General features: G+C 41.4%; 1 protein-coding gene across 5 annotated transcripts; it reads right to left on the bottom strand.

Annotated features, from left to right (window-relative positions):
* Positions 1-15,051: 15,051 nt before the first annotated feature.
* CUNH8orf89 (chromosome unknown C8orf89 homolog) lies at positions 15,052-69,153 on the bottom strand. 5 transcript variants are annotated; one of them, XM_027127911.1, is made up of 8 exons: positions 68,989-69,153; positions 67,282-67,435; positions 63,545-65,044; positions 63,256-63,422; positions 55,043-55,081; positions 53,081-53,268; positions 28,621-28,787; positions 15,052-17,000 (listed from the first exon to the last, which is right to left on the bottom strand). In XM_027127911.1, exons 1-3 carry the CDS (start codon positions 69,113-69,115, stop codon positions 64,900-64,902), a joined length of 426 nt encoding a protein of 141 aa, XP_026983712.1. In that variant the 5' UTR covers positions 69,116-69,153; the 3' UTR covers positions 15,052-17,000; positions 28,621-28,787; positions 53,081-53,268; positions 55,043-55,081; positions 63,256-63,422; positions 63,545-64,899. The 5 variants fall into 5 exon arrangements, with proteins under 5 accessions (XP_026983712.1, XP_026983714.1, XP_026983713.1 ...); XM_027127913.1 differs by having other exon boundaries at positions 15,052-16,996; XM_027127912.1 differs by lacking the exon at positions 15,052-17,000 and adding an exon at positions 19,478-20,210.
* Positions 69,154-72,089: the final 2,936 nt, after the last annotated feature.

The raw sequence follows: 72,089 nt of genomic DNA, 5'->3' as shown, positions 1-72,089 counted from the left end.
CAATAGAACCCATCTCCGAATACATGGGAGCGAGATATTCTCATTATTCTTTCTTTCCACCAACTAGAAGAAATTCCATAAATGAAAGAGTTTATGAGAACCAAATGCATATAACCAAACATCTCTCCTAAGGGCTCAGATCCAATGCCTACTTAAGGAAGAAAGTCTGACTCCTTCATAGGGAGTGCCCTTTACGCAAACCCCGGGGGGCTTTTCATATCTGAAATGGAGAGTTGATGATTCCAAGAGACCACTTATTGAGATTGTTGAAGTGATTTCATCAGTTTATGCCCTTTGTGGGTGGCTGGGAAGATTTTACAATCTGCAACCAATTCTTTCCAACCGCTGGAGAAGAGGAATATTCACTCATGGTTGTTTCTACTCAGGTCCTGAGGTCACAGCATGATTTTTTTCTTTTGTCCTTACAAGGAAATCTTGAAAACTTTCTTCAGACGGGGAACCAAAAATAGTGACAAGGAGGAAGGGTTGCCAAAGATGTGTCCTTTATCCCCCCCCCCTTTATTTCATTTATAGTAAAATGTTAATTCTATGAGAGTGGTTTTGCACGTCCCTCCCACTAGACACTGTTTATCTCGAGGGGTAATTCATGCCCCATTTACTCCATAGCTCTCAGGATCTCTTATGTTTAAACACCTACAGCAGCTACTATTCCTTTCTATTCATTTTTACTTACCAATAATTTTTCAGAACTTTACACTCAACCTCTTTCTGTCTCTGCCAAATTTCACCAGATTTCTATAATCTCTAAGAGAGGCAGCATTGGATAAATGCTAAATCAGATAAATGCTAAATGCAAATCAGAGCACCATGGGCTCTGGGGGCAGAACACGGGTTCAAGTTCTGGATCCACCACTGGCCTTGAACTTGGGAAAATCATCTGTCCTATTTCCTCACTTTTTTAAAATAAGATTTTGGAAAATGTATTTATTTTATTTATTATTATTTATTTTTGGCTCCATTGGGTCTTCGTCGCTGCGCTCGGGCTTTTTCTAGTTGTGGCGAGCGGGGGCTACTCTTTGTTGCGGTGTGAGGGCTTCTCATTGTGGTGGCTTCTCTTGTTGCAGAGTACCAGCCCTAGGCGCACAGGCTCAGTAGTTGTGGTACGCGGGCTCAGTAGTTGTGGCTCGCGGGCTCTAGGGTGCAGGCTCAGTAGTTGTGGCACACGGGTTCATTTGCTCTGCGGCATGTGAGATCTTCCTGGATCAGGACTTGAACCCTGGATTCAACGTGTCCCCTGCATTGGCAGGCAGATTCTTAACCACTGCACCACCAGGGAAGCTACTTATTTCCTCACTTAACAAATGTAGGTAACAATACAGATGGCTCCCCTTCCTTCCCCACAGAGCTATTGAGAAAGTCAAGTGAAATGATGTAGAAGCACTCAAAAGCTCTATTTTAAAATAAGTTACATTTATGCTTTATGCATTTTTGGGTCTGCACAGCCAATTGGGCACATAGCAAATGCCACCTGAAATTTAAAAATATTTGTTCTACTGCAATGTGAGTGCCTTGAGTTCAGACATATCATTGGTGCTTAATAAATGCTGATGGTTGATATCATGTTCATTTAGCAGTTTACAATTTCTTTTAGTAGACACGAATTGGGCATCTCCTGAATGCTTTGCACTCTATTGAGCACTAATGGGGAGAAAAGGTAAGACTCGGACTCAGCTGGCGGAACAGAAGTGCAAAAAAATCATAGTTATTCAAGATTACATATGCTAGTAAAGAGCTTAGAGAAAGCATTAGACTAGAGGCTACTGACTTATCCTGGGAAAGTTGAAGCCAACTTCACAGAAGAAGCAGTGCTTTCGAAAAAATGTGGGTGGGAGCCATTCACACACATTCCATCAGTGGCCCTTCACAAACTCTTGGGAAGTAAGCAGGGCAGTTACTATATCCCCACTTTACATGAAAAACTGGGAGCAGAACATGCCAGAGATTTGCCCAGGAGCTCCTGGCTATGGAGAGAAAAAAAGTGGGCACAGAACTGGCTCCTAATGCAGTCCTGTTTCTACCATGCCTCACGGTTTCCCTAAGTAATGTCCATGACCATGAGTTCAGCCCTGGAGGGGGTCAGGTGTTTCTTATTTTCTCAGTTAGAATGAGTCAAGCAACCCAATTCATTTAGTTTATTGCTTTTCCCCTTCCATTTTTCATAATTCTCTTATTTATGAGGCCAGAGTTCTAAGTGATTCCCCTTCCAGGAATCTTCCCTAAGGAAACAGTCGAGAGACAGACATAGATTTATGAACAAAAACTTTCCTTGCAGAGCTATTTATAATGACAGAAAATAGGAAACAACTGAAATTTCCAACAAAAAAAGACTAGTGGGCAGCCCCTAAACAGCTTTCCATATATTTTATAATGACATTTTTTAAAGTGCTTACAATTAATGCTGTTTTTAAAAAAAGAAGACAGGATGAAGACTCATGTTCCCAGTTTTGTTGGGTATACCTGCCAACACATGCACAGAAAAAAAGAGAGGGGCTCTCAGCAAGATGTTTACAGTGGCCATCTTGGAACTATTTGTATTTTCAATACAGTGTGCATTTTATCATAAAAAAATAAAAATTGTTTAATAAAATGCAAAATGCATCAAGAGGGCAATAAAACAGAGACCAGATTTCTGTATTATTCACGGTTCTCCAGAGAAATAGAAAAAATAGAATTATACATATACATTTATATACATATATATACATAGAGAGAGAGAGAGAGAGATTGATTTTAAGGAATTGGCTTATGTGATTGTGAAGGCTGGCGAGTCCAAAATTTGCAGGAAACCCAGGAAAGAGTTGACGCTACAGTTCAATCCAAGGCTATCTGCTGGCAGAATTCCATCTTAATCAGAGGTCAGTCTTTTTCTATTAAGGCCGTCAACTGATTGGATGAGGCCCACCCACATGATGGAGGGTAATCTGCTTTACTCAAAGTCTACTGGTCTAAATGTTAATTTCATCTAAAAAATACCTTCACAGAAATATCTACTGTAGAATAATATTTGACCAAATACCTGAACACTGTAGCCTAGCCAAGTTGACACATAAAAGTAACCATCACATTTCCCCAACCACTTAAGATTTCTCACCAGTTGACTCACCTGTGTGAAGACAGGCCTTGTCTCCTATCTTCCTGTTGTTTGGTACAGGTCTGGCTCATGGTTGAGCAGGTGTTGGGATTAGTGTGTGGGTGAGTGAGGGACTGATCTGTTAAGAAGTTAGCCAAGAATATTATAAAATTATCTGCTCAGAATATCCCAAATCTACAGTCAGGGTCGCTTAGACTGGGACCAGGCCAGCCATGCCAGAGGAAGCCACATCACACTCTAAGGGCAGGCTCCAGCCACCATAATGACCCCAAACTCTACTCTACCCTCGTTTGTAGACCTACAAAAAACTCGCCCTGAGCCCAGAGATTACTGAGGACATGCAGCCTCCCCAGTGGTGTTGTCCTGCCAAAAGCAATGGTCAGGTGGAGGCAAGTGTTCTTCAGGACCAGAGATGTGGACCCTCTGGGGGCTGCCTGAATACCGGGTCCCCCCTGGTTGGCCTCCATTGCCTCAGTCCAGGCAGTGAAGAGAAGCTCTTCATTGTGCGCTACAGCCGGACAGAGTTTCCTGCTGCCTCAGCCCCTGATGAGAGTATATAGCTTCTCCAGACACCAGAAAGTTCTCACCCATCTTTCAATATGGGCTTTGTCCCTTCAGGGCTTCTTGTTTTACTGATTAGGTCAACTCTTGTGTTGGGCTAGAATCTTCCCTGCAGCCATAGAGCCCCAGAGCTTCTGACCCTGTGTTGTTCCACCTCCATCTGGAGCCTCAGAAGGGCTGGACTCTGGGTGCCCAGTCAGTTCAGAACAACCTGGATTGGTAAAGACATTTCAATAGCTATAATTACCAGAGCACTAAGGCCAGGAAATTCAGGAGACTGATAAAGTTATTTGAAAGAAGAATCGAAGAGCAAGGTTGGTTTCCGTATACAATGGATGGGTAAAAATCTTCTATTTAATGAAGTGATCTTGTTCTAGTTGTACAAAAGGTATTTTTTTATTTTGAAAAATCTACTACAAGGAACAAGTTCTAAGATCTCACTTATTTCATAGGAAAATTCAGACATAAGAGTCCTTATTAATCAACTATACTTCAATAACATAAATTTTTTTAAAAAAGGAAGAGTCCTTATGGAGGGAAGGAGAATATACTTTCATTTAGCGATGGGGATAGAGGTTGTGGTTGGTAGACGTCTGACCATGTCAGTGCCCCAGTCAGTGGCACGTTTGAGGGGGGGGTGAGGGGAGCAGGCATCACCCCATGAAGGAAGGGACCTATTAGGTGGGCTGGTCCCTTTCTAAGCACAAAAGTGCTAGCATACAATCTGGATAGGAGGGTGTTAGCTCCGTGTACAGCAGGAGAGCATGCTTGGCGGGCAGGTATCCCAGAAAACCAACAGCTTGAAAAGTATGGGTCACAGCCGCTGTCTGATGTGATGACAGATGTGATAACACCTTGATGGGGAATTTATCTACAGCCAGGCACAGTTCCAAGTGCTTTGCATAGATAATCTCCTTTAATCCTCACAATGTCCCTATGCCGTAGCTACTAAAATTCCCCCACTTTATAACTAAGGAATCTGGAGCCTAGAGAGATGGCATGATTTGATTTGCCCAGAGGGCTCAACCAGTAACTGATGGAGCTGGGAGTTCTTCCAGCAGTGCGATCCCACAACCGTCACTCTTAGACTGTATGCTACACACACACACACACTCACGTACATACACATACACAGATTTCTTGGGATGCTAAAGTCAGATGCCTTTTCTTTTTCCCTCGTGCAGAAAGATGACATGCACACTATTCACTTTCCTCCTTTCCCAGTCCTAGCCTGAAGCAAGTTTCTGACCCCTACCCCTGTTCCACCTCACCCCAAAATTCCAGCTGCAAATCTAAGCAGCTGTGTTCAGGTCTTGAGCTTTCCTGCTTTACGTTTCCTGCTGTGAAAGCTCTGGGCTAGGAGGTCACCACGTACTAGGATGAATGGGCGCCCTAAGCCCGTTAGATGGCCGCCCTTGGACACGTGTTTCTCTGGTGCTGTTTAGGGGAGCAGTGTGGAGGAGAAGCAGGTGAGCCCCGGGCTCTGGAGACCTCAACTCTGCCTCCAAACAACCAACAAGGGTTCTTCTCTCTAAACTGAAGAAACTCGTCTCAGCCGTCTCTAAAACTCTAACAAAGGGTGCCTCGATGGTCTCTTTCCAGGTGTGTAAGACGGTCAGTCCTCCTTTTGTGGCCGCCAGGCTTCCCCAGGGAGCTTGATGGGGCTATCTTTGGGCAGGAATGAAACATAAAGAGGTTAATTTTGGGAAACTGGCCATCCACACACACAAGTATTCATGGTGTCCTTTGGGGCATAAAAAAGCAAGACCCAAACACTGACGGCGAATGCATCTTTGTCAAGTCCTGGAGGGGAGCTTTCTGATTTACAGGTTCAAGTTCATTCCTCAATCCAGAACAACTTGTTCCTCTTCCTCTCCTTTCTGGATATTTGTGGAGGCAAATTCTAGGATTACCTAGTCATTCAGTGAACATAAAAATGGTGTGAGACTAAATGACTAACCTTTTTAGATCAATAAGAGTTTCCTGAGACCTATTTTTGAGAAAGGTAAATACTTGCTGTTTATCCATTCTGTGCATTAGACAGCATTAGGAAAGCACTAAAGAACAAAAATGACTTCTGGGAGGCAGGCAGAGGCATTGAGTTGGAGCCAGGGGGCCGTGTATAGTTAGGGAAACCACCCCTCACAGAGCTAGAAGATAGCCAGTTTCAGTTTGATGCACCACCCTGGCCTTTGGGATTTGCTGAACCTTCCTTAGAACGGCAGGGTTAATGCTGTGATCTCATCCTCTTTCAGACTTTGCTGGGGCCAACCAAACCAAGAGAGAAAATAAGTATGGTTAGTGGCTTGGCAACCAATAAGGTGGGTGGGGGACTGATACTGTGTCATTCCTGACTAGCTGGTTTCTTGCATTTTGAAGCTCTCCTTCTCAAGCTAGGAACCCCCCAAAACTATACTTTCCAGCTTCACTCATACCTATAGTATAGACATGTAACCAGAGCCAGCTACGTAATTTGTGGGGTACAGTGAAAACGGAAAATGTGTGGTCCTTTATTAAAATGTAGGAGTGAAAGTTACAGTTAAAGGCACTAAAATAGAATTCATTTTTCTTTAAACATATTTTATTACTCATAAAATGTACTATGGGGTAATAGTGATACATTAATACCTACATAAATTTATAAATTGCAAAAAAAGTTGCGCCATAATTTTAAATAATATTCTAAGGAAGATACTTTATTAATGTAATATCTTGACTGATCTTAAGATTTTTCTAACTTGTTTTTCTAAAACTTCACTTATTACCTTCTCAGAATTTATGCTTTTAACAACATGATTTCAATCAATATAATCAAAATGAAGTCAGTTGCTCTTAGCAAATGTAAGATCACAAATAACTTTTCACAATTTGTAATTTTGAGAAGGACTTTTCTGACGCCACTGCTATTGGCGTTCTTAAGAGTATTTTGTAGTCTCCGACAACACTGGGATAAATTTTTGATAAATTATTTTGAAATACAAATTTTAGTACATCTAGAGTTGACGATTCTTGCAGAACGAATTTTCTAAAAAGATTTAACTCCTCACACAAATCAGTGTTGTGTAAGTCTGAAATTAATTTTAAATGTAAATTTATACAATGACATTTTGATGTTTCCTCTGACAATTCCTATAATTTGTTGAGGTCATACAGGAAATCGAAAGTGGTCCTATGATTTGTGCATAATTCAAAACACACCTGTTCATACATTCTGTCACGGTATCTTCAAATACAAAGAAAAATTAATCATAAAATTATCTTCCTTGTTAATAATTGGTTCATCCAAAGCTTCATATGAAAAGAATTTTCTTTTCCATCAAATATGGCAATCTTAAAAATTTTTAACTTTCCTCTCTAACCCGGTGGCAATTTGCTTCGCAATGTTGCAGCAGTTTTAAAAACCGGATTCTAAATTCTTGGAAGAATTCCAATTATTTCCTAATATGCTTTATTGCAATGTCTATGTGTACATAGCTTTTATTTTGAAAAAACTTAATAAGCACTAGCAGTTCCCATCCTGGCTCTCAGGCTGGAGAATCTAGATTCAATTCGATTCACTGTATAAATATTTGTATAGATGCTGCAAGAATGCACAGACGGCCTGGTTTCCCACCGTAATCCCTGCCCTATTCCATATGCAGCCCTCTCCTTCTCCCAGGGAGCGGCCACTGCCACCACAGCTGCTGCTTCTTTTACTGTCGCTGTTGCCATCACCACAACCAATCTGGGCCCAGGTCCCTGCCCGGCTCCCACCTGGGAATTTCACAGTACCCAGGACTGTCCCCAGGTGAGGCCACGGGCACTGGGCATCCAAGCCAATGCTCAGGGTACACACTTCCCTCATGCCTGAGCCCACGTGTGCATATGCTGCCACCCAGTGCGTCTCCTCTGCACTCGCACGTGCTCCATCGCCCCAGCAGGCTTCACATACAAAACTAAGTTCAAAGATAAGATTATTCAGAATTTCAAGACAGTAGCAGCAGCAGCAGACCATTAAACCAAGCATGGGCCGCTTCTGAGAGAGGAGCCCTGTGCACGAACTTGCCAAGGTCACGCACCACAGAGCCACCGTGCATGTAAACACGGTCCCAGGGATCTGACCCACCCCTGAGAGAGTTCGATTCAGGAGTGAGCTGAGCAGAGAAACAGGTGTGGCGGGGAGCCTTCTGCTTTGCCAACACAGTTGCCCATGGAAGCAGTATGTTTCTGGGGTAGACAGTATTTCCACACCACTGCAACTAGAATGGTAGGGTAGAGGTAGCAATGTCTCCATCAAGTCCATGAGGGAGCATGATTCTAGGAGGGACTCCTGGAAATGCACCCTGGAGCCCATTTCTCTAGATCCTCTGGGGTCCTATGGGCCATCTACTATCTCTTAATAAATCTCTTTCTGCTTAAACTAGGTTGAGAGAATTCTTGTTTACAACTAAGAACCCTGATATTCTGGTAAATGTTTTCTCCATTTTGCAAATGAAGAAACTAGGGTTCAGAGAGAATTTGTCTATGGCCCCTTGAAGTAGTGAATGGTACAGTAAGGATTCAGACCCAAAGCCTGGGATCTTAGCTACTGCACTGCATCAGTTCTTCTTCATACAACATCAGAGAACTCACGAAATCATCCTCTATACTGCACCATAACTTTGTACCGAATATTCGTTAATTTTTTCCTTGAATAACATCTTTTTTTTAAACATAAGTTTATTGATTTATTTTTGGCTGTGTTGGGTCTTCGTTGCTGCGTGCGGGATTTCTCTAGTTGCCGTGCGCGGGGCTACTCTTCGATGCGGTGCGCGGGCTTCTCATTGCAGTGGCTTCTCTTGTTGCGGAGCACGGGCTCTAGGTGCGCAGGCTTCAGTAGTTGTGGCACGTGGGCTCAGTAGTTGTGGCTTGTGGGCTCTAGAGCTCAGGCTCAGTAGCTGTGGAGCATGGGCTTAGTTGCTCTGTGGCATGTGGGAATCTTCCGGGGCCAGGGCTCAAACCCATCTCCCCTGCATTGACAGGCGGATTCTTAACCACTGTGCCACCAGGGAAGCCCCCTGAACGGCATCTTTTCCTTGGGGGAACTGCCTCTTCTGCCCTTGAAGGTACTGTCAATCACATGCCTTGACTCCTCCCTCAGTGAATGGGAGGTAGGTGATATAGCCTGGGCCAATCAGAATATCCCATCTTCCTAAACACAATAATGGGTCCAGTGGTGGACTTTTGACTCAAGCAAGGTCATTCAGAGTCCACTTTGGAGGATAATATGCAAATTAGTTGGGGTCATCTTTCTATCCGAATGGAGTAAGAAAGTAACAGAAAAAAGCAGAGCTGAAAGACACTCCTGATGATATCATTTGATCCCCTGGATCTAGCCATTCCTAAGGCTTAATAAGTGAGGTGATGGGGCTTCCCTGGTGGCGCAGTGGTTGCGAGTCCGCCTGCCGATGCACAGGACGCGGGTTCGTGCCCCGGTCCGGGAGGATCCCACGTGCCGCGGAGCAGCTGGGCCCGTGAGCCATGGCGGCTGAGCCTGCGCGTCCGGAGCCTGTGCTCCGCAACGGGAGAGGCCAAAACAGTGAAAGACCCGAGTAACGCAAAAAAAAAAAAAAAAAAAACCAACACGTGAGGTGATCAATTATTTTTACCTATGCTACTTTGAATTGGTTTTCTTGTCTCTAAACATTAGATACTTCGTACAGCAGAAGGGGCAGCAGGCTTGAATCATACTCTTGGCTACCACCTGCTGGCTGCTTCCATAAGTGCTTGCGAAGACTTACTCTGACCCGAAAAGCTCCTCACCAGGGGCCATTTCTCTCCCATTGTTTATTTTCCATTTCTGTTCACAGTGGAGGTCACATTGAGCAGAAATTACTGCTACAACCATCCACTGTACATATAATTCATGTATCCTTTCTTCTCTTTACCCTCTCTCCCCAGCCATGCCTGACTCTCAAATAAAAGGCATTACCAACCCTTGTCAGAGACAGAAAAAGGTATGAAGAACTTCTCTTTAGACTTTTGACTGTCTATTCAACCTCTGGTAGCGCCAGAAACAACATGAAATACTGCAGATGATGTGATTCATTATAGATCATGTGACTTGGTCAAAACCAGGGTCTGGCTTTCTTCAGAAATATAAACTAAAAGGTACTAAAAGGAACCACGGAATTGGTCTCCTTCAGTCTCAGTCAGTGTCAGCGTGTGTGGCTCTCACCGGGATACAAGAGACAGTTTCATAGGAACATGGACATGGAATTAAATAGCATGGAATCAGAATTATGCCCATCTTTCCCAAATCTAATAAGAGGAAGCATCAGACAACCAGGAATTAAGGGTCAGTCTATAAAGTAACTAACCTGCATTCTTCAAGAATGTCAGTGTCATGAAATGCAAAGAAAGGCTGAGGAATTGCTCCAGATTAAAGAAGAGTAAAGAGAAATGACCACTAAACACAATACGTGATCAGAACCGGTGCCTACACTGGGGAAAAAATGCTATAAATGTCATTACTGGGTCAATTGACAAAATCAAATTATAGCCTACAGTTTGATAGAAAAATTGCAGCCATGTTAAGTTTTCTGCATGTGATTATAACAGAGAATAGCCGCCTTCTTAGGAAATACCTACTGAAGTAGAAAGGGCATGGTTGATGCAACCAACTCAGTGGCTAAAAAAAAAAAAATGTTATAAGCATATATAGAGAGGGTAAATGTGGCCAATATTCAAAACTGGTAAATGTGGATAAAAGCTCTACTGGAGTTCTTTTGTACAATTCTTACACCTTTTTTTTTTTTATAAGTTTGAAATTATTTCCAAATAGAAAGTTTTCTTACAAAAGAGTTAGCCAGTCTTTCAATTTTCTTTCAACCCTCATGATTATGTCAAAGAGAAAGTATCAGTTTGGGATTAATATATCTTTAAGACTTTTCTAACACTTGCTAATCTCCCTTTTTAATAAAGAGAGCTCAGGCCTCTGGCTCAGTCTTTGGCAAGCAACAGTTACCAGCTAGAATTTAATACTTCAGTTTTGTTTTCATTGTATTTATTTTCTATTTGTGGGAAGTGGGGTAGCTGTCCTTGCGTGGTAAGATATACAATTACCTTTTAAATAGATTTATATAATTAGAAATGAGTTAATATAGAGAAATATTTGTGTTTCATTTTAATGTAAAGTTAATAAATATTAATATAAAAGTGCAGGTAGGGCTTCCCTGGTGGCGCAGTGGTTGAGAGTCCGCCTGCCGATGCAGGGGACGTGGGTTCGTGCCCTGGTCCGGGAAGATCCCACATGCCGTGGAGCGGCTGGGCCCGTGCGTACCGCAAAAAAAAAAAAAAAAAAAAATCCTATCTTTACCCTCCAAATGCTACTTGCATTTTTTTTTTTTTTGCTGAGCTGTGTTTCTTATTGTAGAGCTGGTCTTGGCACTCCTGTGTCATGAGTCACACGGCAATGGGTGGTGGAATGGGCAATGGCCAGGAGGGCTCCCTCATCTGCGTACCTGCCCCACCATCATCACTAGGGACTGTGTCATTGTAGAGCAGCCACCCAACGTTCATAGTTCCAGTTTCCCTTCCTGTAAGATGAAGCCATTACCATAGACCCAGAATAGACCAAGAATAGAAACATTAGTGCATACTAAATGTCAGGCAATTTGTGATTAAACGTCCTACCTTGGGCTTCCCTGGTGGCGCAGTGGTTAAGAATCCGCCTGCCAATGCAGGGGACACAGGTTCGAGCCCTGGTCCAGGAAGATCCCACATGCCGCAGAAAAACTAAGCCCGAGTGCCACAACTACTGAGCCTGCACTCTAGAGCCCGCGTGCTGCAACTACTGAGCCCCTGAGCCACAACTACTGAAACCCGTGCACCTAGAGCCTGTGCTCCACAACAAGAGAAGCCACCGCAGTGAGAAGCCCACACACCACAATGAAGCGTAGTCCCCGCTCGCCACAACTAGAGAAAGCCCGCGCGCAGCAACAATGACCCAACGCAGCCAAAAATAAATAAATAAATAAATTTTAAAGAGGAAAAGAAAGAAATAGTTGAGGGAAGCAAAGCTGGGTGTTCCCATGTCCTGAGGCCCCAGCCCTGTCCCCAGCTCTCACACTCAAAATTCCTGGAGCTGACAGTTAAAATACTTCCTTTTTTTTCTCATGTTCTTACTCTCACACGATGCTATTTTCCATAAATCTGTAGGTGGGTTTTAGTTGTCCTTTGGTGAAAAAGCAGAGCTACTGGGGTTGAGTCAATGTGTATGTATGATCTAGTCCCTCTGCTGCTGTCATCATGGAATTCAACCTCAGGAGCAAGAGGAGAATTCCCTTTGCTTACAGGGGTCCCAGAGGAAGGCGTGGGACAGCTTCCTTGGTCTCATCCCAGGCTTGACCACTCTGACTAGCCTCCCTCACGCCACCCGAATCCACCTGGGCACGAGTGCGTGTGTGCCTCTTCTGTTCCTTCCTCCGTGGACAGCAAATGTCCTCCAGTCTTTGTAAAATAATCTTTATGTGTTTGAAGGTGATCACTAACCTCCTCAAGTATCTTTCCTCAAAGTGAATGTACCCACTTTTTCCATTCCATGCATAAAATAACACTTTCCAATCTATTCATCATCCTCTGAGCTTTTGTGTTGTTTTTTCCTGTCACTCTAAAGCTGTGGAATCCGGAACAGAATACGGTACCTTGAGGGTATGTGCAGTCAGTGCAAAAATGCTCAACATTCCTGCTTCCTTGGGAGGACTGACCCTCCTCTGGTCTGCAGGTCCCTCTGGACTCTCCAGGCCTGAGCAAATCTGTTCTGGGGGCTTTGGTTGTCCAAGTTCCATCCGCGCAGCATTTTAAGTAAGAGGTAGTGCAGGAGGGTCCTCAGAGATACACCCTATAGCTCCAAAAGTGAGAAGTCCAGCTTAGTACCAGGTCACTACTAAAAGGTTGACGAGTCCTAATGCTTCCCTAGGGAATCAAATTAAAGTAAAATCAGGCATTCAGGTCATTCTGGAACTTGACAAACTCCTACCAAAGTAGCCTATTTATGGGAGGCTATTATGCAGAATGATATTAGGGACATTAAAAAAAATCACAAAGATGCCCCTCTCCCCAGCACTAGGGGAGAAATTCTACACTGTGCCTGAAAATTTCAATTACTGAACACATAAGAGCTTCTTTTTTTTTTTTAACATCTTTATTGGAGTATAATTGCTTTACAATGGTGTGTTAGTTTCTGCTGTATAACAAAGTGAACCAGCCGTACGTATACATATATCCCCATATCTCCTCCCTCTTGCGTCTCCCTCCCACCCTCCCTATCCCACCCCTCTCGGTGGTCACAAAGCACCAAGCTGATCTCCCCATGTGATGCTGCTGCTTCACTAGCTATCTATTTTACATTTGGTAGTGTATATATGTCCATGCCACTCTCTCACTTCGTCCCAGCTTACCCTTCCCTCTCCCTGTGTCCTCAAGTCCATTCTCTGTGTCTGTGTCTTTATTCCTGTCCTGCCCCTAGGTTCATCAGAACCATTTGAACACATATGAGCTTCTTTTAGCAATTCCATGTGAGAATCTTGCCCTGCCCACTTTGCAGGAATGCACTAATATATGGTGATATCCTTTAAAAACTGTAAAAGCAGAGAGAGGAGAGAGAGAGGTGGGGGTAGAGCGAATTTTTACACAATCTGTGTCTGAGGCCATCTCAGAACTGCCCCAGCCCCTGCCTGTCATGAGGCAAGTTCAAGGACCCGAGCACCCACCTAGCAGGGTTAAAGATTCAGCCCCAGGACTTCCCTGTGGTCCAGTGGCTAGGAATACGCCTTCCAATGCAGGGGACATGGGTTTGATTCCTGGTCAGGGAACTAAGATCCCACATGCTTCAGGGCAACTAAGCCTGTGCGCTGCAACTAGAGCCTGCGCACTACAACAAAAATCCCACATGCTGCAATGAAAATCCCATGTGCTGCAACTAAGACCCGACACAGCCAAATAAATAAATAAATATTAAATAAATAAATAAATATTTAAAAATAAATAAAAATAAACTCAGAGTTAATTTAAAAATAAACAAATAACAGGGGAAAAGAGAGGGGTTTAAAAAAAAAAAGATTCAGCCCCAAATTTCCCAGACTCCCTCAGGGTTGAAGGGGGGTTGTCAAATGGCTGCACATTAGACAGTCTACCCAAAAGGCAGGAAAAATCTCTTTTAAACAGAGTTTAATGCTTGTCATTGGAGGCCAGTGAGTCTAGACTTCTCACTTTTTGCATGGGGAAACAACACAGAGGGAGTGACTGGTCCAGGAACATGCAACAATTAGTGGCAGAACCAGGACTAAAATTGACCTGTCTTTCCTTGGCCATTTTGGCCCTCTTTGAAAATACTAGAGCAGCAAAGCACTAAATAGAATGGGAGAAATTCCTTCGTCTCTCTACCCGGACACTTGCGATAGATGGGGCACGCCAACCACAATTTTCTGGTTCAGCTCAGACGGCAGATGCAGGATGGGTAAGTGGGAGGTAGGGATGAACCCTGTGTGTGTACATTCCAACTCCTTTCTTTGCATTTTGGTTCCATTTAACAACGTGTTACCTCTTCACAGAGTAGTTTATATCATTGCAGGATGCCAAGAATGACATCAACATCTATTAAAACCTAATGTTTCACATTCTCAACTGTAAACATTAACATTGCTTAGTTTCCAGATATAAACTCACAGTCATTCTGAAGTTGGATGGTTTCTTTCCAAGAAAGTTGATGTTACTGTAATGAAATTTACCTAATTAATCTCCTTAAGGAGGGAAGGAATCCAATGATGACTGTTAATAAAGACCTCAACGTTCTTCTTGTAATCAGAGCAAAGCAATCTGTGGATTCGTTTTGGGAGAGACCATAACTTTCCAAATAAATCTTAGTAAAGCTCTGCAGACAGGGTTCTTGAGCTATTTCCCCACTTGGCTGGCTCACTTTCAGCTTAACTAGCCCTGTGTAAAGTCCTATAGGACCTCTGGATATACTTATATTCACCTGTGACATTGGACCCCAACATCTAGGGTATTGTTCTTGGTGCCAAGAGCTCATATGAAAGGGAAATTTGAACCAGTCATTGATGGAAACTCTTGGTTTGCCAGACTTCAAAGCCATCCCCTACCTGGGGCATCATCTGCATACCGTGTGCCTGGACCCACCTCCTGATACCTGCACAATGTTTTGGCTGCACCAAGCAGTGAATATGAACAGCAGCCGTCAGCCTCCGCCAGGGTCTTCCCTGGACCCCGATGGAGCCATCTACATATACGTAACCAAGAATCTCTCCTTTCGGGGCTTCCCTGGTGGTCCAGTGGTTAAGACTCCACGCTCCCAATGCAGGGGGCCTGGGTTCAATCCTTGGTCAGGGAACTAGATCCTGTATGCCGCAACTAAGAGCCCACATGCAGTAACTAAAAATTTCACATGCCGCAACTAAAGGTCCAGCATGCCACAGTGAAGATCCCGTGTGCCACAAAGAAGACCCGGTGCAGCACACGGTGTCACACCAGGGTATAGGAAGCCACAGTGGGGAGTAAGGAGAACATTCCCTGGTCTCCCGGTCCAGAGTTCAAGAGGACTGCAGAAGTGGCACCCACAGGAAAGAGTCTTCTGAGAGACAGCTTCTGTGAAGATGTTGAGGGAATGGGAGTGTTTAGGAACCCCAGGACTGGGGGTCTAACAGGTATGAAGGGAATCACTGGGTTGGAATCTTGGGATGTTAGGTCAGAGCAGTATGGGTGTGATGGTATGGAAGGGTTTGGAAGGTTATAGAAAAAGCTTAGGAATGTGGCAGGAATCCAGTTTTTAACATTGGGACAGCTGGTCATGGAGAGGCAAACAGCCAAGGGTAACTTGGTCCTCAGCCCCCGAATACGGAGCTGGAGCTGTTTAAGTCCTTGCTGATTCAGGACCTGACCGGACTGGGAAGGGAGGTGGGGCTGGGTTTACAGGTGGCAGGTGGGACAAAGGGTGTCAAGGCAGGTAACCTACCAGGCCTGACACTATCTCGGCAAAGAAAGCCATAGAGAGCCTCAGAAGGCTGGTGACCTGAGTAGAGTTTTGAAGAACAGAATCTCTCCGCCACTCCCTATCCCATCCAGGGAAAAATATTGTTTAGGTCTTGCTATGGTAACATCCTGGAGTAATTCATCCTATGGCAGTCATCCTGTGCTCTCTGCAGCCTCCACTATCCTTGTGAGGGCCCTGAAATCTGGGACTGGGCTCAGCCTTTATTGTAATTTTTGGTCTCATCATTTATGTCCCAAGTGGGATTGTAAGCTCCATGAGGGCAGGGAACAGATCTATTTCCATAGATCAAGTTCCAGCACAATGCTTGCCCTCAGTAAGTATTTAGCAAAAGAATGACTAACTCTGGCAGATGACATTATTATGCTCAAGTATTCAATTCCTCCTTCCTTAGAGCACAACCCTTTGGGATTGGTCACGTGACTTGCTTTGTCCAACAAAATTCAAGTGGGCGTGACGCATGCCATTTCCGAGGAGCGGACTGAAGGGAGAATGCACGGCTTAGCTCAGCCTCTTGTGCTTCTGTTCTCTGTCACAGGGCTGTGGGTTGCAGGTAAGGGTTGCTCCTGCAGCCCGAGTCCCAGAACAGGAAGATGCTAGAAGCCACCCTATAGTCAGCCCACAGCCTAGTGCAGAGCTGTGGCCATTCCACAGCACGATGGAGACGTCAATGTCTGTAAGCCACCGAGTCTGGGAGTTGTTACCATGACAAAAGCCCTGAGGTTGGGGGAATAAATTATCTCCTGTTTAATTTCTCCCGAGTGCTGTCACAGCTGCCTTCAATGCCTCCATCTTGCCAAAGCTGAGAGCAGATGGCAAACCCACCTGCCTTGCCCCCCATACCAGCAAGCGAGCAGTCTCTCTGCTGTCTTCTCCAAAAGAACACAAGTTTCCACCGTCCCAGAGAAACCTAATGGTTAACTGTCAAGGCCGCCTACCATGAAAAGTGGCCTGAAAGCAAGTTTACATATCATATTTTAAACATTTACAGTTTTAAAATAAATACAAGACTGAAGCCAGCTCCAACCCCCTCCCTGTCTTCACCTGCCAGTGAAGCATGTTCTCTCCAGTTCTTCAAAAAGCCAGAGTGGTACTCAGGGGCTGGAGGTGGAGCGTTGTCTGCAAGTGATGTGATTGAAAGCTCAGGGTCTTCTCCCTCTGCACCAGTCTTCAAGTTATCTTGGGAAGAACTTGGAATATAAAATGTACACAGACCTTGCACAGAAGGAAAGGCAGACCCAAAGAAATCCTGGAGACACCGTACTCTTCTCAGTTCTCTTATTATTCTCTGGAGCTACCTATCTTGAAGAGAGGTGAAAAAAATGTAGACAGAGCTATAAGAAACTAAATAGCTAAACAACTGGAAACTAAACAAAATGGTTCATATTTTTATCAGACCCTGTAATGACATCCACCTTCCTGGTCTCAGCCTCCACCAATGTGCTGATAATTTCAAACTCTACCTTTCCAACCTCAACTTTTCCCACAGGGTGCAGATCCTTAGAGCCACTTGGCTGTCCACAATACTTCAAATGCAATATGTTTGAAATGAAACCTTGGGCATCCCCTTGAGTATGGGCTTCTTTCTCTTCAGTTTCCATGTTGACTGATGGTACCCCATCCACCTCCTTGTCCAAGCCAGAAACTGGGGATCTTGTTGGATCCTTTTCTCTCCCTCAGCCCCTGAATTCATCTCATTATCAAGTCCTACGGTTCTACCCCAAATCCTTCGTGGGAGAAAGCTGGCTATAAATAATTCATACCTCCATATATAAATAAAGGCCCTACTTACATTATCTCTGAAATGTCCCTAAAATTCCTTTCCCCTATCCTACTGTTAAGGAGGAAGAAAACTTTCCTCTACCCTTCTAGGTTCTTCTGGTTGGTATAAGACTTAAATCGACATGAGACAGAGTAACAGGAGAAAATTAGATTTAATTTTGCACATACAGAAACCCCACACATGAGAGGGTCAGAGACAGAAAGGTAAAATGAGGTCTATATGCCATCCTGAGTGAGAAATGGTATAGGAGCCTGGGGCTTCCAAGGAAAGAAGGTCCCTCACAGGACAATAAGAGGAAGAGCAGATGCTTGGTATCTAGATATTTGCCCTGCCATACAGATGGGACCACTTGGATAAAATTTGTCTCCAGTAATAACTCTTGGCGGGGAAAAATCCCCAATTTAAATTCTTGTAGGTAGTTAGGGGAGGGGCAGTAGTTTCTCTTGAACCCACAGGGTCTCGATTGCCTTTAGTTCAAAATCATCCTCCTCCAAGAGTGATACATTTGGGGGAGGCTCGTTCTGAACCCCACATCACTCATGGTCCCTCACCCCAACTGTCTCAGTTCATCTCAACTCCTGCAAAAATCTCCTAACTGGTCTCTGCCTCCAATCTGGCTGGCTGCTGCCCCCCTGACCTGCAGTCTATCCTTCAGACCAGAGTCCTCTTCCTAAAACACACATCTGATGGTGTCATTCCCTTCCTGGAAAGTTCACTGTGGCTTTCCATCGGCTAGAGAATAAAGCTCCACCTCTGATGGCTCATGGAGAACTTTGCGACCGGCCTCTGGGTATTTTCCAGGCTCATTGCTTACAGTGTCCAAGCTCTGAGCATTGGGAACATGCTGTGTCCTTTCTTCCTGGGGACGCTGTATTTACCTAGAGGACCCCTGCTTACCGTTTATGCCTCCGCCCAAGAATCCTGTCCTCTGCAAAGGCTGTCCTACTGCTCCCACCCCTCAAAGACTTGGGCAGCGCCCCTTCTCGCCCAACTGTCCGAAGCTCTGCTACAGTCACAACAGGATTGCTTCTCGTGTTGTGTTCACACGTCTGCCTCTCGTATTGAGCTGTGAGTGATGTGAAGGTGGCACACTTGCCTGAGTTATCGCTCTAAACTCAGGGCCAGGCACGCCGCATACATTCTGTCAACATCACAGAATAAATGGAGGAATGAATGTAGGAGTAAATTCTCTAGTCATAGCCTAAGTGTCCTTATGCGGATAAATGACTTAGCATATTAATTTTCCTATCTGAAACTGAAAGTCAGAATGAGAATCAACAAGTCAGGGCTTTTGCTTTTTTTAAGCAATGTTCGGAAGAGAAGGACAAAACATTATGCTATTGCAGCATGATTTCTAGAAGGATGATGGCATTTGTTGTAGGATCAGAACATAACAAATACGCTGAGAATACAGATACGCTGACACATAGCATTGATGTCCCAGGGCAGTAATGTTAAAGGGGACATAATAGGGAGCAAGGTGTTTAGAACCTAAGCTTGTTCCTTTGTCATGAGAAAGCATAAAAGCTTATTTGGCAGGGCTCCCCAGACTTCTCTTTTGTGAGGAGTATCGTCCCTAAGAGCATGAACTTTGGAGCCCAAACTCTCAAGCTTTGAGTCTCAGCTCCAGCACTTATTAGCTCTGTAGGTGAGTAACTTAAACTCTCCGTGCCTCGATTTTCCTGTCTGTAAAATTAGTATGTTAATAGCACCTACCTCGGGACTTCCCTGGTGGTGCGGTGGTTAAGAATCCGCCTGCCGATGCAGGGGACACGGGTTCGAGCCCTGGTCCGGGAAGATCCCACATGCTGCGGAGCAACTAAGCCCGTGCGCCACAACTACTGAGCCTGCTCTCTAGAGCCCGCGAGCCACAACTACTGAGCCCACGTGCCACAACTACTGAAGCCCGCGTGCCTAGAGCCTGTGCTCCGCAACAAAGAGAAGCCCTGGCAATGAGAAGCCCGCGCACCGCACAGAGAGTAGCCCCCTGCTTGCTGCAACTAGAGCAGCAACAAAGACCCAACGCAGCCATAAATAAATAAATAAATTTGTAAAAAAGAAAAAAAAAATAGCGCCTACCTCATAAGTTACTATAAGGATTAATGCAGATAAAGTACTTACTACTTGGGATAACACAAGAGCTAGTTAAGACATATATTTTCCCCAAAATGTTAGGATGCATTTTCAAAGTATCAGAGATGGTTAGATCCTCTTTCTATGGCATTTCTGCTACATAATCAAGGATTTTAGGTATTTTTATCATTCTTCATCATTAATTATTGTCCACAGTTTTACAAAATCCACACAATTTTCACAACAGCTATATGAAGATTTAGAGAAATAGAGCCAAGATATAGGACTTCGAGGAGTTTATCCCCAGCTCCCTTTCTCAATAACTAGCCTCCAGCTTTTGTTCAAGAGGGATCAAGCCCAGAACAGTGAGGGCAGGACACCCAGAGGCTCACCACAATGTGTGTGCCGGTGTCACTGTGCCATCTAGTGGACTCAGAGTTTAGCCGCTGTTTGGAAGCCCTCCCAGAAGAGCTGGATTCCAGGGAAGGGTTTAGCCATAACTGCTCTGGTCCGTCTGGCCAGCTTCCAGGTGATCTCATAACACCACTCCCTTGATGTGCACCATCAGTGCTAATCGTGTGGGACGTCCGGAATCCCCCGTCTAAGGTGACAGCTCTACCAATGCATTCAGCTTGTCCATCCCCCGTCACAACCATCTTTGCAGAAGTGGGCAGAGAAGAAAGGAATGAAAACGGACAGTACAGTATTTATAACTGCGAGCAAGAAGCCAGCCAACATTCACCTATGTTTTAATAAGGATCTACCAAACAAGCCAGAAAGCAAGACATGCCAACGCTTAGTAACTTTTTGACCTTCATTTCTGGCTTCAGTGCATCTTGGCACAAGGCAGCCTGGGGCTGACAAGGGCTGAGCCAACTAAGGCCTGAATCCCAATTTATTGAAGTGTTTTTAGAGGCGGCCAACTGCTCTCTGCAGGTGATTAAAAGCTTATCCCCAGAAGGCTAGTAAACACTCCCCCACCAATAACTCAGCTCTGGCGTGCAGGGCAAGGGGTATTGAACACCATAACGGGAGAGAATATCCACATAAAAACCCAATTAAAGGCAAGGTTTGCCTTTGAGGGGCACTTGGAGGCCCATAATCCACCTCGTCTTTATGTTCTATTCAGAGTTCTTGGCCACCGTGACCAGGCGGACCGATATTCAACTTGAAAGGCAATGGGTTTGATATCAGCAACTGACTGAAATCACTTGTTTGGGCCTCAGTTCAACACTTTCTGGCCACAGACATGGCAACGGGTGGGTGTGGCTGTGCCTTGTCCAGGATGCAGGTACTCTGGGCGTTCCATGCATTTCATGGCCCTTCAAAATTTTAATACTATCATGAGAAAGAAGGAAGTCTCTGGGACACTGTTTATCCCAGAAAAATTCCAAATCAAGGAGAGGATTTAAGTAGGAAAAATCTAAAAATATTTCAAAAGAAAAGTTTCAAAGAAAAGGGAGTATGTAGTGAGACATATAGCACAAGGACAAAGTGTGGACTTGTAGGCAGAGTCCCGTTTCCCCCCTTTTTGGCTAGTCCCCAGGTTTAAACCTTGTTCTTTTTAAAAAAATGTTTATTTATTTATTTATTTTTGGCCGCACTGGGTCTTTGTTGCTGTGCGCGGGTTTTCTCCAGTTGTGAAGCTAGGGCTACTCTTTGTTGCGGTTCATGGGCTTCTCGTCGCGGTGGCTTCTCGTTGCAGAGCACGGGCTCTAGGTGTGCGGGCTTCAGTAGTTGTGGCACGCAGGCTCAGTAGTTGTGGCTCGTGGGCTCTAGAGTGCAGGCTCAGTAGTTGTGGTGCACGGGCTTAGCTGCTCCGCAGCATGTGGGATCTTCCCAGACCAGGGCTCGAACCCGTGTCCCCTGCATTGGCAGGCGGACTCTTAACCACTGTGCCACCAGGGAAATCCTAAAGCTTGTTCTTCTTAAAGGCCAGTTAGAGAAAATAAACTGCGTCAAGGCACCATTTCTTAAAAATGCCAAAGAGAAGCAGATACTGAACGATGTCGTTCATGCTGCAGAAGTTGAGAGGAGGGAGCGAAGTCTTGTCCCATGCCTGGTGACTAGCTGTCCTGAGCAGGGAAGGTCCGTTTAGGCTCTGCTGGGTGGCCCTATGTGGACACTTGTCCTTGAGCGTCTAGAACCCAGAGACTAGGACCTCAGTCCACACACCCCAACCCCCAAGCCTTCACTCTACCCAACAAACAATGCACGTCCTAGAGAGGTCAAGGTCCCTCAGCTAGTGAGTGGCAGAGTTGGGATTCAAGGTTCCAAAGCACATGTTCTTAACTTCATTTCATTGCTTTTGCAACAGGAACCTGTTTTGGAGGAAATTCATTCATTCAAAAAAATTTTGAGCTCCCATAAAATGGGAGGATATCATGGTGAATAAAATATAGCTCCTGCCCCCCAGTAGGTCTGTCATTCAGCAGAGAAAATAAACAAGTACATCAACAGTTACAAAGAAGTGTGGTGAGTTGCTCCAGGTGGGGTCGTATGCTATGCATATATGACAGAAGGCATCCAAGTCAGCTCTGGACAATAAGGGAAGACCGTGTTAAGAAACTGGAATCCCAAAGGGTGAATAGAAGCTAAACAGGAGAGAGAGGGGAAGATATTCTAGAAAGGCCTCCAGACATGGGAGAATATGATAAATTCAGGGGACTGCAAAATTTGGACACGGTTAGAGCAAAGGGTGTCTATATGCACAGTGTGTGTATGTGTGTGTGTGCGCACGTGTGTGTGTACTGTGGGGGGTGAGAGGTGTGTGCAGTGGAAGAGTAGATGAGACCAGTGAAACAGGTTGCAACCAGATCATAAGGGTCTTGAACGTCATACCAAGGAGTTAAAATTTCAGCTTGAAGGTAATGGAAAACCAATGCAAGATTTTTTTTTTCTTGATGTGATTTAATACACATTTACAAAGAGAACTTTAGCAGTAGTGTGGAGCTTGAATTGAAAGGGGAAAGCAGTAAAGTTCAAGACGGTTTCAGAAAAGAAATAGCTTGTTTCCCTAAACAATATATTCTCCATAAATATTGACTATTATTTGACATCTTTTATGGGACAAGGGTAAAAGTAAGGAGTCCTGACCCACAAACCCTCTTGAGACCCACACTCCCTCCGTGGTTCCTGTGGGTGTCTTCCTGCTGCCTGGGACCCCTCCACCCTGGCCACAGTTGGTTGGACTAGGGTGGGCACCAGACCTGAGGCAACCCATTCAGGACCTAGGGTGGGGGTCAAAACTGCCCATCAGGCATGACAATGACCTTGTAAATTACTCGAATCCTATTATCTGAGGAGTTGGAACAGGAGACAAAAAAAGAGGCTTGAACAGTAGTGGAAGGAGCAGAACTTGAAAAAACTATTTGAAAAAACAGGATGATCTGGACATGGTAAGGGGTACTCATGCCGCTGATGGGGCACCAGAAGAACACAGACCTTTCCGTTCCCAAACAACGTCCATCCTGGGTGAGCCCCAGCTCTTCATGGTGCCCAGGAGGCTGGGCCCTGTGGCAGAGGTTCCTCTGGCCTTATTTCTGTGGTGTCCTGACAACAATGCCCTTGAAGTCAGGTGAGGGCGCTTCTGTTCCTGGTCACCCAGGAAGGACGAGGAACACACACAGGCGTCCAGGGAGCCAGACCCCGGTGGGGATTTGTCAGCAGCGTACGGACTGTTACTTAACCTCCTATCGTGCGGTTTCCTAGTCCTGTCTTGGGAAGAGAAGTGTAAGTATCCACAGTCCTCATCGTGCGGTGACCGGGCTATGGAAGGTGTCACAGAAGCACCCTGAGCAGGGTCAGGAAAGCTTGGAACCCATTAGCCGCCTAGGAATCAACCTGTAGGTGCTGGGAAACACTGGGCTCCACCCTCGGGCCTCCCCTGGGGTTGGGATGAATGAGCACAATGGCAGTGACCTGTTTCCTGGCCACAGGGGCCCCACCCCCTCCCGCTTCTCCTACAGACGCTGCTCTCACCATTTTTAGCTTCATTGCCCACGCCTCACTGAATGTGTATGGGGTGCCGGGCTGTTCCAACTATCTAGAAGTTCCAAGGCTGTAGATAATAAAGGGGAAGAAAGCAAGAGAATGTTCTAAAGGAGCTTGAGGTCTCTCTGTGGAAATGACGTAGACTCAGGAAATGGTGTGAAAATGTGAAAGTACAAATGAACATCGATTGAGCACCTATACTCGGCCAGGCACTGTCCCAGGCATTCGGGACATTATCTCTAGCCCTGATCACAGCTCTACGAGACTGGTAATATTGTACCATTTTATAATCAAGTACAAGATCCAGAGATGTTAGTTAACTTTTCTAGGACCAAAAACCTGTGGAGAACCATAGTACCTTCCCAGGAGAAGAGTAATCTAATTGCAATGGCACTTTGAAAAGATTAATTAAGAGATGATATTCAGGGTTATCCCAAGGTAGAAGAAACCAGACATTTTATACGAATCTGTGCAGAAGATGAGACAGGACTGTTGTGGGAATAAGAGGAAGAGAAGGTTTGGAAAGACAGACGTATGATCACCAAGGGGACAGAGAAAAGATGCTGTAAGAGCCGACCCAGTTTAAGTTCAGAAGAATGTTCAGTGATGACTAATGGTAGGTACCATACTTCCTATTCAAAGCCCCACATCCTCTTTCAGATTGGGAAAACATTTAGAAGGAAATATGCAAAGTTAACCAATGCGCCGAATCCGAACTAACTGTGGTGTTGATGATGTTTGGAGTGGCAAAGCCACAGTATGAAGCAACTTTAACTGTCTGCCCCAGCCCAGCCCTAACCCTATCCCCAATCCAGAGCTTCTGCTGGAGACAGAAGTTTAGTTGGGCACGGTTGTCCATGACCCCGTCTCCAGCCTATGCCTGTCAGACAAGGAACGGATGTCTGGTCCACCGGCCAGCAGCGAGTCAACACTCCCTCGAGACTCTGAAGTACAACAGAGAGACAGTACTCAGAGCAGAGAATACACCTGGCTCTGAACAGTGCCCACATCCCTGTTCCCATGAGGCTGGATGAACTTTGGATCTTATATCCAAGAAATTATCTGTTATACTCTTCTAAGCAATGGTCCTTTACACGAGGTATCTTGAGTGGAGCTCTGTTCTTCACAACCAGAATCTCCTCTTGACTAAGAGAGGGAGGCAGGTAGATACAGTCTAGGCTGGGAGTTGCAAAACGGCGGCCTGCAGGGCGAATCACAGATGTGTTTGCTGTGGCCCACACGGTGTTGAGGCTGTTGTTTTCAATTGAATTTGGCAGCCTTCAGGCAGAGCATCCTCCTTTCAGTTTGCTGCAGCCTTTCTACTACCCCTTGTATTACCAGACTATCTATCTGCCTCTCCTCATTCATTTCACATTACCTGCTTCACCTCTGTAATTAAATGAGCTTGTAATCTGTGATCTAGACCTGATATGGGTTGTGAGTGTGTATGTGTGGCTTGTGTGTGTGTAAATGAAGGCACCAATCATAGCAGTGGTAAAATAGGAAGAATACTGGATAGCAGCAGAGTCCCCGTTTGTCTTTTCAGTCGTTTAAAAGCAAACATATTTAGTGGGCAAACACTGTTGGAGACAGAGGGAAAGTACGGTGTTGTAATCAAATAAAAGGTACAGCCAAGTGTCCCTGACACAATGCTTGGGGGCCATGAATGGATATAATGGCTGCATTCGTTGGGATGCTTTTGGATGCAAGTGGCAGACACCCAACTAAAACTAGATTTTAAAAAGAGGGAGAGGATCTACCTCATAGCATCAAAGGAAGAATTTCTGTAGAAACCAGTCTTCAGGGACAGAGGACCTTCAGGGACAGAGGACCTAGTACCACTAGACTTCTCTTTTTCTGTTTCTCATCACTTCCTGTTTCCTTCTGTCTCTTTAGTCTTGTCTTTATTTTGAAGAAAGATCTCTATCTCTGTCTCTGGGGAAAGGAAAATGATGCTGGCATCTCTAGATTTACATACTCCAAGTATAGCAACCCCTTTGAAAGGAGAGCTTCTCTCTTCCACCACTTTGAGAACATGACTGATTCTTGCAGGAGGATTTTGAATAGCCCCAGTTGGGTCAGGATCCAGAAGCCTTGAATTCTCCAACTGGCTCAGCCCAGGCTATGTACCCACACGTTTATGGCCGGGGCGGGGTGGGGTAGGGGGCAGTGGGGAGGGTGTCTGCTACCAAAAGGAGGGAGATGGAAGAAAGTTTGCTAGAAAACCAAAAACCATAGCTAGACAACCCACTACAATTTATTAAAATTCATTGTAGTTAAATGACTTTACTAAATACTATTTTGCCAGGTGAAAGCAAGCATTTCTACACTCAAATGGTGGAATTTGGTCAAGCAGTTCTGTAGGTCCCACTAAACAATCTCCTGGATCTATCAAGCAAGGAGATGTTCCCACCCCTCTGGCCCGGGTTGCTAGGGCTTGAGTATTTCCAGAAAACAAAAACTTTCTTCCCGTCCTTTCTCTATAGAATCTGCTCCCAAACCATCAACAGAAGGGAGTTATTCACACCTGTGCACGGGTTAATTTATCAGAAAACTTTTGCTGGGGTATGAAGTTTGGCAGGAGACAGGAAGGAAGGGAATGAAAGGCACTTTGGGGGTTTCTGGAGAAGGGAGGAAGGAGTCACTTGTGGGTGGCAGGTGAGAAGGTGACAAAGGCAAATTCACTGTTTTGAAATTTTCCCTGAAGAGAAGGTCAAATGTCACTGGTTCGGGGCTTCCCTGCACCTCTGCGTTGGGAAAAGCTGGAGTGGGACCCGCTAACTTCAACCATACTCATGGCGCACAGAGTAGAATCCAGGGCACTGGGAGCCAGAACTCAGAAGGTTGCGGGGAAGGTGAGCCCAGAAAGCAGAAATCCAACCGCTCTGAGAGAGCAGAACAGGGAAGAATAAATTCCAAACGAGTGCGATCGGCCAGCTGAGCAAGTTGAAGGATGCGCCAGGAGAGTAGCTCAGACAGAGGTGAGCTGGGAAGAGCTGGTCCATGTGGACTGAAAGCACAACTTAATTTTTGAAGAGAGAATGTGACCACAGACGTGGCTGGAGAGGCCACCCCCCACTCAGAGTCCTGAAAGGGGAGGAGGAGATTGAGAGTGGGTCAGCCTGTCTCCAGCCGATGGATGCAGGACTGGGGGCCATCCTGTCCTGATCGCTGGGGATCAGGTGTACAAACAGTCACACTCAGGACAATCAACGAAGATCATGTACCGCCATGTTTTCTTCTTGGCTCTGAACCTCCAGCTGCCCAAAGTTTTTCATCGTATGTTAGATGCACCATCATTTTACGTACCACAAAATAAAAACAATTATGCCAATTACACTATAATACAATGCTTTCCTATCCCTTCGGCATTTAATCACTTAGAGGATTTGTGACTTATTGAGATAGAGATTTTATTAATACGTCAAGCCTTGTGCACCCATAAAAGGAAAAATGGAAGGGAAGTAAAATGGCTAAAATGGCTTCCTAAAGCTTTCTCATGTCTGGTGTCTAATTCTCTGAATCACTTTTAGATTCAGAGCCTTTGATGTTTCTGTTTTTTCCTACACAGTCATCCTCTACTTTCAACAATGTTGGTGACGCAGCACTTCTTAAAAGAGAATAAAACTGATACACGTATTCTTTCCACTAGAAATTTGAATATGGGCTGCATATCAGATAATATTAAGATATCAATGTTAGATTTCCTGAGCATGATAATAATCTGCGGTTATCGAAAAGAATGTCCTTGTTCCTAAAAGATACGTGCTGAAGTATTTAGGAGTGAAGTGTCATGATATTTGCACATCATTTTCAAAATGATCCGGCAAACAAATAAATAAACAAACAAAACCACCCCAAAAAACAGAGAGAGGAGACACAAATGTCTCTAAATGATATCATTAAGAAAATCTAGGTGAAGGATATCTAGGTATTTGTCAAATAACTTTTTAAGCTTTTCTGTAAGTTTAAAAATCTTCAAAAGGGGGCTTCCCTGGTGGCGCAGTGGTTGAGAGTCCACCTGCCGATGCAGGGGACGTGGGTTCGTGCCCTGGTCCGGGAAGATCCCACGTGCCGCGGCGCAGCTGGGCCTGTGGGCCATGGCCGCTGAGCCTGCGCGTCCGGAGCCTGTGCTCCGCAACGGGAGAGGCCACGACAATGAGAGGCCCGCGTACAGCAAAAACAAAAAAAATCTTCAAAAAAATGTTATGAGAAAGAAAAGTGTTCTACTAAGAAATCCACTCAGGGGACTTCCCTGGTGATGCAGTGGTTAAGAATCTGCCTGCCGGGGCTTCCCTGGTGGCGCAGTGGTTGAGAGTCCGCCTGCCGATGCAGGGGACACGGGTTCGTGGCACGGTCCGGGAGGATCCCACATGCCGCAGAGTGGCTGGGCCCGTGAGCCATGGACGCTGAGCCTGCGCGTCCGGAGCCTGTGCTCCGCATCGGGGGAGGCCACAACAGTGAGAGGCCCGCGTACCGCAAAAAAAAAAAAAAAAAGAATCCGCCTGCCAGTGCAGGGGACATGGGTTCAAGCCCTGGTCGGCGAAGATCCCACATGCCGCAGAGCAGCTGAGCCCGTGCTCCACAACTACTGAGCCTGCGCTCTAGAGCCCAGGAGCCACAACTACTGAAGCCCGTGTGCCACAACTACTGAAGCCCGCATGCCTAGAGCCCGCGCTCCACAACAAGAGCCACCGCGATGAGAAGCCCACGCAGCACAACAAAGATTAATCCCCACTCGCCGCAACTGGAGAAAGTCCATGCGCAGCAATGAAACCCCAACACAGACAAAAATAAATAAAATTAAAAATAATAAAATAATTTTTAAAAATTTAAAAAATTATTTTAAAAGAGAAAGAAAGAAAGAAATCCATTCAGATTTTCTTCCAAGTTTTCTCAAGCTGTCAATACCAGTTTGGAGGGTTTTGGTTCCAGTGCTTCCTTGATTTTACCAGATGGATGTCAGTAGAAGTTTTCAGACAAGAATCATGACTCAAAATAAAATAAAATAAAATATTAAAAATTTAAAAAAAGGAAGGAGGAAAAAACAAAACAACAACAAAAGAATCATACCTCTTATTCTCCCCCTAAGTGGTCCTCACTTGTTTGCTGACTGAAGCATGAATGGCTGTAGTTTTCCAGGCACGTCACAGGAAATAACACCCAAAGACTTCTATACGCAGGCAACAGCAACTGTGTCGGAGCTGCTGTCTGGCTGGCAGTGGTTGTAGAATGAATCCCTGTGTCAGGGATGTTAAAACATGAGGGGGAAAGATGCATCTTAAAACTGAACAGCTGACACACACATCCATGACAGTTGGCAGTCATGGATCTCCTCGTGGACTAGCAAGTTGGAGAACTGGTTGACATGTCAGTCTTTGCAAGTTTGGTGAGGAGAAGTTACGCCCCTTGGCCTGAATAGTTTCTGGAATTGCATATCTGCATCTCTTGGCCCACGTGACCCCAAGGCATCACCAGTCCTTTAGACCCTGCCTGAGGAACCAGCCTGCCTCTTCTCCCAGTGACACCTCTGCCTGCTGGCTGAGGGAAGTCGCAGTCAGCACTGTCTAAGAGGGATTTTACACCATGTGCATCCCTTGTAATAGGATGGTAACAGGGAATTGGAGGTGTCATCCTACTTCTACTTATACCACTAACTTATCTGGTATCTGAGAGTAACAATGTCTGTGTTGCTTGCTACCATCCTCAATAAATATTAAGTTGCTGCTACACCTTGTGGGATTGTGGTGAACAATCAAAGGGAGACCGCCCCCCCCGAAAAAAGTATGAAGGCCTTTGTTAAGTACAACAAATTATACAGAAACACTAACCAAAGACATATGCTGCAATGGTAATGGTGGTGATTTCCGTGGAGTGAATTATGGGATTTCCTGCTTCCTTTATTTTTATTTGGAAATGACTATAGATTCAGAGGAAGTTGCAAAAAATGGTACAGACATGGCGCACGTGCCCTTCACCCAGCTCCCCCAAATGGCAAACCCCTGTTTTTTTGCTCACCTTTTTTTTCTTTCCTTCTCTTTCTTCCCCTCTCCCTTCCTTCCTTCCTTCCTTCTCTCCTTCCCTCCTTCTCTCTTTCCTTTGCAATCACTGTGTTTTACTTGGATAACAAGGAAAAGAAATGATTAAGAGCAATTTTAACAATGTAAATTGCACCCACCCGGCCAGTACCCTCCCTAACCAACATCTGCATGGAGAAGGGAGTAGCATGGTCCACCTGGGCCTCCCTCCACCCTTAGGCTGGGTGGTCTGCTACAGCGTTCTCAGGCTCTACTTGCACTTGGTCAGAGGCTCCTAAGTGTTGAGTGGAATGCTGTCTTGCACTTCAACATGTCCTGAACGTCTCTGGTTGCCTGTGCTCCTTGGTAGGAAAGAGTATGGTGACGCTGTTGCCACTGCTGCTGAATTGCTCAGTTCAGTGTGTCCAGGTCCCCACCCCCATGGTGGCCAGTGTCCTCTCGCCAGGGCAGTGGAAGGCTGCTCTCAGCCCCTCCCACTGGGATCATCCACTTCCAGCCTAGTTACTTTCTGTGCAACGCATTAAACAGAGACTCCTCTCAGTCTCCCAAGAGCTCAGGAGGAGCTTGGTGGCATTGTGGCTGACTCGCTGTGTGCCCCTTACTGCAGGGGTGACAAGAGAAACACCAAGTGACAGTCCTCATTTTCCTCCTCTCCATAGATATCGTGGATATCATCACCAGTCCTGCCCGGTGTGAAATTCCAGATGTTCTTATTGTCGTTCTGTCTTACATTTTTCTTTTCTTCCTGACTTAGATAGTTCTAAGGTTCTGGGATAACTTCTCAGGAAACTGTCCAAGAAGCTTCTTTTCTAAAAGTCTCTCAGAACAAGACAGATAACAGCCACTGAGACATCAGAGCAGGTGGCAGCCTTGGAGGATGACTCCTCAGCCTTTGCCATGAACAGCGCCAGGCTGACGCCAACACTGGCCCCAAGCTATGTGGCTGATGAACGAGGCAGAATTTTGTTCCACAGACTCTGCAGGCTGGAGCCTTAAGAATCTGCCCACCCCCCAGGGGCTCCCTCCCACACACTAAAAATTGATTTGTGAAAAGGCATGGAGGAAAAAGGGAGTTCTTAATTTTATTGTAAAATACCATGAAGCGGTTTAGTAGGTAATCTGATTGAATCCCTAAGGTTTTGCAAAACCAGCAGGTTTGCTAGAGGAGATATCCAGCAGAATATTCAGCACATGGTCAGAGAGAGGCTGGGAAGTATTTTGCCATATTGGCTAAGAGAGGGCCTGGCATGTTGGCTAAGCTTGGACTCAGATCCTTTTGCATGCAAGTCCCAGCTTCAGGATCAAACAGCTGTGTGACCTTGGGAACAGTAGTCAAATCTCCATTTCCTCATCTGTAAAATGAAGCTGATAAAAGTACCTAATAAGAGTGATTTGTAAAAATCCAAATAACAAATGCTGGAGAGGGTGTGGAGAAAAGGGAACCCTCTTAGACTGCTGGTGGGAATGTAAACTGGTACAGCTGCTATGGAGAACAGTATAGAAGTTCCTCAAAAAAACTAAAAATAGAGTTGCCGTACGATCCAGCAATCCCACTCCTGGGCATATATCCAGACAAAACTTTAATTCAAAAAGATACATGCACCCCAATGTTCATATTAGCACTATTTACTATAGCCAAGACGTGGAAACAAACTAAATGTCCACTGGCAGACGACTGGATGAAGAACATATAGTACACACGTACAATGGAATATTACGCATAAAAAAGAATGAAATAATGCCATTTGCAGCAACATGAATGGACGTAGAGATTATCATACTAACTGAAGTAAGCCAAAGACAAATATTACATGATATCACTTGTATGTGGAAGCTAAAATGTGACACAAATGAACTTATCTATGAAACAGAAATAGACTCACAGACAGAGAACAGGCCTGTGGTTGCCAAGGGGGAGGGGAGGTGAGGGAGGGAAGGATTGGGAGTTTGGGATTAGCAGATGCAAACTAGTATATACAGGATGGATAAACAACAGGTCCTACTGCATAGCACAGGGAACTATATTCAATATCCTGTACTAAACCATAATGGAAAAGAATATGAAAAAGAATATATAGGGCTTCCCTGGTGGCGCAGTAGTTGGGAGTCCGCCTGCCGAAGCAGGGGTGTCCCCGACACGGGTTCGTGCCCCGGTCTGGGAAGATCCCACATCCCGCGGAGTGGCTGGGCCCGTGAGCCATGGCCGCTGAGCCTGCACGTCCGGAGCCTGTGCTCCACAACGAGAGAGGCCACAACAGAGAGAGGCCCGCGTACCGCAAAAAAAATAATAATAATTATTATTATATATATATATATATATATATATATACACACTTTGCTGAGTCACTTTGTTGTACAGTAGCGATGAACACAACATTGTAAATAAACCATACTTCAATAAAGTAAAATTTTTTTAAAAGAGTGACTTTTAAAAATTCAGTGAGACAAAGCATATACTGTGCTTAATGCATGGCCCTGGCCCGCTGCAGGTATCCAAAAATATTAGCTGTTATCATTTTAATAAGTACATGTGAGTACTAATGATTAAAAATAAAATCATAGGAAAAAGAATCTCTGCCTCTAAGTAGCTAGTGTCCCCAGCCACTCTAGGGTTGGCCAGGAGTGAGGTATTTTTAGCTGTGGGCATGAGATAGAACTGACCCAGTGCAAACGCAAAGTACAAGAGGAGACTCCAGCTTTCTGGACACACACCATGAACTCTTGCTTGATAAAAGGCAAACTTTAGTTGTGCCTGCTTTTTGTGGGGTTTTAAAATACATTTATTTATTTATCTTGGCTGCGTTGGGTCTTCGTTGCTGCGCGTGGGCTTTCTCTAGTTGCGGCCAGCAGGGGCTACTCTTCGTTGCGGTGCACAGGCTTCTCGTTGCGGTGGCTTCTCCTGTTGCAAAGCATGGACTCTAGGCACGCGGGCTTCGGTAGTTGTGGCTCACAGGCTCTAGAGAGCAGGCTCAGCAGTTGTGGCTCACAAGCTCCAGAGCGCAGGCTTCAGTAGTTGTGGCACACGGGCTTAGCTGCTCCGTGGCATGTGGGATCTTCCCAGACCGGGGCTCGAACCCGTGTCCCCTGCATCGGCAGGCAGACTCTCAACCACTGCGCCACCAGGGAAGTCCCAGTTGTGCCTGGTTTTTCGTTATCAGTGTGTCCTGAGAGATTGCAGTGAAACCAAACTTTATACACAATCATGTTTTAAATGCATAAGGGAATTCTCCTTTTTAATAGACTCTTTACAATAAGTCCTTTTATACTATAAGTTATTATAGGTTTTAAAAATGCAAGTGATTGTTCAGTTTCTTTAAAACAGGACATCCTGAAAGATTTTTAAATTGCCATTACATCAACAGCAGTTTTATAGATGTAACAGAGTGGGGGAAATGGTCATCTTAACATCTGGCCCCAGTACTCTAAACACACTGATAAGCCATTTGGGCATGGAAAATGAGACCTTGAAGATTCAACCAAGTAAGAGAAGTGGCCAGACTTCACAGGGTTATAAATTAGCAGGCATTTGGGGTGGGTAGAGAGACTGGATTATTAAGCAGCTTTTTGCAGTAGAAAAAGAGTTTTGAAAACTAGGGTGGCCGTTAATTTTGTGCGTCAACTTGGTTGAGCCATGAGGTTCCCAAATATGTAGTCAAACATTATTCTGGATGTCTCTGTGATGGTGTTTTGGATAGATTAACATTTAAATCAGTGGACTTTAAGGAAGGCAGATTGCCCACCATAATGTGGGTGGGTCTCATTCAATCAGTTGAAGATCTGACTAGAGCAAAAGACTGACATGTCCTCCCCCGACACACCCCAACAAGAGGAAATTCTGCCAGCAGGTGGCCTGTGGACTTGAATTGCTCTTTCTTTGGTCTCCAGTCTGTCAGCCGTCAGACTCAAACTGCAGACTTAGGACTTACCAGTCTCCATAATCACGAGTCAATTCCTTAAAATCAGTCTCTAGATAGACAGATTATAGATTATAGATATATAGATCAATCTCTATCTCTCTCTCCACACACACACATACATCCATGCACACACACATTCTATTGGTTCTGTTTTCCTGGAGAATCCTGACTAATTCAAACAGGATGTCTAATATTAAATGGGAAGTTGTGCTGCCCTGAAGTCTATCTCCACGCCAATCAAACACATTCAGCCTGCAACTCACCCACACGTCTCGTTCGAGTGGAAGTCCCTATGATGTATTTTAAAACCCAAAACAACACATTCTCGGAGTTAAGTAGAAAGGTCACCACCAACAAAAACATCTAATCAGCCTCATTATTGTGTTCCTTTAGCCACATTTCTCTTACTTAATAGAGCATGTCTCCTCTGAAGAAGCTTTAAATTTCACAATAACACATGCAAAGACCAAGAAAGGAATCTGTGTGATGCAGCCAGGACCCAACAGGCCAGGAGCATCTGCCTCAGAGGGAGAGAAAGGAGGGGGGAAAATTTAAAGAGGACGATCAAGCCTCTGATATGTGCACATACCCGCCAAGCTTAATAAAGTTTCGCTAAGCTACCCATGCATGGAATTACAATAACCCTTGTTACTGAGCGCCCCCATGCCTCCCAGCAGTGGCAGACTCCTGCCTGGGATCAATGGAAGATCTTAGGCCCAAGATTCCAGAAGCAACTGGCAGTCTTATTTACCTAATAATCAAAAGAGTTAATAGAGTTGTACTATCTCCAGTTTCTCTTGAATGAAATACAGTGTTTTTGTGATTTATGGATTCCTACCAAGTCTAGATTAAAATCTTCCTTCAAGGGATTATTAAAGTCTCTCCTCTGTGTCCTTGGCCACTGCTTCTCTGTCTCCTTTATGCTCCCTCCTCCATCCTATGTCAAATGGGTGACCTTTTCTATCATCTCCTTTCCCTGGGTAACCTCGTCCAGTCCCAGGACTTTAAATATCATTTCCACACTGTTAACTCTCACAGGTAAATTGTCAGCCCAGAACTCTCCTCTGAGCTCTGGACTTGAGGATCCAACTTCTGACTTGATACCTCTACTTGATCGAGGACTTCACATCTCCAACACAGAACTCGATTTGCCCCCAGATCTGTTTTCCTATCAGTAAGTGGTCCCAACATTCATTCCTTTGCTCAAACGAAGCCTAAGAGTCATCCTTGAGTCTTCCCCTTCCTCATTCAATCCATCATCAAATCCTCTTAGTTTACGTCTAAAATATGTCCCAAACCCCTCTTTCCCCTCCGGCACCAGCCTCGTCCAGGCCACCGTTCTCTCGTGATTAAACTGCTCTGTTAGCTCCTCGATGGTCTCCCCACTTCCACTCCTACCCACCCTAAAATGCATTCTCCACAAAGCAGACAGAAAGAGCTTTTAAACATGTAAATCCGGGCTTCCCTGGTGGCGCAGTGATTGAGAGTCCGCCTGCCGATGCAGGGGACATGGGTTTGTGCCCCGGTCTGGGAAGATCCCACATGCCGCGGAGCGGCTGGGCCCGTGAGCCATGGCCGCTGAGCCTGCGCGTCTGGAGCCTGTGCTCTGCAGCGGGAAAGGCCACAACGGTGAGAGGCCCATGTACCACAAAAAAAAAAAAAAAAAATTAAATCAGATAATATCACTTGGCTGCTTAAAACCCTCCGGGAAGTTTCTGCTTCCGCTTAGGGTGCAAGAGAACATAGCTTCCCCAGCAATGAGAAAATGGCAGATAATCTACAAAATCATAATTTTCTTGAACACATCAAGGAGTTGAGGTCACAAGGCGACTGTAAGGATACAAATATTGTTTTGGGCAAGGAAGGAGAAGGTGGTTGCCATACAAGTGGGTAGAAAGAAATTATCTAACATTTTGACATATTCTTAAAAGCCAGTGTGGGCTAGCTGGTCAGTTTGGAATAGGTAGGATCACCAGACACAAGAGAACTCTGCACTTGGAAGCTCTTTACCACTGGCCTGTAGCCAGTGCCTATGAGAAAGATTGGAGAAAGAGCAAGAGACCAGAGAGAGACCCTCTTAGTGATACAGGTGTAGCTAAAGCCCAAGTAAAAGGCTATGATTCTCAGACTGGATTAAAAAACAAGACCCAGTGGACTTCCCTGGTGGCACAGTGGTTAACAATCCACCTGCCAAGGCAGGGGACATGGGTTCGAGCCCTGGTCCAGGAAGATCCCACATGCCGTAGAGCAACGAAGCCTGTGGGGCCACAACTACTGAGCCTGCGCTCTAGAGCCCACGAGCCACAACTACTGAGCCTGCGAGCCACAACTACTGAAGCTCGCGCGCCTAGAGCCTGTGCTCCAAAAGAGAAGCCACCGCGATGACAAGCCCGTGCACCGCAACGAAGAGTAGCCCCCGCTCGCCGCAACTAGAGAAAGCCCATGGGCAGCAATGAAGACCCAACGCAGCCAAAAATAAATTAATTTTTTAAAAAAAACAAGACCCAAGTATAATGTTGTCCATCAGAACCCCACTTTAAAAAGAGGGAAACACAAAACTGGTTCAAAGTGAAAAGATAGAGAAAAGATATGCCATGAAATTACTACTCAAAATAAAGCATAAGTGGGTACATTAATATCAGACAACATGGATTTCAGAAAAAGAGGAATATTACCAATGGTAAAGGGAGACATTGCATAATGATGAAGCTGTCAATTCATCAGAAAGATGTAAAGATCCTTCATGTGCATGCACCTAACAGAGCTTCAAAATATGTGAAAGCATAAACTGACTGAACAAAATATACATAAATATACAATTATAATTGGAAATTTTGGTACTTCTCTCTCAATAATTGATAAAGTAGACAGGAAATCAATAAGCTATAGTAACCAACGCTATTAAACAAATTGACCTAATTGACATTTAGGGAACACTTGAACCAACAGCTGCTGAATACACATTCACTTGACATGCTTATGAAACATTCTCCAGGATAGACCACATTCTGAGTCATAAAAAAAGCCTCCATGGGCTTCCCTGGTGGCGCAGTGGTTGAGAGTCCGCCTGCTGATGCAGGGGACACGGGTTCGTGCCCCGGTCCGGGAAGATCCCACATGCCGTGGGGCGGCTGGGCCGGTGAGCCATGGCCACTAAGCCTGCGCGTCCGGAGCCTGTGCTCCGTAATGGGAGAGGCCACAACAGTGAGAGGCCCGCGTATGGCAAAAAAAAAAAAAAAAAAAAAAAAAAAGATGGAAAAAAAAGCCTCCATGATGTTTTAAAAATTAAAATCACACAAAAAGTCTGTTCTCTGACCACAATAGGTTAAAACTAGAAATCAATAACACAAGCACAGCTAGAAAATTCACTCAATACTTCCTATTAAACAACATCCTTCTAAATAATCCTTGGTTAAAAGAAGAATTCACAAGAGATATTAGAAAAGATTTTTAATAAGGTGAAAAAGAAACCATAACATACCAAAATTAGAGGGACGCAACTAAAGCAGTTCTTAGAGGGAAATTTATAACACGAAATGCTTATATTAGAAAATAAAAAGATCTCAAGTCAATAATGTAAGTTTCAACTACGTAAGAAACTAGAGAAAGAAAAGTAAATCAAACTCAAGCAAGCAGAAGAAAGCAAAGTGCTTCATGACTTCATTATTATTCTCTTATTGCTGAACTACTGAAGCCTGTGCGCCTAGAGCCTGTGCTCTGCAACAAAGAGAAGCCACCGCAATGAGAAGCCCATGCACCGCAACGAAGAGTAGCCTCTGCGTGCTGCAACTAGAGAAAGCCAGCACGCAGCAACGAAGACCCAGTGCAGCCAAAAATAAATAAATTAATTTATATTTTAAAAAAAAAACTTCAATTCCAGACTCATTGCGTGTACATTTGCCTGACTTGCTACCTATGGGTCCCTAAAGAAAAGTATCTCCAACATCCATCTCAGAGAAAGGTATAGGTAGATGGTCGAGAAATATGTGAAGAATTGAAGTGGATTTCTCACATTTTTATACATGGAATGTATCTAAAGACTAAAGAACTGATTCAGATCAATTAAAAAGAATTTATTAGGATCTGTAATCTGAAACCTTTTAAGGAAAGGTTTAGGTTCTTTCACTCTGACAAAACTAAAGTGTGCATTTTAAAAAATGAATAAGATGTTCGCACTTCTACTTTCCACATTAATTATCACTTTAATTAAAGTCTTCTGCCTTCTACAAAAGTATGAACAATAACTGCTAAGTCTTTTAGTCAATATTTTCATATTCCAACAAAAGCAAGCAGGATCTGGGGGTTTGTTTCACACTGGATTATCAAAATCTGATTCATAAATTTGCTACCAAGTCTTTCCTATGATAGATATTACCTTTTGCTTTGACTTTAACCTTGGCTCTTCATTCAGCTAAAGTGTCCACAAGGGCAGGGCAAGTGTTTGCTAAAGGACTGAATGGAGGCCAGGCCTTGTGGGGCATAGATACCGTCAGTAAAAATTCTACCCATTCAGACACATGGGGGACAAGTTTAACCATGCCCTGAATGTGGTACATCATAGTGATTAAAAGTCCTGGGTTTGGAATCAGGAAGACTCATGTTTGAATCCCAGCTCTGCCACTCACTTGCTGTGTGAGCTGAGGCAAGTTACTTAACTTCTCTGAATTTCATCTGCAATATCATATTTATACTTACATCACAGGGCTGGTGAAAAATTTTAAAAGATGATGGATATAAAGCATTTAGCACCCTAATAAAATATGAGCTTAATAAATGATAGCTATTATTAAGTACTTATTGAAGGGAAAAGTTTGTGGAATTTTTTATTATATATTTATTACTTTAACATACATTTATTAACTAAACTACACATGATGACTATCATAATGTTAGACAGAATTATCAACAGACATTTCTGAAAACCTGTTTAATTTAGGGGACTCTGTGCCCTAGGCTAAAGAAGGGGTGAATAACTAGTTGAAGAAACAGGGTTTGTTTTTTCTTTTTAATTTTACTTTCACGTATTCTTTCGCTGATGCTCTTCCTTTCTTTATGTAGATCCAAGTATCTGATCTATATTGTTTTCCTTCTCTCTCAAGAACTTCTTTTAATATTTCTCACAAGGCAAATCTACTGGCAACAATTTCCTTCATTTTTTGTTTGTCTAAGAAGGTCTTTATCTCCCCTCCACTTTTGAAGAATAATTTCATGGGGTATAGAATTCTAGGTTCGTGTTTTTTCCTCTTGACACTTTATTTACTCTTTTTATCGCGGGGGCAGGCACTGCACTGCGCACAGACTCTTAGTTCCCCAACCAGGGATCAAACCTGTGCCCCTTGCAGTGGAAGCGCAGAGTCTTAACCACCAGACCGCCCGGGAAGTCCCGAAACAACTCTTAATATAACCTAGTGAACATCTTGAAAGGATCTCCTTAAATGACCACGTAAAAATGACTTGAATTAGCATTTCAGTTGTTTGTCTTTCTGCTAGAACTTATAAGTACTTGGAAAAAAATTTTTCCTGAGTATTTTACTTATAATCTCTGTTATACTACTAAGGGTCTATGAAAACTCATTTTATTGCAGAGAGTACAAAATTAAATTCTAACTAGTATCTGTGTGAATGGCACAACATTTCAAATGAGCACGGTCTGAGTGATGTGTGTTTTCTCTTCGTGTGCATTTGTATGTACGCAGCGTGATGTTTATACATAGCACACGTGGAGACATGACAGAGTCCTCATAGGAGATCGACGCACCTTGGGGTCAGTCACTTTTAATCCAATTAATGTCAATTTAGCACAACAAAACCTTCTCCACTAGGTAAAGGTTATGTGCTAAAGGCTGGTGGGCCCACGGGCTACTCAGATTAGAGACATCCTTCATGCATTTCACAGTTGCACATCTTAGTTCCCCGACCAGGGATTGAACGGTGAAAGCGCAGAGTCCTAACCACTGGACCATCAGGGAATTCCCTGCTAATTAATGTTTTGGACGTATAGAGCTCTGGCAAAGAGGCTGATTCTCACGGAGCATTCCCTGCTTGACAGCTTGGGGCAAGACACGGGCTCAGAAAATGGACCTTTTTCAAAATTCTGGGTTATGGTTGACTATTGACTGCCCCAGGATGAATAATATGGAGCTGGGCCCGCTGCAGTTTATTTTGTCAATCCCCTGGCATGATCCCCTCCTGCGGGTAGAGTCAGTAATTAGGAATACAAGTCAGGGCAGAATTAGGTATTCATGAGGATTGGAGGAGGCAGCGGCTCAGAGGACCTTCAAACACAGTCTCATGACTGAAACACCAGGAGGGAGCCTGGCTGACTAACAGAGAACAGCCTTGACCTTTCAACCCTACAAATTCAAATGCAATTTGTCATCCAATGTAAAATGAATTTGGCCATGTGTAGTCCTGTGGGAGGGAGAGATCTTGTCCCAGAAAAACTCAAGAAACATGAAAGAGGGGCATTGAAAACTAAAATCCACAAAATGGTTGAGAACACACATCATTACGCTCATAATAAATTCCTTTTCTAAGATAATGGCCAGGCCTGTGATTCCTTGGGCAGTACAGACTCTGTTAACACAGAAGGGGCCCAAGTGGGGAACTGATGCTAATTTTCATCTCTCCTTGGAATTGGAATTATGTTTTTGTATTTATGTTTCATTATCTCCTCTTGTCATTTAAATTAAGCCATTCTGTTATGTGTTCTACCTCTCGTTGTGATCGCCAAAGAGGAAAGGTTGAATTGCCAACAGTCTTTCTTTTATTCCAGAAACTTGTTCTTTCTTTGAGGACCTTTCTGAGTGGGTCAGGAGCCAGAACTGGACAGAACTCATCCTCTGGGAGAGGCTCAGAGAACCAAACTTGAAATTGACGCACCAAATCCCTCAGGAGATGTCCTAGGGGTTCCAGAACCTCCAGCGTTTTTTCATCCACTCTAGCGTTATCCCAAAGCGCATTCTCAAATTAAGTTTCCTTTTTTTTGCCATAGTTTCTAATTTGCTTAAGTGTCATCATTAATTGAGTAGCAGATATAAAGACTGGAATGGACTGGAAGCCCTATGACTTATGACATGCATTGAGTTTTTCATTTGGCATTTGGAGTTCATTATTAATGTCCATTTGAAAGCTTACAATTATGAAATAGAGCAACCTTGTAAATAGCTAGAAATAATTTTCCAGTGGATTCTTTGCACGCACATACTAATTCATGGAAGTTATTTGAATGATAAGAGTAAGGAAACAAAAACTTCTGTGGATTTACTCTTTGTCCTATCTATTTTATCTTGAAGTGTTGTTTTTAAATTTCTTTCCTCCCAAGATCAAGAAAATATTCAAGAGTCCCACCTCCATTTGCCAGAGTGCCTTCTTATAAATGATCACCAGTCTTGCCTCTATGTAATTGTAAAAAGAACATCCCTCTGCTTTCTAGAGTTCTGCATGAATGGAGAGCTCAGTGTCCAGAAATTGACCATGACCCAAAGGAATTATTATGCTCTTGAATATTTGGAAAGATAAACCTTTTTCTAAAAAGAGTGGTCACGAACATTATACTGCTTCCTTTTTTCCTACTTTTACTGATATGAAGTTGTGTTTAAACTATAACACGAAGAGATTTGCTGCCTATCTTTGTCATAAACCCTTTTTAAGGGGGGGTCCCCAACTTCCTCACCTCCCCATACACATCCCATGCCTTGGTCACAAATTACTCACTATCCCGCAGTAATGACCCACACGGTCAGACCTCCAAGCCGTTGAATATACTGTTCCCTTGACACGACCTCTTCTTCTCTTCTCTATGCACAAAGCCTCCTCCAAAAGTTGAGACTCTCCTCGAAGTCTTCCAAGAAAATTAGCCCTTCTAACTTCCGTGCTCACACAGAACCTTACGCACACTCTCACTTCTGCACTTGGACTTCAGGATTAGAATTGTTTGCTTGTGGGTCTGGCTTTCCCTCCACGAAGGGCCAAAGGGACAAATCATCTCTGCATTCCTAACTCCTGTCACAGTGCCTATCCTGGTACCACCCATAACACAGCTAGTGCTGAATTGTGGAAGTGAATCTGCAATAATTAGGGGAACCCACCCTTCCGTCACTCTATGGGCCTGCAACTTGGCCACCCCTGGAGAAAACAGTGCTCTTCATTCGATAAAAATATTGGGATTTGTCTGCAACAGCTCACAAATCAAATCTTTTTTTTTTTTTTGTGGCTGCACAGCGTGGCTTGCGGGATCTTATTTCCCCAACCAGGGATAGAACACAGGCCCTCTGCAGTAAAAGTGCATGGCCAGTCCACCCCTGTCCCCAGGCTGTTTCCTCATCTGGTAGGACCTTGCTGGGTCTGTCATTTGTGCTTACGGGGTAAATGTTCATGTCTTCACGCGACTGCCTTTGGGGAAAGTGAGCCTCAGTCACGTTGGGACCTGAGTCTACCAGTGCGACTCTTCCCTCATGGGACAAAATCAGATGCTACGTATGTTCTGTTTGGTAAACAAATAGTGATGATGTGTTAAGACACAATGACGTGCATCCCAGATCATTCTAGACTATAAGCTGCTTGAGTAGAGTGTAACCCCACAAAGGGTCCTGCATCCTGGAGTGGTTAAGAGCATGGGCTTTGGTGTAAGACACACATGGGTTCAAATACTAGTTCTAGCATTAACCAGCTATGAGACCTCAAGAAAGTTACCTAATCTCTCTGAGCCTCATTGAAAAATGGGGATAATAATAATAACAATCATACCTGGCTCACTGGGCCACTGTGAGGAATAAATGAAACAATGTTGGTTAAATACTTAGCATCTGACATCGACAGGGCAGACGACAGCAGTAGTTACTGATCTGCGCATCTTCTAAAAGTCACCTGCTTTGGACCCATCCTCAGGTCTCCAAGGAGATGTCACACTTCTTCTTAGCAATCTAACAACTCTTATGGTTTGCTGTTCTCAGACTTCTAGCAATACTTCCTTGGCAACTAGGGGAGTGGGGGTGAGGGAGGAGACAGCAAAAGTTGTTGTTCTCAAGACAGAGGCAGAATATAGTAAGTCACTCAGTGACTGGCAATTTCAAGTGCACTGGTCATATGTGTCTTTCTTGTATCAGGGTTAAGCACTGGGCAATAGGGCTGTGAATAAAGGGAAAAAACAAACGAAAACACTGTGAGGAGAAAGCCACTAGAGGGCTGCCAGAAGGGGTGTGTGGGAAGGAATCCTAGATTCTCTGCTGTTTTCTTGAACCAAAATAGTAACAAGGGTTGGATATTGCTGTTCTTTACTTGGCAAGTGAAGGCGAGAAGAAGGGGCCAATGTAAAAGTTCATTTAAGAGAATACGTATCAACATTTAAACTCTGATATGAGCATTTACTTATTATCTTTCAAACACGGAGCTAGGGACATACTCACTTTCCCCTGAGTTCACAATTGTGAACAGGTCATTTAAGAAATCAGAGCCACAGGCCTGGCGGGAGAGCTCAGGAATGCTCAGAAAAGTCTCCCCCAGCACACCTGTACCACCACCCCCATCTTACCATCAGCAGTTATCAGAAGAGGACTCGAGTTGGGCTCCTCTCCCCTGCCTGTGCCCCTGAGGGCAAGCCACGTCTCAGTGGGGAGCACCAGAGTCTCCCTTCCCTGTGGATTCCTTAATCCGCTTCCTTACAATGATCCAGAGAAGGTGTGAATACACGGCGGTAGCCTGTGATTTTCTTCGTTGTCAGGAACCTGCAAGCCTCCTTTCATCTTATTAAAATTATACCCTTTCTGGGCTTCCCTGGTGGCGCAGTGGTTGAGGGTCCACCTGCCGATGCAGGCGGGTTCGTGCCCCGGTCCGGGAGGATCCCACGTGCCGCGGAGCGGCTGGGCCCGTGAGCCATGGCCGCTGAGCCTGCGCGTCCGGAGCCTGTGCTCCGCAATGGGAGAGGCCACAACAGTGAGAGGCCCGCGTACCGCAAAAAAAAAAATTATACCCTTTCTGCCAAGATTGAAAAGAAAATCAGGAATTGGTAATTGTATCCCACTCAACCCCTTCCAAATTGGGGAGAGTGTCTGATCAGCCCTTCTCGGGTTACAGCGCTATTCACGCAGGGCGTCTGTTTCCACACCACCCCTGACACTCCAAGGTGGGAACCATCCCCAAGGATTAAAATAACATAATTAAACACCAAGTGGCTGACATGGGGTTCGGAGATTTATATACATTATTTAACTCTCCCAATAGCCCCAAGAAGTAGGTATTGTTATTATTCTGGATTTTGTTTTTTTTTTAACTTCTCCCTTTTCCAGGTGACACTTGGGGAGGCAAAGATACCTGACCACAGTTAAACAGCTAGCAAGTTTCAGAGTGGGGATTTGACCCCAGGCAGCCTGACATCAGACACCACGTGGTCAACCCGTATTCTAACGTGACTCTCAGAACTCCATCCAGCTGGGCAAAGATACTCACCATGTTGCTGGGAGGTCTAAGGTCCAGGATACTGCACATTCCCCAACTGTTCTGAGAGCAACACATGTGGCACCCAGGAACCAGTCGGCCATGTGGGGCTTCAGTCTGGCCCCCGAGGCCCTCTCCCTGACCCTGGGCTGGATCTCAGGAGGGACTAGAAGTTATTTCAGGCCATAGCCACACCCTACGGTTTGGCTTGCCAAGAAGTAGAAAGGGGTAGATGAGTTCACCTGCAGGGTTGACAAATGTTCTCAGCAAATGAAGCTTTAACTATTCCATCTTAAAGAGGCAGCTATCAGTTTCAGCCGTAGCAGAGCCATCACTTAGACAGCAGGTGGCGATACATCTGGACTCGTGGCAGACGATCTTCCTTCCTCTGCCCTTCCTTGCACTGCCCTTTTCCCCCTTCCGCTCCCTTCCCCTCTGTCCCCTGTCTACCCAAGCACTGCAGGATTAGGCCCATTACTCCTTCAACAACTTCAGTGATCAGGATGCTCCAGGGCCCAAATGATCCTGAGAAGATCCACCCAAGAAAGGGATGCAGAGACCCAGGGGGACCAGATGCTTCTCCTTACACTGCGTTGTCAGTGGCTGTCAGCTTCCCCTTCCTGTGTGTCAGACTCTCAAGGACAGGGACTGTGCTCATTTTTCTTTGGATTTCCAGTCACTAACGTAGGGCCTGATACATGCAAAATCAATTCATATTGAAGTAAATTGATTAATTAGTCATTTTTCTTGAAGATTTCCTCATAACTGTATTTCACTTATTGGTTTCATATACCTTCCATACCAGAAGTGAAGTCTCAAAGAAAGTCAGTGCTGTGTATTTACCTAAGTTTACAACATTTATGCCATCCCATCACACAGCTATCCACGCTCACCCATCTGCGTTAGCATGTAAAATCCTTGAAGGCAAGAGCTGTATCCTACTTCCCTTTAAATGTCCTCTGCTGTGCTTTGCACGTGGTCAGCTTGGCGGTTGTTGAGTTGATCTAAATAATCTCTAATAAGCGGAAACCCTATGCTTAGATGGAAATGCTCACCCAAGGCCATCTACAACTTATGCTAAAGTTGTATAGGAGTAGACTTCTAATTTTACCAAATTATAAAAAAAGATTCCTTGAACAGGTTTCACAGGAATTCAGGGGATCGAACTACATTGTAACATGAGTGTCCTGTCTTCCTCTCTTGGAAGGCTCCATTCCCAAAGCGGAGGCTACATCTTGCCACTGTGTGTTGAGTTCCCACCACAGTGCATGACCAGGACTCTGCTTTCAGCCCTATTCAGTCTACGTACACATATCAGAGTGCCTGCATTTCCCTGAGAGCCTGCAACTCTTTCTCCAAGACCAATTTCCATCATTGTTGAAGTCAGGTTTTGATCAGATATCCTGCCAGGGGTGCTATGTGGACCATTCTATTTTTGCTTTTGTACAAAGCGTCAGAATTTTTTGCCTATGGGTTAGGATGGCCAGAGTCAAGCCAAGAAGACAGAAGTGAAGTAGGAGAGAAGAAAGGAAGTCAGTCCTAAACAAAAAACCAAGAGAATGCAAGATTGTCGATGGCAGGGTATTAATGCCACTGAATTGAACACTTAAAATATGTATATGTATAACTGATACACTTTGCTGTACAGCAGAAACTAATGCAACATTGTAAATCAACTATACTCTAATAAAAAAAAGATATTGAAAAAGAAAAAAAAACTTCCGAAAATACTGAATCATCAATATGTTGGTGTTTCCTCTTTCTGCCATCCACTAGAAAGGGAATTTTAGTTGTAGAAATGCATACATTGAATCTGCATGGTTTTAATGAATGGGATTGAAAATTTAACGTATATTAAACTTAATAAAATTGAGACAGGATGTGTGCTAAAAAAAATGGCTAAGATAGTAAACTTTATGTTATGTGTATTTTACCACACACACAGAAAGACTGTCCAAACAAGACCTGTAGTGGGGGGATGGACAGCCGTCCATAATTGTTTCAAGTGTATGTGCCAAATCTTCTAAAGTATAAATCAATTTGTGAACGTATTTAATCTGCTAAAATACATTTGCATTAAATGAAATTGACCTGACATGTGCCAGAGATGTCTTTTCTTCCATCTTTTTGTTGTTGCCAAAACACCGCTCCATAAGCATGGACTTTAAGTCTGTCATATCCCTCAGAGTTATCAATTTTAGGATAAGGTCCCTGGCGGCCTTATTTGACCAGATTCAGTTTTTTTGGAAGATAGGATTTTGGTTTCTCTTCATGAGCACATTATCTCAGCTTATACTCAGGTTTGTGGAGCTGTAGAAAAATTACAGACTGATATCTCTTTAGTTTCAGATTAAAAATTTAACACAAGAAAAACACGCCATGAATCAAAAGCATTCTTCTCCTCACATGTCCATTTTATGTGGGTATCAACCTGTATTCTGAGGAAGGTAAATTATGCCTGTAACTGTGAACTCGTACATTTTCTGTGTTTAGCTGAATAGTTTGATGGAATCACCAGGCACTGGTGGCAATTTCTATACTTCTTTAAACACAGGCATCAGTCAGGACACGGACCGTAAGCATTCTGAAAAAGCCATACATTAAGAGGGAAGAACTGCTCGAGGAATCACAAATATTTATTCTAAAGCAGGTCTTAGTCCACCTTTCTTCTGACTCGGGGTGTCTGCTGACATCAGTCATTTATTCAACACCTCAAACCCATTCCAACAGGAGCCAGTTCATAATTTCACTTGGCAGTCCACCCTGATTTTCAAAGGAGAAAAATCCAGATGGAAAAAACAAATAAATGTCAAGCACTTGAAATTATATGGCTGATTATATGAGTCTACAATGGACCTAAAGAAGATTTAGAAAGTGTTTCTGATGGCAAGACACAGTGGAACTGCCTGTCAGTAACCGTGTGGCACCAAGGGAACCCTCTGCTATCCTCACCCAAGAAGTCATCCACACGTAACATCCCTGTGTGACGTCATCTTCCAAGGTGCTAATGAAATTGTGTGTGTAAGGGCTTTGTAATCCATAAATCACTATATAGATGCCAGTGATTATTTAAATTTTAAACTATTCCTTAGGGTTCTATAATATTTCTATTTGTTTTCTGAGGTGGGAAAGCTAGACCGTCACTCTGAAGCTTCATGCCCTACATGGCGTGAGGAAGGAGGAATTAGCGACAGGCGACATTGTCCCCACAGCCCTCATCTAGCACCCAGCACAAATGGCCCATCCATTAATTGTTGTCGATGGGTGAGTCTGAGTAGGGCAGGCAGGGACCTGCCCACAAGCACTTTTTGAATTGGAAGGACATTCAAGATAACATTTTCAAAGAGGGTTGTACTGTGATGGAGAAAGCAGGGACCTGGGATTCAGGTAAACCCAGGTTCAAACCTGGGCTCTGGAACCTGTGAGCTGTGGAAACTTGGGTAAGTTATTAAATCACAATTTCTTTGTCTATAAAATGGGAAAATAATACCTTCACCTTGCTGGGCACAGTGGAGAATAGCTGACCTAGAAGAAACACTAAAATCATCAACAGCCAACACAGCTAGGGGAGAAAAAAAAATTCCACAGATTAATCAGAAAGAAAATAGAAAAATATAGACAAATCTTATTTTCCAACTCGCCAGATACTGAAAACAGATAAAGATGATCTTAGGCATGTTTGGTGTTCCTGAAGTAGAGAATTCAAAAATATGGGACAGAAGGAGTAAGTATTCAAAGATACAATGAAAGAAAAAATTTCCCAAAAATGTAGAAAAAATGGAATATGCAGCTTTGAAAGAACATACTATGTTCCAGGAAATTTTGATCTAGGACAACACACAGTGAGTCATACTCTGATTCAGTTTCAAGAATCAAGAAAATCTTTAGACATCCAGGCAGAAATGGCAAATAATCTACAAGGGATTAAAAAATGGTGAAGAATCAGATTTCTCCACAGCAACAACTAATGCCGGAAGACAATGTAATAGTGGCCATAAAGCTGTGAATAGAAGGAAAAAGGTTATTTCAATTTCTTGATATTTTTCATAATCTCTTAACATTTCGACGGTAATCCTCAGACCTAGTTGCACATTAGGATCCCTGGGGAGATTTTAAAACTTACCCATGTTCAGTGGCCACCCCAAACCAGCTAGATCAGATTCTCTGGGAGTAGAGCCTGGACTATGGTGTGTCTCAAAAATGCACCAGGTAACTCTAAGTGCAGGTGATTCTCAGGCAGGCTACTCAAAGTGTGATCCGTGGATCAGAGTATCAGCATCACCTGGGAGCTTGTTAGAAATGCAAATTCTCAGACCCACCCCAGACCTATAAGAATCTGTATTTTAACAAGCTCTCCAGATCTGGATGCACGCTTAACTTTGAAAAACCTTACAGAAGAATTTCTCTCTCTGTCTCTCTCAACATTTTGTTCACTTTATTAATGTTATAAAGATTTGCTGGTTCTGCAAAGGAGTTAATTATCTTTGGGTGCGGTGACTTATTGTCCCATAGAAGACCCTTTATAAGTGTGAGTGACTAAGTGAAACAGAGACCAATCCTAGTGGAGAATGCAGTTCAAGTCCCAAGGTCTCTGTGTAGTACTTATGCTTAAGTTTCCCTTGCAACAAAGGCGGTATCTGGAAACTTTTTAAACTCATCTTTAGAAGACTAGGTAGGTTTTTCTAAGTTGACAAATGTTTTCGACCAGAACCAGAAGTTTCTTGAAGAGGAGTATTTTAGGGAAAAAAAAAAATCTCTTTTAGGAAAGAAGATCTAGACCTATATTATAAAATATTTTAAAATTAATAACATTTGGATTTTAGCAATGACTTCAGTTTCACTTATTTCTTTTACAAGAGTAAAATTAACTTTATTTAAACATAGGAGGCACAGAATGATCTGTTTTAATAAAGGTATTTCTGTATCTATCTGCATATATGCAGAGAAAGATGTTTACCTGATGTTATTTATGAGTGGGTGAGATTTGAAGTGTTTTGTAAACTTTTTATTTGTACTTTTCTACATTGCTGACATTCCTAAAAATGTATACTATTTTTCCAAAAATACTGAAGTTATTTTTCTAGTAAAAAAAAAAACCCTCATTTCATTAATTTGCCCAGGATGATCAGGATCTGCGTACCAATTCACATCAACCAAACTCACAGAGACTGTGAATCAGAATCACAAGATATTAATTAACATACCCATTCCTTAATCAAGACATGGCATCTGCTTCATGGTGACCATATGTACTCAGGAGTCTAAATTACATATTAAAATGTTGCTTGATGAACAATGTCTTCTCAGGAAATGTCTTCGGAACTATCGTTGACTAATGGTTTGTCCTTCACTGAAGTAATCATTCTTTGTAAAGAACTGTTTTCTCATCCTAAAATCAGGACTCCATTCTTCCACCCTAAATATTTATCGTAAGGTCTAGTTTTCCCAAATTGTGACTGATATTGCTTACACTGGAGGAATTTCCAAATCACAAATGCAAAAGGGTCATGCTGGCAACATTGTCTTCATCCCAAGCATAAAATTAACATCCACGGTAGCTACAATATCAGAAGTTGGCATCTTATCTTTATGTCTAAATCTTGGGTGTGCTCAACTGGGGACGATTTGAGCCTTCTGAGTACCAAATACATGTTGGTTTTTCTAAAAAGTTCATGAGGAACAAAAAGAGTAAATGCAATGTAAGGAAGTAGAGCCTGTGTTGTTGTTTTTTTTTTTTAAGATTTAATGAAAAACATGTTAAATTCAATCCCAAGATGATTAATTATCGTTAGCATATCTCACTTATTAAAAAGAAATAAACATTCCACTCCTTTCTTGAGTTGGCTTCAGTTGAACTCTTTCATAGGGGAGATGGGGGAGGGGTCTTTCTACTCTACTGGTATAAATGCTCCAAGATGTGTTAGTGTCATAAGTCAGGAACTCAACTCAATACTAGGAGATATTATTTTCTGTGCAAGTATTTACTATCTTGCTCTAAATTTTAAGTAATTAAACCATGCTGTATCAACTAAGTTTAAAAACAATTATTATTCTACTGATTTTATGTATATGGGCTTTAAATCCTAGTAGGTTAGAATTCTAGTTCTCCTATTTTTAGCTGGAGACCAAGTATAAAACAATCCTCGATCTACTTATTTTATAAAATAGGAATAATATCACCTACCTACTTTTTAGGGTTTTCATAAGGTTTACAAAAGTATTAAATGTTTAGAGTACATGTAGGAGCTCAATAAATGAAATCCATCTGATAATCAAAGGTGTTTAGAAGTGCCTATTCACAAAATATTCTCTGACATAAATTGTACCGTGTTCTTAGAATGTATATATATGCATAACTAAATCACTTTGCTGTACAGTAGAAATTAACACAACACTGTAAATCAACTATACTTTAATAAAATAAATTTTTTTTAAAGTTTATCAAATTTTTGTTTGAGAAAACCTTTTCTCCCACTTCTCATTTCTTAAATCATTGGCCACACTTGGAGGAGGTGGTCAGAACATACAAAAGGTACAGGTAATATCTAAATCACTCTCAATCAAAATTCAGATGTAGGCAAAAACACACCCACTTAAGTTTACTTGGTTATTTCCCTAGAAACTAATGCATCATGTAATGCATATAAACACACATTAATAGTGTATTTTATACATTAATATAGAGCATGCAAGGACATAGAATATGTTCATCCTCCTACATCTGTGACAGTTTATTTTTCTTCTTCTCCTTCCTCTTCTTCTTCTCTTCCTTCTTCTTCTTCTTCATTTGTCTTCTACCTACTTCCTCTCATCCCTTATAAGTTTGGGTTCTTTTCTCTCTCTCCTCTTTTATTGGGGAAAACACAGGCTTGGCTATGCAAATGTTTCTCAAAGTTTTAACTCCAGTCAGTATCTTTTTCTGGAACTACACATCTGCTTTCAACTACCTGCTTGGCATCTCTCTGTGGACGTCCTGATGGCACATTAAACTGAATATACCCAAAGTTGCACTCATCCTCATTTTCCCCCAAACTAGCATCTCCTGAGAATCTTATGTCTAAGACCAGAAATAAGCTGGTTTTGATCCTTCCTCTCCTGATAGCCTATATCAAAGGATCTTAAGTCCTTTGCCTTGATGTCCTGATTATCTTAATCTGTCCTTCCCATTCCTATTTCTACCTTTCTACTGAGAGATTCCTACCTCAATTTTTATAAAAACCTCCTGACTGGTTTCCCTATCTCCAGTCTCCTCCCACTACAATCTAGCCTACAAATGAAACCTGGATGAATCTTCCTAAATCAGAAAAGCAATAATTTACTTTCACTGTCAAAATCTTCCATTGTGAAACAGAGGAAATATAGACTCATGCTTGGCATCTGAAGCTTCTCTACCAGATGTGATCAAGTTATGAGCCCTATCGCCCTCTAGTCCTTTGATCCCGAGGATGCATAAATAAATGACCCCACAGGGACTTCCCTGGTGGCACAGTGGTTAAGAATCTGCCTGTCAATGCAGGGGACATGGGTCCAAGCCCTGGTCCGGGAAGTTTTCACATGCCGCGGAGCAACTAAGCCCATGTGCCACAACTACTGAGCCCATGTGCCGCAACTACTGAAGCCCGCGCGCCTAGAGCCCACGCTCTGCAACAAGAGAAGCCACCACAATGAAAAGCCCGTGCATTGCAACGAAGAGTAGGCCCCGCTTGCTGCAACTAGAGAAAGCCCACGTGCAGTGAAGACCCAGCACAGCCCCAAATAAATAAATAAATAAACAAACAAATTTAAATAAATAGCCCCACAAAGCCAGATCTGGCTTGCCCATGTAATTTTCTTTGGCTTGCACAATGGCTTTATAAATTTTTAATTATAAGTTGCTTATTTTGAATTAGTTGCTAATATTTACACATTGGAAGATTTCACAAAAATCCAGATTCTGGCTTCTCATGAAAGGTTAGAATATCTGGCAACTTTGGGTCCACATTCCCACACGACAAGAGGGCTGAAACTAGGCAGTGAGTGCCTGTTTATGAATGAAGAAACATGACCCAGGTCACCACAGCCTTCATCTGATTGGTATCATTCAATGCGCTACTGGCTTGGTGTCTGTAGGCACGTGAATTGATGAAGTTTGCCCTATACCACCTAGAGCTCCAGCCAAGTATATCGTTCCCAAATGCATAGTATGTCCTTGCTATGTTATTCCATCTTTCTAGAAATGCCTTCTCCCTCCATCTTTCATGTCTTTAAGGCCCATTTCTAACACTGCATCCTCCATGAAGCTTTCTCTACCTCCCTGTTGGACATTACTGCCTCATTTTCGTTCCTCTGTTAACACTGTGTTGTTCTCTTATGGCCCATTTCTCATTCTCTGCTGGATCGGCCATTGGTATCCTTGATTTCTCCCTGTTTTTCAGGGACTTGCATTGACAAACACCTCAGGCTTTCTTGAGGAGGGGTTTTTCCTCTTGACCTGGACCTTCTTCCTCCTCCCCTAGAGACTGAGCGAGTCCCTCTTCCCACCCACTTTCCCCTCAGGGATCCGCCTGTCTACGCAGCAGAGATGCCTTGTTCTGCTTGGTAGCAAAGGCCCAATTCAGCAGGTGAGCCTGAGGTGAGCAATACCTGAGTGTGTACATTTGCCCAATTCTGAAGTTCAGTGTTAGGAAACCCACTGTCGCCACACATCTAAACCAGGATTTCCCTTCCAGGTTTTATCAGCAAACAAAACTAATATTTTCATTTTCATCTGCTTGAATACTTATCTCACAACTGCTTTCAAGCTCGAGCAGGGAAAAGAAGGGGTTCTCATGGGGAGCCTCTAACCCTAACAGTGAGGACTCATTCTCGAATCTTCTGCAGCTCCTAGCAAACGTCATTGTGCAGATACTCAAAAAACATTTATCAAACTGAATCGAAAGATATAACCAATGTGCATAAAATTCATAGAATATAATTCTTCTTAGGCTTATGTCCCCATATATAAACTGTATAAATAATAACTTAAACATCTGTAAGATTAACAAAATACAACATATGCCGTATATAACAGAAAATATTTGTTTCCTATTTACATTTCCATTGTATGTAAATCACTGCACATCATAGCATATATCGAAAAAAGGAAAAGAAAGGAAAAAGACAAACCTTAGAAGTCAGTGAAGAAAGCATCCCACGAAAGGATAATCAGCAGTCTCAAGGCTCTTGTTTCTTGCTCTTTTTAAATTTTCTGGTTGTTTCTTGACGAATGGTATCATACTCCAAAATGGCCATTTTAGAAAGTCTCTGTAAGTACTGAGATGGTGCTCCAGTGAGAGGATCGCTGAAGCCAGAACCTGTAAAGAAAAAACCCCAAAACTGTTATTACAATTAAATTAAGCACACATGAATGATATTCTCTAAAAGAGTATACACCAAATATCTGTTCCTCAAATCACCATTAAACACCACTAGCTCGGATGGGAGGGAGGGAGACGCAAGAGGGAAGAGATATGAGAACATATGTATATGTATAACTGATTCACTTTGTTATAAAGCAGAAACTAACACACCATTGCAAAGCAATCATACCCCAATAAAGATGTTAAAAAAAAATTAAGCACAGCCAAACAAAAAAGGCAAAAACAAAAGAACACCACTAGCTCTTCATATAACACATTCTTTGAAGTAGAAATGAAAGCTACTTAACTTTCTAAAGTGACTGGGATGGCAAGTCATATCAAAAAATATTTAACTAAAAAATGCTTAATGTTTATATTTAATGATATAAAACTGAGTCTGTCGTGTGCTTCTTAAAACATGGGATGGCTGTGGAATTTATTCCAAAATAAAAGGCATGATCTCCATAAATAACTCATTTCATACCTTACATGCTTATCAAGTTACTGTCTCCAAACAAAACGATTTCTCATAAACGTTGAGGTGAAAGAGTAAAATTATAAAGTAAAATAAGTCACTCACTAACTGAAACAGCATTAATCAAGCTTCTATTTTGAAGGATAGTAATAACAATAATAACAGATAACAATTATTGAATGATCTCTCTATTTCAAGTATTTTTCATCTATATCATCCACACAACAATACTATGAAGTAGGTAACTAGTACTATCTTGGATTACAGATTTAAAAAAGAGTTTAGACATTGTTAGAGGCAGGATTTAAACCCAGATGCATCAATTCAGAGTTCCCATGTAATCACAAATATTGCCCTAAATATGTAATATGTATAAATACTTTTATTTAGAAGCATACAAGGCTTTGAAAATAATACACTGATCCATATTGCTTTAAAATACTATTGTTTAACTTCAGTTTCACGTGCCAAAAATAAAAATTGACCTCAATTCTCCAGTGTGGTTGGTATTTTTGTTTGTTTTGTTTTATTTGGGTGTGTAATGAGAGTGGGAATTTCAGACAGAGAGTAGAAGGGAAGAATCGATCAGGATTCCAGTTCTTAGCAGTAAGATGGACTTGACACTTAGACTCTCTGGCTACAAAATAACTAGATTCTAAGCATTAAGCAAACCTCAAAAAACTTTAAAGAATTGGTATCATACAGACCAATACAATTAAGTTGGAAGTTGTTAATAATAAGTCTTAAAATTCTCAAATATTTAGAAATGTATACACACATTCTAAATTATTCATCCATCAAAAAAAGAAATTGTAATAAACGTTAAAAATACTTGTAACTAAATGATAAAGAAAATATTACAAAACTTGTGTGATGCAACAAAAGTTGAACATAGAGGGGTTTATACCCTAAAATTCCTGTGTTAGAAAAGAAGACTGAAAATTAGTAAGCTAGATATAAGATATATGTTAGGAAAAGAATAACCCAAAGAACATGGAAGACAATACAGGAAAGAGGAGAAATCAATGAAGTAGAAAACAAACTTACAATTAGAAAGATTTTTAAAAAGACAAGAGTTCTTCACTGAAAAGACTAATAATAAAGGAAAACTTCCAGGTAGATTAATTTAAAAAAAGACCGAAGGCCCAAATAAATAATATGAGGAGAAGTATAGGTAGAGCAAAGACTAAACTTTATGCCAATAAATTTGAAAACTTAGACAAAATGCAAAACATTCTAGAAGATATAACTTACCAAAATTGATGGAAGGAGAATTAGAATGCCTTAAGAGTCCTAAAATTAAAATAACTGAATTAATATTAAAAGATTCCTCCAAAGAAAACAAGTGATCCAAATGATTTTACGAATGAACTCTATCAGACTTTCAAGGGAGAGATCATTCCAATTTTAGGTCCTATCCTTCAGAGAATAGAAAAAGCAGAATACTCCCCAGTTCATTCCATGAGGACATTACAGTCTTGACACTGAATCCAGACAAGGAGAGGACAGAAAGGAAAATTAGTGGTAAGCTCACTCATCAACATAGGTTTTAAAACCCAATAAAATATTAGCATATTAAATATGGCAGTACACAAAAAAAGATAATACATCATGCCTTCAATGGGGGTATCCAAGGAATGTAAGAGTGGCTTAACATTACAAAATCTACAAATGTTATTGTCCACATTAGAAAATTAAACAGGGGACTTTCCTGGTGGTCCAGTGGCTAAGACTCCGCGCTCCCAATGCAGGGGGACTGGATTCGATCCCTGGTCAGTGAACTAGAGCCCACATGCTGCAGCTAAGAGTTCGCATGCCACAACTAAAAAGATCCCGCATGCTGCAACTAAGACCCTGCACAGCCAAATAAATATTTTTAAAAATATGAGAAATTTATTTTAAAAAATTAAACAGAAAATCACATTCAGAAAAATGTTTGATAAAATTAAACTTTCATTTATATTTAAAAAAAACAAAACAAAAAACAAAACTCTCAGCAAATTAAAGTTAAAGGGAACTTCTTTACCTTGATAAAGGATATCTACCCAAAACATACATCAAACATCATTCTTTATGAGAAGATATTAAAAGCATTTCCTTTAAAATCAGAAACAAGTCAAAGATGCCGACTTTTCATTTCTCTTCACTATTGTATTGGTGGTTCTAGCCAGCTTAGAAAAATCAGAAAAATAAAGGCATAGGATTTGGAAAGAAAGAATAACACTGACATTATTCACATATGATTATGATAATCTATGTAGAGAACTCAAAAATTTATATATATCATATATAATATGTATGTATACACAGTATAAAATGTATAATATATATCAAGACATAATAAGGGACTTTAGCAATGTGGATCAAATTGCAAAAATTAACTATATTTCCAAATATCTGTAATAGAATGTTAGAAATTTTAATTATAAAAGAATTATGGGGCTTCCCTGGTGGCGCAGTGGTTGAGAGTCCGCCTGCCGATGCAGGGGACACTGGTTCGTGCCCCGGTCCGGGAGGATCCCACATGCCGCGGAGCGGCTGGGCCCGTGAGCCATGGCCGCTGAGCCTGTGCGCCCGGAGCCTGTGCTCCGCAGGGGGCGAGGCCACAACAGTGAGAGGCCCGCGTACCGCAAAAAAAAAAAAAAAAAGAATTATGGCAGACTACTAATGATCTTTTCAAAACTTTTTACTCCTTCCAAAACAGGATTTTACTGAGCGCGAGGTCATCCAGGTAGAGATTACATTTCTCAGCTTGCTTCAGAGCTAAGTAGAGCTTTGTTAATAAGTATGAACCAATAAGATATGAGCAAATGTGCAACTTTCTAGCCATCTTTAAATTATAATCCTCTTACCCTAGATTTCTGGGCTTTTTTGTTTTTGTTGGGATGTTTTTGATAACTGCTTCAATTTCCTCATTAGTTATAGGTCTGTTAAGTTTTTTATTTGTTCATGATTTAATCTTGGCAGGTTGTATATTTCTATACATTTATCCATTTTTTCTAGGTTACCCAATTTGTTGACATATAATTGTTCACAGTAGCCTCTTATAATCCTTTTTATTTCTGTGATCAGTTATAATGTCTCTTCTTTCATTCTCAATTTTAGCTATTTGAGTCTTCTCTGCTTTTTTTCTTAGTCTAACCAAGGATTTGTCAACTTTGCTGATCTTTTCTAAAAACTAAATCTTCATTCTGTTGATTTGTTTTCTGTTCTCTATCTCATTTATCTCGTCTCTAATCTTATTATTTCCTTCCTTCTTGTAAGTTTGGGCTTAGTTTATTCTTCTTTTTCTAGTTTCTTGAGGTATAAGTTTATGTTGTTCATTCATAATCTTTTTCCTTTTTTTATGTGTTTACCATAAATTTCCCTCTTAGCACTGCTTTTGCTGCAATCTATAGGTAGGTTATATTTCTGTTTTCATTTGTCCCCAGATATTTTCTAAATTCCCTTGTGATTTCTTCTTTGACCCATTAATTGTTTAAGAGTATACTGTTTACTGTAGGAGTTTAAAAAAAGATAATCTGTATCAAATTAGGAAAGTTCCCTTCTCATAGTTTGCTAAAAATATTTTTAATCATGAATATAGAATTTCATTAAAATATCTTTTGCAATTATTAAAGTGAACATATGAGATTTCTCCTTTATTCTATTAATAAGATGAATGACACCGATTGCTTTTCTAACGTTAAATCAATCTCGCATGCCTTAGGTAAATCTGATATGATTGTGTTGCATTATCCTTCTTATATATCGCTGAATTTGAATTGGTAGTGTCTTGTTTAGAATTTTTACTTCTATTTTATAGGAAAAATTGGTCTATAATTTTACTTTCTTATAACGTCAAAGCTAGGTTTTAGAATCAAGGTTAGAGACCTCATAAACTGGGTCTTTAAGTGTTCCCTCTTCTCCTATTTTCTGGAATAATTTACGTAACATAGTTTTTTTTTTTTTTTTAAATGTTGGAAGAATTCACCAGTGTCAATTCTGTGTCAATTCTAAGTTGTGTTTTCTCTTTTCTTATATAATATTGGTAATTTCTCTCTCTCTCTGTCTCTTTCTCTCTGTCTCTCTCTCATCAGACTTGCTACACATTTATCAATTTTATTCACATTTTCAAAAAACTAACTTTTGGCTCTGTTGATTTTCTCTACTGAATATTTGTTTTCTACTTCATTGATTTCTGCTCTTTATTATTTCTTCCTTTTATTTTCTACATTTTAATTTGCATTTCCCTGATGACAAGTGATGTTATGCATCTTTTCCTGTATCTACTACCATTTGTATGTCTTCTTTGGAAAAATGTCTGCTTAGGTCCTTTGCCCACTTTTAAATTGGGTTATTTGGTTTTTTGCTATTGAGTTGTAGGAGTTCCTTATATATTTTGGATATTAACCCCTTATAAAATATATGGTTTCCAAATATTTTCTCCCATTCCATATGCTGCCTTTTCATTTTGTTAATTGTTTCCTTTTGCTGTGCAAAAGCCTGTAGGTTTGATATATCCTACTTGTTCACTTTGCTTTTGTTGCCTATGCCCTATCATCTGTTAAATCTAATCTATTATTGTATTTTTCAGCTCAATAATTTCTATTTATTTTTTGTAGATTCTAATTCTCTGATATAATTTTTCATCATTTTCTCTATTATCTTGAATATATTAAATATAGTTTTTTAAATCCCTGTCAAATAATGCCTATTTGGATCTTTTGTAGGTCTGCTGATATTGTCTGTTTCCTCTCTTGGTTTTTGTCATTCTTTGCCTGATAAGTTGTGCTTTTTAAAATTTATTTATTTATTTACTTATTTACGGCTGCATTGGGTCTTCATTGCTGCATGTGGGCTTTCTCTAGTTGTGGCGAGTGGTGGCTGCTCTTCATTGCGGTGTGTAGCCTTCTCATTTCAGTGGCTTCTCTTGTTGTGGAGCACAGGCTCTAGGTGCACAGGCTTCAGTAATTGTGGCATGCAGGCTCAATATTTGTGGTACACGGGCTTAGTGGCTTTGCGGCATGTGGGATCTTCCCAGACCAGGGCTCGAACCCGTGTCTCCCGCATTGGCAGATGGATTCTTAACAAATGCGCCACCAGGGAAGTCCAAGGTATATTTCTTTTAATGTCTGATAAGTTTTGATTGAATGCTTGAGACTGTGTACACAAACCTGTAAGGCTCTGGTTTATCTTATAGTTTTCCAAAGAAAATTTAATTTTCTTCTGGTAGGCATATCACTTTAATCCAGTCAAAACTGGGTTTTAACACAATAAATAGAAAGTGTAAAAGGATGAGCTAAAGATGAAATAAATAGCATGCCAAATGTCAAAAAAAATGGGGTTTTAGCCTTTTTTAAAAGCTAGTCTATTGTATGCCGTTATTACAGTGTGTAGCTCTTCAACAGTTTCAACTGAAAGCTTGTCTTTGCCAAGGGCTTTCCATCTTGGCAAGCCTTAAACTCCCTTCAACTCCCACCTCTGTCTCCCTGGCAAATGCTAAGTTACTGAAATCTCTGCTCAGTCCTTTAGCCTCCAAGAAGCTATTTTTCTGTTTCATGTCCTAAAATATTACCCAGCATACATGTCACTTAGAAACAGGCAAACACCTGTTGGGGAATTTGCTCACAGACATTTGGGCTCAGTTCTCTGCAGTTATTCCTTCAGAATCTCAGCCTTTTGAGTTGGAAATGATTGCTCTTGACAACTTAAAACACTGTTTTTTAAATACTTTTATTATTTTATATTTTTTTAAAAAATGTTTTTACTGTATATTAATATATATGTAATATTTTACTTTTATACTTATTTTATATATCATAAAATATATTTAAATTATTATTTTTATTTATTTATTTATTTATTTTTTGCAGTACGCGGGTCTCTCACTGTTGTGGCCTCTCCCGCTGCGGAGCACAGGCTCCGGACGCACAGGCTCAGCGGCCATGGCTCACGGGCCCAGCCACTCCGCGGCATGTGGGATCCTCCCGGACCAGGGCACGAACCCGCGTCCCCTGCATCGGCAGGCGGACTCTCAACCACTGCACCACCAGGGAAGCCCTAAATTATTTTTTATGATTAGCTCTTACGCGAATTCTTGGTAGTAAAGTTGGTCTGATATAAGTTATTCCATCATAATCAGAGATGGAAGTTCTCTGGGCCATTTTTTTGAAAGGTGTGACCACATGATCCTTTCAAACTTTAAATCAGATCACATTAAAATCATTCTTCTGTTAAAATCATGTAATCGCTCCTCATTTCAATCAAAGTTAAATATAAAGTCCCTTTCAGGGCCCCACAAGGTCAGATACTCCCTTACCTCTCTTACCTCATCTTCCACCCTCTGAGATTAGCCATACTTGACTCCTGATGTTTTTTTCCAACAGGTCAGGTACCATCCCACCTTGGGACCTTTGCTGGCCCCAAGAGAATAACATTTTCCCAGAGTTTAACTCCCTCACCTCTTTCAAATCTTTGCCCAAATATTATTGCCAACCACCCTATTTAAAATTGTAAATCATCCTTCTCTCCCCAGATCTCCTGATCTACCTTACCCTTTTCTATTTTTTGTTGTTGTTTCTACTGCACTTCCACCTTTTCAAATACTATGTATTGGGCCTTCCCTGGTGGAACAGTGTTTAAGGATCCGCCTGCCAATGCAGGGGACATGGATTCGGTCCCTGGTCCAGGAAGATCCCACATGCCGTGGAGCAACTAAGCCCATGTGCCACAATTACTGAGCTTGCGCTCTAGAGCCCGCGAGCCACAACTACTGAGCCTGCATTCTGCAACTACTGAAGCCCATGCACCTAGAGCCCGTGCTCTGCAACAAGAGAAGCCACTGCAATGAGAAGCCCGTGCACTGCAACGAAGAGTAGCCCCTCACTCATCGCAAGTGGAGAAAGCCTGCGCACAGCAACAAAGACCCAACACAACCAGAAATAATAAAAATAAAATAAAATAAAAATTTTAAAAGTAAGTTAAAAAAATAGTATGTATTTTAATATACTGTGTGATGGATTTGTTTATTATATTTAATGTTTGTTGGCTGTATTCTCTCACTAGAATGTAAGCTCCACGAGGGCAGGGATCTTTGTTTTGTTGAGAGATGTACTCTAGGCCTAAGAACTAGAACAATGAATGGCACAGAGTAGATGCTAAATTCATGTTTGGTGAATGAATGAATGAACGAATGAACTGCCTTCTTATATGACTCTGAAGGAAAAGCAACAAGTATTTATATTTACTGAAGGCTCCATATGTTGTAGGATTGGTACAGGCACTACAGAGATACAAAGGTGAATAAGACATAGTACCCAGCCCAGAAGAACCATAAAGTTGGCCTACTGGAAAATAGGCAGGCAAATATTCATTTGGGCCAAGATGCAAAACAAATGTCTTTTGTTCTAATTAACATTTATATTTTTATTTCATGTTACCTGTTGATTACAGAAGTTGTTTATAGCTGATGGAAATTCAGATAAAGGAAATATCCAAGAAGTTTATGAACTTCCACAGGCTAAACTTACAAAGCTGCTAACAAATCAATCTGACTGCCACTGACAATCTCAATAGAAGTCTTACTTAGTAATTTTCATTTTTGTTGTTTGTTTGGAGGTGCTCTATTAACTCCATTACTCCATAAGTGCAAAATCATGGAAGTGATGAATGCACTGTAAGAAGACAACTATGATTATGACAAAAATTAAAAATAAGTAAGGTTTAAAACATGTTATGCTGGTAAGGAAATAACTGTTGTGCACAGGTAAAGGATGAAACACTTGATAGTCTGAAGGACAGGTAACAGATAACATATAATGTTAAAGATGTAATGCTTAAAACAGTGTTTCTCAGTTGAGGGTGATTTTGCCACCCAAAGACATTGGGCAACATCTGGAGACATTTTTGGTTACCACACCTTGGGAGGTGCTAGTGGCATCTAGTGAGTAAAGGTCATGGATGCTGTTAAACATCCTACAATGCACAGGACAGACCCCCACAGCAGAATTATCCAGTCCAAAATGTTAATACTGTCACTGTTGAAAAATCCTATTTAGATAATAATCAACAGAAGGCAAGAAAATATAATGACAAAATGAAAGATGTTTGACTGTACAGCTCAAGAATCTTCACCACTGACTTTGGGTAAAATCACTTCAGGAAATGGCTAAGAATTTATTGGAGAACATAAATGCTAGACATAGGCACTGTGTCATATGCCATAAATGGTTCCTTTAGTAGGTTGCCCCATGAATCTGTAACACGTGAAGCAAGGAATGAGGCAGTAAGTGTAGATACCAGAGCTGCCAGGAAATTCTCCAAAATCTTGTAGGCATCATTAAAAGTGTAACTAACTGACTCAACAGTGTCTGTTTTTGAAAAACAAAATTCTGATTAAATGTATCAGAAAGATGGAAGTGAGAATGTCTGGTTTTAAAGCTTCAAAGGACAAACTCATACTCCAAATAGGTGGAAATGCTCCTTGGTGCTGTAAAGTCTCTTAGTCACCATGGAGTAGTTTTATGGGACCCAAACTGTTGGCATATAGATAGGTTTTTGTAGTTGGATGTTATAGGTACACAGGTTCATGAAAAAATTAATTAGAAGATAAGGCTAGAAAGGAAAATTAGGGGAAGACGGTAAAGAGTTCAAGGCCAAGCTAAGGAGTTCATACTTTAGTCTGTAGGTAACAAGTTGTTTTGTTTTTGTTTTTGTTTTTTGCGGTATGCGGGCCTCTCACTGTTGTGGCCTCTCCCGTCGCGGAGCATAGGCTCCAGACGCACAGGCTCAGCGGCCATGGCTCACGGGCCCAGCCACTCTGTGGCATGTGGGATCTTCCCGGACCGGGGCACGAAGCCGTATCCCCTGCATCGGCAGGCGGACCCTCAACCACTGCGCCACCAGGGAAGCCCAACAAGTTGTTTTTGAAGAAGGGAGTGATGTGATTAGAGGCCAAGTTTTAGGCTTTTGTTGTAGTGTTAAAGGACTTCCAAGGTCAGAAACTCTTAAAGCAAGACCATTTTGCAGGTTATGCAACAGTCCACATGAGAGATGATGAGGGCCTATCCCAGGGTCCTGAGAGGTATGCCTGTTAGCATAACTGATGCCATCTTGGGTCCACACAGTTTCTCCTGTCCTCCCACTGACCTTACCCGGGACTGTACTGTGCAGTCAATCACTTCTCTGTTGTTAAGGGCTTTGTAGTTAATAGATATTGCTTAATAATCATTAGGACCAGGTGACCTCTATGCCCTGTTAGCCTCCAAACAATGATGAAGACCTCCCTGACATATTCCTGGCGTCCATGAGAATAGTTACCCTTTCATAAATCTTGACTTAGGAATACACTTCCTGTTTTCAAGCACACACTCCCCATGCCCTAGGTTAACTATAGAGTTGTCTCAATGGCCCCTCGGCAGTGTGGAGTGTGACTACACACGTTTCCAGATGGCTGTCCGCTCAATCCCATCCTGTGAGTAAGTTACCATATAATAAGCTGATCCATTGATTATGTGGAGCTGCCTGCCTCGGGTTTTGGTCTCAAGATGCCTTCTCAGTTCGGTAGGCACTTTTTGTTCCCTCCATCCTCCAACATGAGATAATAATGGTATGTATATATTGAACACAACATCCACTAAGTTTATAAACAAAGCTTAAAAGAAACATGAACAAAACAAAGACAATTAAGTCAATGGAAAGAAAGGAAGTTTAAAAAAGATAAGTATGGAATAGTTAATAAGACATGTGGTAGGAGAAAAAAGATGACCCAGCTACCTTTTGAGTTGTCCTGAAGTAGTGCCACAGTACATGCTGGCTTAGTCTTCTTTAACCTAAAATTATATATTATCATAAATTCACTCTTACATAAATCCAGGGTACATTGATTTTTTTAAATACAGTAAGAGATAAGAAGCTTGCTTTCAGTGAAATTCACTTGTTGAAGGACATCATATGAAAATTAAATAAACGTTAAAGAAAGGAAACTCCTTCTATCAAGGAAACTCCTTCTATCACAAATAATCCAATCAGAAGCAGATATGAACCAACTCAGTATCTCGATCTTTGTTAATAAATTTTACCAGTGGTAAAATTGTGTTAGGTCTGACTTTTCCCACCTTTATCTTATCACGAATCATGATTCAGGAAATGCTAGAGGAAGGGACTCAAGACTAGATGAACATGGTATCTAGATATGCCAGATACCAATTATCAGTTATTTGTGCTCTTTTTACCTATTAATTACCACAATCTGAGTTTTGTCATAATTAACTTTTGTTCCTATTGGAATAGATATAGATAATGAGTAGGTTATTAGAGGAAATATGTCACGATTGAATCTGCTGTGGGCGAGATAACCCATAAGAATTCCAAATTTCTTGTAACTTCATTAAACTTTAGAAGTCAGCTATAACTTTTTTTTTTTTTGTTCTCTATTCAATCAAAACATATATTAGTTCTCAATCCATGTGATACAGTTTAATGAAGTCAGCTTACACGGCTGCTTGGAGGTATCCTAGCAACTTATTACCATGGCAACATCACACTTCCTAGTTGTCAAATATGGGTACAGTCAAGATGAGTCGACCTAGTATTCACACTGAGGTTTGGAACTCAAGACCAGCCTTAATGATTGTTATGTGATAAGGTTTTAGTGGTCCCTACGGACACGCCTCAGATTCTTTTCCACCTACTGACTGATAACTGAAATTCTATGATTCATCTCCTTAGCATGAAAGGCTTTATGTCCTTCAAAAAACATAGAACATCCATTTTTTTAAAACAGTGTCCAATATCAGAACAAATATCTTTGTGTATTGGCTGCATGGAACTTTTAAAGATAACACTGGTGAGTTGAGAGGTCATATTGCTTCAGTTTCATAATATTAATTTAAGGGAATTAAACTCACAAATCATCGTTTCAGGTCTGCTAGCCTGCCAGCTAGAGGCAGTTTGTCATACCGCAGGATAGCTGTAATTTTTAAATGCACTTCACCTCGGAGACTATTTTCAGTTATATTATCAAAGTATGCCTTGAGATTCACTGAAAAATTTCATCATTTAAGAAATTTAAAAACACATTAAACTTTTATCAGAGTTTTTAAATCAAATATCCACATATGGAGATTTTTTTAAAAAAAGGATACAGGGTTATATACAAGACAGACAAAAATTAGTACTTCCCTGCTTTGCCAAGACTGTTCTTTCACAAGGCGTTGTTCAATATGCAGAGAATAAAATACTTGTAGGCAACCCGACATGTTCTCGGTAGAATGGCTAAAATAAAGACACGGAAAAGAACCAACATTTACGTTCGCCAAGCAGTTCATAAGCAGTGTGACACTCAGCCACCACTCTTCCACTTTGTGTCTGAAGAACACTTGTCATAACACGAATATAATATAGTCAAATTATTCTTCATTAAATTAAGTAAATTCACACTCAAGTCAACATAAAATATTAAGGGATCATTTCACAAACAGCCAAATTGCAAATGAAAAAAATAATGAACTGAAATTGGATGAAAAAGGAAGCAAATTGAAGACTTAAAATCTAGAGGCCCAATGGGTTAATTGTTGGTGCTTTCTGGGTTTCCAGTTTCTTTAAGATGATCATATGCATTGAAAGACTGGTCTGTACTGAGACAAGTCCATGGCCATAGGCAGCCCTACATACGTTTGCCCAGAGGTCAAGAGTGAGCTGAATGTCAGGGATACAGGTGTCTCGGTAACAGTGGAAACTCACTGCCCTTAAGTAGGTTTCATATTCATGTTTCCAATGGTGTCTCCTCTTTCTACATCCCTGCCATCCCTCCTCTTTAACTGCTACCATCTACTCCACTAGCAACTCACAATCTCTCTTCTACCATCTCTGATTCTGCCTTATTTCACCATAACCTCACTTCAGAAAGAGTAATTTTGCTTTTTATATTTTTATAGCTTGACAATCTGTCCTCGAATGATATTAAAAATGATGGTGGGGGGGCTTCCCTGGTGGCGCAGTGGTTGAGAGTCCGCCTGCAGGGGACACGGGTTTGTGCCCTGGTCCGGGAAGATCCCACATGCCGCGGAGCGGCTGGGCCCGTGAGCCGTGGCCGCTGGGCCTGCGCGTCCAGAGCCTGTGCTCCGCAACGGGAGAGACCACAACAGTGAGAGGCCCGCGTACCGCCAAAAAAAAAAAAAAAAAAATGATGGGAAAAGCTTTATGTATGTTATTGTTCATTATGGTGTTATTTGCAAAATCAAAAAAATGTCAAAGCAACTTGAAAGTCCAACAATAGGGAAATTAAATAAACTATGGCTCTAACAATGAAATTTAATGTGGCCAGTAAAGACTGTTTGAAGATTATGTCATAACATGAAAAAAATGCATACGTGTAATATTAAGTAAAAAAGGGCAGAATAAAAAATTGTAAGTACACTAAAATCACAACTCCAATAAAAATCCAAAATGAAGGAGGGTAGAAGAGAACCTCCAACAATAAAAATGGATATGTTAGGATGGATAAATTATCAAATAATTCTTTTTATTTTTTCCCCAAATTTTCTACAAAGTTCTTATTTTCATAATTTAGATATAAACTATCCACAACTTTTCATTTTCAGTATATTCTAATTCTTTATTTATATTACCAAAATTTGTTTCCAGAGTAATTAACAAGACCAGTAATACTAGTGGATAACTCAAGAAATATATTCTGAAATTCCAATATGTGTGTGCTATGCATAACTAGATGACTTCAAAGCACACTATGGCAGGAGATAATATGAAAATATACATCCTCCCCTAAAGAGAGCTACAACCCAGACTGCTATAAATGCTTCATCTTTTTTTAGGCTGGAAAAATGAATTAGTACTAGGCATTCAATAAATACTTGATGAATAAATAAATAAATCAAAGCAGAAACCAAATAGGATATGAGACTGTCTTACTAACTTACAGGTCCCTTTGGAGAAAGAAGTTTTCTTTTAATGCTATGTCAGGCAATCTGATTTAAAGTAGGAAAGGTGTTTATCATAATGTGTTTAAATGCCAGTATTCAAAGTCAGTGGGACTTTTCTGGCTGACAAACTCATTTCATCTGATAGCAATGCAAGGTCTTCATTAGGCTGACATCTCATTCAGGATCTCCCCTCACACCACTTCGGTCAAACTAGAAATGAAACACAAGGTTCTCTATTCAGGGTACAGAAACCTGTAAATATTGCAGAGCTCATTTATTTATATTGCTAAAAATTCCAATATTCTCATGAGCAATCTATGCTAAAGCAATAAAGATTTTTTTAAGTAAGTCCTTAAATTCCTTCTGGCAATGTCACTTGAAAACAGAAAAAAGTACCTACTGGTCAAACTCAATAAAATTGCTAATTGAGATTTTTTTAAAATTAAATCCTTTATGCAAAAAATAGTAGGCAAGAAAGAATTAGATTCACTAGCCAGAAAAACCTCTACATTCAGCAGTGTTACTATAAATAAATATTCAACAAAAGAGAATCGAAAAGAAGTGACCTACCTGACAGGCGGCATCTCGGTATCAGCACGCAGGAGTCCTTTATGAACCTCTGGTGGAGTGGAACTTACACTTTTTTGGCAATTTTGCAATCCTGGTAAATATGGCATTTTGACACATTCTTTGAATTCTTCTAGACCAAATGCTGTGGTGTATTCTAATTAAAAATAGTATAATAACCATCTGTATTACTTCTTAATTAAATGTATGTAATTTTTTTTACTATATACTAAAATGTATAATAAATATATCAAATCAGTCATTAAGAAAATAAAATTAAGCTACTGTAATTGAGCTAGCATCTTTCCCAAGAGAATACCTTTCAATTCCGAGGATAGGGACTGTAGGCAAGAGCTGACTAAGTCGCTAAGAACTATTAGAAAAAGGAAGAAGGGCAGCTTCACAGATCTCCCATAGTCATCACTGTCCTTCATTATTTTATTTAATCAGAATTCCCAGAACATCAGATACATTCACATTGAAAGACAGATTAAAGGCACTTTCAAGAATCTTGTAATATCTGCTACTTTAAATCCTTTCACCTTCCTGCTTTCATGTAGAAATCAAGAGGTACAAATACATGATTATCGGAGCTAGCAGTGAGAGAGAAAAGAATTCCATTTCAGGCATTGATTTTAACTTTCACTCTGCAAAGTCCCCCATCAAATCTATAAACAGCAACATCTGAAGCATCAGGAGGGCTTCTTCTACTGACCTCAGGTATCACTGGTATAAGACGGTTGTTCAAATTTTTCTTTTTTTAAAAAAAAATTCAAAATGAAGACAGTAAATGGAAAAAGAAGATTAAGAGATTAAAGGTTTGGATGATTTTTAAACATAGAGAATTGTTTTCTAAGCTTTCTCTACTAAGTAAATCTAGCATAGCAATAGAAATAGTATTTAATGGGACTAGAGTAATATTAAATGCTCAAAATGCTATTTTTCAACCTTTGATTATTCTTTTTTGGAAAAAATAGTTTCTCTTGATCAAAATCATGTAGAGTTTCTTTTCAGTAATTAGATTTGGAGGTAGGAGAACAGATAAACTGTGTATCTTTAATAGGAATCTAGTAAAAATGTCGAAAAAATACAGTAACACACTCAAAACCAGGAGTGATGAAATGGCTGGGGAGTTTGAATTTTGCTGTTTTCAAGAATTCTATCTCCATTAATAAAGCCAAAGGCAAAATTCAGTATAAACAAAAAATACAATTATAATTTGAAATTAAGGGGGAAAGTTATTACACTCATATACAAGTCAAAAGTTCTGAAATTAGTCTTTATTGAGCAACTATAAGATATAAGATACTTTCCACATAGCTCACTCAAAAAATAAAGTTTGGGTTAGAATTATTAATACAAAAAGGTGCTGTTAAAGATTTGAGTTTCTTAAAATATAAATACCAACTTGAGGTATTTTAAAACAAACATGACTTACAAAAAGAAGTATGATCCAACAGAGGTAGCACTACACTGATATCAAGAGTAGTTCTTTAGAATTTGTTTTTTATCATGAGTTATAGAATTACCTTAAGTAAATTATTCCTTATCTGCTTCCATTTTTCTTTTCCATAAGCCTATGGTATTATCCTTCTTACCTAAATGTTACAAAAATTATTTAATGTCTCTTGACTGATTAAAAAAGTACATGTAAATTCAAGGTACTACTTCTATATTTTTGTAAGTAAAATAAGAATAAAATGAAGTTACCTTTCCTCATCTTTTGTGTTTCTAAAACTGCTTTCCTCCAACTTCTCTCAAAAAGAAAACAACTGTCAAGGGAATTTCTGGTGACATTAGAAGGTTCAAGTTTGATTTCAGGAGGCAGCATTGGCATTTTTTCTTCTTTTTTCAACAGTGCTGATGAAAGTAAGATGCTGCACCAGATTCAAGACACAAAATACAAAAAAACAAATTGTTTTCCATCATACAAATTAAATACTAACATAGATTTAAATGAAAAGTTTACTTATAACACGTAAATACATATTCTTGGGATTTTAAAGCAAGAGGCCTTTAAGAACATAGCTAAAATAAGTTGTAAGACTTTTTTCTTTTAAATATTTTATATTTTAATGAATTCTTTCAAATTTGAGGTTACAGATATTTGGCAATATAAAAAAATCTAAGGTTCAACAGCAAATTATCATGTACATGACAATGTAATGCTTAGGATTCTCTCAAAACTATTACCATTATGCACCATGACCAAGTGAGATTTATCTCTGGGATGCAAGTATGGTTCAACATACAAAAATTAATTAATATGATATACCACATTACAGAATGAAAGATTAAAAAATCACATGCTCATCTCAATAGATACAGAAAAAGCTTTTGATAAAATTCAACACACTTTCATACTAAAAACTTTCAACAAACTAGGAACTGAGAGAAATTACCTCAACATAAAAAAGGCTGTATATGAAAAGCCCATAGCTAACATAATCAAAGGTAAAAATTGAAAGCATTCCTCTAAGATCAGGAGCAAGGCAAGGATGCCCACTCTCACAACTTCCATTCAACATAGTATTGGCAGTCCTAGCCAGAGCAATTAGAAAGAAAAGGCATCTAGATTGGAAAGAAAAAAGTAAAACTGTCCCTGTTTTCAAATGGCATAATCTTATATATATCAAAAACTCTAGACTCCACAAAAAAATGTTAGAACTAATAAAGGAATTCAGGAAAGCTGAGGGATACAAAATTAACAAACAAAAGTCACTTGCATTTCTATACACTAACAACAAACTATCTGAAAAGGATATTAGGAAAACAATCCAATTTATAATAGCATCGAAAAGAGTAAACTACTTAGGAATAAGCTTAACTAAGGGAGTAAAAGATTTGTATGCTGAAAAACTATAAAACATTGATAAAAGAAATTAAAGAAGCTGCATACAAATGGAAAGACATCCCATGCTCATGGATTGGAAAACTTAATATTGTCAAAATATCCACATTACCCAAAATGATCTACAGAGATTCAATGCAATCCTTATCAAAATGCCAATGTAAAAGAATTTAAAATTTTACTAAAAACAATTTAAAAATTCATATGGAATATAAATCAATGAATTTAGAACACTCCGTCACACCATACACAAAAATAAACTCAAAATGGCTTAAAGACTTAAATATAAGACATGACACCATAAAACTCCTAGAAGAGAACATTGGCAAAACATTCTCTGACATAAATTGTAGGAGTATTTTCTTAGATCAGTCTCCCAAGGCAATAGAAATAAAAGCAAAAGTAAACAAATGGGACCTAATCAAACTTATAAACTTTTGCACAGCAAGGGAAACCATAAACAAAACAAAAAGACAACCTACAGATTGGGAGAAAATATTTGCAAATGATGCAACCGACAAGGCTTAATTTCCAAAATACACAAACAGCTCATACAGCTCAACATCAAAAAAAACAAACAATCTGATTAAAAACTGGGCAGAAGACCTAAATTAAAAACTGGGCATAAGACATTTCTCCAAAGAAGACATACAGATGGCCAACAGGCACATGAAAAGATGCTCAACATCCCTAATTATTAGAGAAATGCAAATCAAAACTACAATGAGGTATCACCTCACACCAGTCAGAATGGCCATTGTAAAATAAGTCTACAAATAATAAATGCTGGAGAGGGTATGGAGAAAAGGGAACCCTCCTACACACTGTTGGTGGGAATGTAAATTGGTACGGCCACTATGGAAAACAGTATGGAGGCTCCTTAAAAAACTAAAAATAGAGGTACCATGTGATCCAGCAATCCCACTCCTGGGCATATATCCAGAGAAAACTCTAATTAGAGAAGATACAGGCACTGCAATGTTCATAGCAGCACTATATACAATAGCCAAGACATGGAAGCAACCTAAATGTCCATTGACAGATGAATGGATAAAGAAAATGTGGTAAATATATATACAAGGGAATATTACTCAACCATAAAAAAGAATGAAATAATGCCATTTGCAGCAACATGTATGGACCTAGAGATTATCATACTAAGTGAAGTAAGTCAGACAAAGACAAATATTATACCATATCACATATGTGGAATCTAAAAAAAAGTACAGATGAACTTATTTACAAAACAGAAACAGACTCACAGACATAAAAAACAAACATATGGTTACCAAAGGGGAAGAGGAGGGAGGGATAAGTTGGGAGTATGGGATTAACAGATGCCCACTACCATATATAAAATAGATAAACAACAAGGATTTACTGTATAGCACAGGGAACTATGTTCAATATCTTGTAATAAACTATAATGGAAATGAATTGAAAAAAAAGAATACAGATATATACATTTACATGTATAACTGAGTCACTCTGCTGTACACCTGAAACTAATGCAGTATTGTAAATCAACTATACCTCAATTTAAATAAATAAATAAATAAAAATGAATATGGATCCCAAAGGACCCCAGATAACCAAAATAATCTTGAAAAAGATGAAAGTTGGAGGCATCAAACTTTTTGATTTCAAAATATGTCACCAAGCTAAAATAATTAAAACAATATAATACTGGCATAAAGACAGACATTTGGGTCAATGGAACAGAATAGACTCCAGAAATAAATCCATACATATACAGTAAACAGATTTTTGCCGAGAGTGCCAAGAATACACAATAGGGGAAGGATAGTCCCTTTAACAAATGGTGTTGGGAAAACTGGATATCCACATGCAAAAGAATGAAGTTAACCCTTATCTTACACCATACACAAAAATCAACTCAAAATGAATTAAAGACATAAACCTAGGACCTGAAAGTGTAAAACTCCTAAAAGAAAACACA

Source organism: Aethalodelphis obliquidens, unplaced genomic scaffold (assembly GCF_003676395.1).
Source record: "Aethalodelphis obliquidens isolate GAN/ISIS:26980383/991018 unplaced genomic scaffold, ASM367639v1 scaffold33, whole genome shotgun sequence".
In the NCBI taxonomy this organism is placed as follows: domain Eukaryota; kingdom Metazoa; phylum Chordata; class Mammalia; order Artiodactyla; family Delphinidae; genus Aethalodelphis; species Aethalodelphis obliquidens.
This window is presented reverse-complemented; position numbering and strand designations above follow the sequence as displayed.

Bases quoted from the DNA above. Each gene is read 5' to 3' on its own strand.
- CUNH8orf89 (XM_027127911.1), bottom strand. From the start codon at position 69,115: ATGCCAATGCTGCCTCCTGAAATCAAACTTGAACCTTCTAATGTCACC. The intron at 67,436-68,988 runs GTAACTTCATTT...ATTTTTAATTAG, and splicing joins AACACAAAAGATGAGGAAAG to AATACACCACAGCATTTGGT. The intron at 65,045-67,281 runs GTAGGTCACTTC...TCTTTATTTTAG, and splicing joins ACCGAGATGCCGCCTGTCAG to CCATTCTACCGAGAACATGT.